Source organism: Protobothrops mucrosquamatus, unplaced genomic scaffold (genome assembly GCF_001527695.2).
Source record: "Protobothrops mucrosquamatus isolate PMUCROS unplaced genomic scaffold, P.Mucros_1.0 scaffold4, whole genome shotgun sequence".
NCBI classification, from domain to species: domain Eukaryota; kingdom Metazoa; phylum Chordata; class Lepidosauria; order Squamata; family Viperidae; genus Protobothrops; species Protobothrops mucrosquamatus.
In genome coordinates this window covers 1292717-1357720 of record NW_015386391.1, presented here as the reverse complement: position 1 = coordinate 1357720, position 65004 = coordinate 1292717, and the positions used below count along the sequence as shown (strand labels likewise).

Genomic DNA, 65004 nt, shown 5'->3' with positions numbered 1-65004 from the left:
CTGCTGCTGCTGCTCTGGGCGGCCGGGCTGGAGGCGGCGGCCGAGCCGCGCTCGCGAAGTTGCTCCGAAGTGAAGCGGCTCTACGTGGCGCGGGGCTTCAGCCAGAGCGAGGCGCCCAGCCACGAGATCAACGGTGAGCCGCGCCGCGGGGAGGGAGGGAGGGAGGCGGGGAGGGAGGGCCGGCCGGGCTGCGAGGCGGCGCCCCCGCCGGGAAGGGGCTCCGCGGGCGGGGAGGGCGGGGGCTTTCCGTCCCCCCCCGGCCGGCTTGCCGGCGGCGGCCGCGGGGTGGCGGGACGTGCTCGGCGGGGAATCCCCGCCGCAGAGCCGGTCCGGGGCCGCTCGGAGCGGGACTGCGCCCCCCCGCCCGAGGCACGCACCCCGGGCCTGCCTTCCCACGTGCCGGGAAGCGCGCCTGGCCGGGTCTGCGGAGCGCTGGGATGCCTGCCTGTTGCACGGGCTGGGGCGGCAGCGGGGGGGGGGGGCGCTGCGGCTTTGCAAAAGTGTCGGGGCAGCTCCCGGCTGGGCAGGCGCGGAGGGTCCCTTCCCTCCCTCCCTCCCTCTGCGGACCCCCTTTGGGCAAAAAGGGGGGAGCGCCGGGAGGGAGGGAGGGGGGTCTTTGCTGCGGCGCGATGCATTCAAGCGAACCACGCAGGAATTTGCCGATGGAATTTGCAACCATGGATGCCTCCCCCCCCGCCCGCGCCATGTGGCCGCCCCCCCGCGCCCGCCTCCCTCGCCTCGCCTCGCCCCGGGGTGGAGTTTCTGGCCGGCTCCGCGCTCGGGATTGGCGGGGGGGAAGGAGCCGGGATTGCTCCCCCTCGGGCTTTTTTCTTTTTCTCTAATTGAGGAAAGGCGAAGCGCGTGGGAAGGCGGCTCCCCCCTCCATTGTGGCCGTGCGGGGCGAGGGGCGGAGGGCGGTTGCCCGGGGGCGCCTTGCCCGGGTTTTGCGAGGGTCCCTGGTGCTCTCGGAGCTTGCTTGTTTTCTTGCAGCCGTTTCATTCCCCAAATTAGGTAACATCTTGTTCTCTAGTTAGGGTAATGAAACGTCTGCAAGAAGACGAGCAAGGACCCCTCATTTCCACCCTGCAATGTTTGAGCTACAAATATTCTCCTTCATTGATTGCTGCAGGGAAGGCAGGCGGTGCACCTCTGCCCCCCCCCCCGTGCCCCTGCCCACCTGGGGGGCTGGCAACCCACAGCCTTGGCTTCCAGAAGTCCTGGCCTTGGGGGGGGCGATGAACGTTTAGCCCAGGGGCTTCCAACCTGGGCAACCTGGATTCCAACTCCCAGAATTCCCCAGCCAGCAGTTCTGGGACTTGAAGTCCACAAGATTGCCCAAGTTGGATCCCCCTGGTTTAGCCCCTGGGAACAGCAGTTCTCCCCCCCCCTCTCCGTTTTGGTTGGCTGCCTTGAAAGGCACACCTGTGGAGCTCGCACAGCAGTTGGCATTTTCACCTGGCACATTGGATCAATAGAGGCTTTGAGGCCCACTCCGTCCAGAGTGGGGTGGGCTCGGAGAACGGTGCCCATTGAAGGCTGAGTTTGCTCCCAGTTTGGCTGGAGAACTTTTTTCCATCTCAGCAAATGAGGTTGTTTGTCCTTCAAGAAGTCATCCGTCCAACCTCAGGGCCAGCCAACGTTGCGGGCGGTCTGTGCCAGCTAGGGAGGTGCCAGCGGCAGCCTTTCAAAACAGCCCCTCCCTTTTGGCAAGGGCCCCACTCCCCATTTGGTGGGCTGAGATTGAAGTCTGGATGAAACGCTTGGACTGCCTTGGACGTCCCCTGGGCTGCATCATCACCCCCAGGGCTCTGGGCACTAAGTGAGACGTGCCCGTCACGACGTTCCCTACAAAGAGGTCCCTGCCCCTGAGATCATCCTAACACCGTGTCCTGGCTTGGACTACGGTACCCATCTTCCATCTGCGTGGATTTGCTTTCAGAGCTTTCTCCCTTAGCAGGTTGCATAAAGGGCTGACAAGGATTAAATGAAACCATGGCTTAGCAGAATGTCTGGATCCGGTGCCTGGATCTGTTCAGTATGTTTGCTGTTGCAGAAGGGGGGGGGTCCTGGCCATATGTAGGGGTGGAGGGGGCTCCCTTGCTGCATCATTGATGATCTGCATCTTTGATGAACATAGAAGGCCCCTCTATTTGGGGGCCACCACAGACCCACCAGCCTGCAAAACAGACCCATCTTTGGATTATCCCCCTCCCTCTCCTCCCAGCCTGGAGTTCCCTTCCCAGCCAGTCTTGACTCTGCTGGAGTTGTTATTTTGCTTGTCCTGGGCAAAGACATTTTTATTTTTCCTTTCAGCTTCCTAATAATGTCTTAACTTTTTATGCTGCCGTAGCATTTTACTGCTGGCTTTATTTCTGCTGCTTTGGAGGCAGAGGGGTGGGGGCATTGGAGCCCCCCTGGGTTTCATCTAAACGTTTTTTATTTCCAATTCTAAGTTGATGTTTGCTTTGTTTGTTTTTCTTTCTAAAGCAGCCCTGGCGTCTTGCATAGCTTGAAAAGGTGGCGTGAAGCCTTTAAAAAGAAAGAAATCAGAATCTGATTTTGCAGAGGCTCTGAACTTTCAAATCCTAACTGATTTCTGGGAGCATTTTATCTCTTGGGGAGGATGCCTCATGGAGACCTGACTGGTCCTTCCAGTTCCACCACTCCATCTGTCTCCTTTAACTCGGTGATCCTGTGTGTGTGGTGTGTGTGTGTCTGTGTTTGTGTATGGTTTTGTCTTCATTCTCCCAGAATAGTGGATTCTTAGAAGTAGTAGGGTCTGAGTGATGTGAGCCACGGCACACAACGTCCAGGCCCTGCGGGATATCCTCCCCAGCGTTGCAAGATATCCCTGGGGTGTGCCCACTTGCATCTGGTCTGGGTATTCTGGGTCTTGTAGTCCAGCCTGGCTGGAAGACACTGCCAGGCTGGGGTCAGGCAACCCTCTGCTGGCAGGGGAAGGGGCCGGCAGAGCCTGGGGTTGCTGTCGATAATTTGAGTGGTGGGCCAGGCCTACAATCCAGAGGGGAACTTTTGTGCTTTCTCACATCTCCTTTTTGTGACGTGGAGTTTTCCTGGCATGCCAAATCGCCCTCCTCCAAATCGCCCTCCTCCTCCTCCTCCTCCTCCAAACCTTGGAGAGACTCTCCTGCTTCCCAGAAACTCCCTCCGCCCCCCCTCCTTGAGTTGTTTGTCTCCCCCCCCTCCCCTGGGCCAAGCCGCTTTATTTTCTGCCTTGAATGGCTAAGCGGCCTGCATTCTCCCAGGGAACAAAAGGATTGTGAGCCGGGCCCTTTGAGAGACCACCAAGGACCCACACCCGAGCCGTGCCGTTTCACACGACTTCTTTCAACAATAACAAAAATGCATGACTGAGTGGCTCAAAAATGTGAAGGGTCCCAGCCATTCATGGGCGCCTTCGAGATGCTGCGGGAAGGGGGGGCCAGCTAGGATAGACCTCCCCCCCTCCCCAAGTAAAGAGCCTTTTGCACTTTGAGCGAGAGCAGAGCATTCAATACTTTTCCAGGTAGGGATTATCCCTCTCTTCTTTCACAGACGAAATCCGCTGGGCTCCGGCGAAGCTGCTCTTGGCAGCTCAGAAGTGTTTGCACTCGGCCTGCAAACAGGTAGCAGCAGAGGGGACTCCAGAGTCAGTAATGCTGGGCCAGATGGGTTATAGTGCGGCTTTTGAGATTTGGATAAACCCACCAACACTGAATTCTGGGTTTTGAAGGCAGTTTCTGAACCTCAGCAACTTTTAAGAGGTGTGGACTTCAACTCCCAGAATTCCCCAGCTAGCATCTCTGAAGTCCAGTTGCTGAGGTTCAGGGACTGTTGGAAGAGGTGGGCAGCTAAACCCTGTTGCCTTTGATTATGGACTATTGAATCTGTGTGTTGTACATGTTGGCTTACTTAGGATACAGGCTAGGTTGTGTTTAGTTTGTCCTACAAACCATAAACCTTGAGCCAGGGGGAGATCCCAGCCAGTTTCTCCTCCTCAGAACCTGGGACTCTGACTGCATATAGAGGCTCTGCTGCTGTGTTATCAGATGTTGGCGCAGGAGATATTTTCAAGCAGAAGTTCACTCCAGCTCAGCATCTTTTCATGGGTTCTCCAAGGGTTTCCATGCCCTGGCCAGAATTTCTGGATACTTTATTTCTGCTCCTTTCAACTCCTTGGTCGGTCCTTCCTTCCTTCCTTCCTTCCTTCCTTCCTTCCTTCCTTCCTTCCTTCCTTCCTTCCTTCCTTCCTTCCTTCCTTCCTTCCTTCCTTCCTTCCTTCCTTCCTTCCTTCCTTCCTTCCTTCCATCCATCCATCCATCCATCCATCCATCATTACTACTTTGAGGTTTCAGGATAGGGAAGTCCTCTGTCAACTCACTTGTGTGGCCCTCCATCAGTTGGTGGATGGCCCTCCCTGGTTTTTGATTGTTGGCTTCTCCTCTGGTCCTGCAGAATTGGATAAATCTTTGCCCCTTTCGCCTACAGTGGTAGCATGTGCCAACCGTCCTTGTTTTCCTGTCCTCACTGGCATTTCAGGGGTGCTTGGCAGCTGTGGGTGGCGGTTTGCTAGTCAAATATTTCAGAATATTTCCTGGAAGGAAATGAAACCAATGCAGGAGACTGTTGTGGCTGGCCAGTCCAGACTTAATCTGAATGCTTCTGATTCCTGGTCCTTCTAAGTCAGGGCTTGCATTTCTGCTCTATCACCCGGTAGCATTTGACTGCCAGCTGGGGATAATCTTCCTGGAGGAGAAGCCATCTGGGCATTTAAAGCTTGCCCAGATTTTGGGTGCATCATCCTTCCTTCTCAAGCAGAGGTCTCCAAACTTGACAACTTTAAGACTTGTGGACTTCAGCTCCCAGAATTGATTTCTGCTTGATCGTTTGTCTGCTGTTAATCCCTGCTTCTCTGAGTGTTGACTGCTGTAGTAGAGGATGCCTTCTGATCAAGAGCCAATCCCACACTTGCTGGCACTGATGGTGTCACCTAGTCTGGTCTGCAAGCTCAGAGAGCGCCAAGGACTCCCCCGTTCAACCATGAGCACCAGACAGTCTCTTCTAGTAGGCAGGAAGTAGATAAGCAAGATTTCGATGTAGTGTGGATGGGAAAAAGCACCTGGTTGTATCAGGAACTGGATTGGGTGACCAATTCTTGTAGCATGGTGGACCCCCCAGGAGAATCGGGGCCAGTCCCTCCTGGACTGGAGAGGTATCCTGAATTCTTGGCTCGGCCTAGTTGGGGACCTATTCTGGCTGTTGTGTCTGGGCCTCCCCAGCCTTGGTTTGGATCAGCTGGAGCCCAGTAAGGGGGGGGGGAGGGCATTGGCCTTTACTGATGGAGCTTGGTGCGCGTGGGAGGATTCATTGTCTTGGCAGCCTTTCCCAGAAGGTCCCCTTGGCCGTGCCAGAATAAACAGTTACTGCATTCCGTGTCATTTATAGTCAAATTATGATAGCTATTGTTTCGCAGGGCCTCCATTATCAGGTGCTTCCTCTCCAGTACAATTTTGCTTTGCCCTGGAGTCATGCAGTCAGGTGGAGAAGGGGGGGGGAGTGCACAGGGCTAGGGCTGGATCATTTTGTATTTTCTGCTTTGCCGCCTCTTGAATACAAGGTGGGTCTCTCGCTAGGCCCTCCCTCCCCAGGTGCAAAAGGCCACTTCACCCTCTGGGATCAATGCGTGCCAGGTGCAGATCGCCAGGCAGGACTTGACTTTGTCCTTCCCTGGAAAATGCTGGGATTTTTTCTTTGACTTCTGATAAGAATTTGTGCTTGGAAAGCTAGGGTGATTTTGGAGGGAAGATTTTGAAGGGAAAAAAAAAATCCAGGCTCAAATCCCACCCAAAGGGCACTCCTTCTAGGCCAGGGGTCTCCAAATTTGGCCCCTTTAAGACTTAGGGACTTCAATTCCCAGGATTCCCATGCTGGCTGAAGAATTCTGGCAGTTGAAGTCCACAAGTTTTAAAGGGGCCAAGTTTGGAGACCCCTGCTCTAGGGCAGTGTTTTTTTAACCTTGGCAACTTTAAGACAGGTGGATTTAAACTCCCACAATTCCGTGCTGGCTGGGGGATTCTGGGAATTGAAGTCCACCTGTCTTAAAGCAAAAAAACAAAACAAAACCACACACCATTGGGGAAGGTTGATTCCTACTGCGACCACACAAGTCACTTGCTGTGACTTGCTTTTAGCAACTGTATGATTCGGCTTACAACCTTCGCAAAAATGGTGACTCGATTTACGACCAGAATTCCGGTTGTGGTTGTAAGCTGAGAACTACCGGCAGCGAGATTCCCACGTTGGCTGGCCAGCCTCTCTTCTCTCCTTTCTCGTAGGGAAATTGTAAAGATTACAGCCTGGCGTAGGTGTTGCTTCTTGAGAGCAAAACCACCCTGCCTTGTTAAAAGGGATTACACTCCCTGGCAGTGGGGAAAATGCATTTGCACAAAACGGCTCCTTCACAACCCTGACGTTGATGCCTTGGGAGGGAGAGAAAGTCAGTGGAGGGATTTTAAAACTCAAGAGCAAAGCTATTTTCTCCTGCCCGCCAAATTCCTCCTGCCCAAATGCAGGAACACAAAAAAACGTGGGTATCTGCTGGGAATCAAATCCCACACACCCACAAGGGTCTTTTGTTCTCCCCAGCGTGTGCAGGTTTAATATCATGGTACGGTGCTTCCTTGGTGCTTCTTAGTGGCATGATAAAAAAATGTGGTTAATTACGGTGCAGGGCGACGAGAGAGAGAGAGAGACCGTCTCGATTTTTGGGAATGGGCTGGGTTTGGCACGGATGCCAAGGTTTCCACCTGAGGCTGGTGGCACCCAGCATAGGCCTCTGGTTCTCGCTGCTGAAGCCAACCTAGCTAAGCGTTCGCTCTTTGAAAAGCAGGTTTCCAAGCCTGGGTGTTCTGGGCTTGGCATCCTGGCATGTTGCAAAAAATAATAATAATACTAATAATAATGATAATGCTGCGCTGGGGAGAAAATGGCATGCTGCTGAATCTTTTCCCCCCGACATACCAAGATAATATTTAGTATTTATCTATTCAAATCCATCTCCTCCTTGGATATCAGAGAAAAGCCCCTGCGTTCTGCTCAGAGTCGGGCAGTCCTTTTCGGTTGACCTGGGCTGTTTTGCTGTTTATGTTGCATCAACTTCATCAGCTGTAAAAAAAAAAGAGTCCAGGGCGCAGGGGTAGGCAACCTTGGCTCTTTTATGACTCGTGGACTTCAACTCCCAGAATGGCTCAGGAATTCTGGGAGTTGAAGTCCGTGAGTCATAAAAGAGCCAAGGTTGCCTACCCCTGGTCCAGGGAGTGTCTCTCATTTGTGCAGCGAATGTGATGAAATTCCCCTGGTTTAATCCGTGCAACCCCAAGCCTTCCCAAGAGCGCTTGGCCACTTTGTGGAAGTGCTGAGCTGCTGATCTTGTGGCACTTCCTGGAATGACCGAGCGAAGGAACTCCGGGCTTCCTTGTGTATCTGGTAAAGAAAAATTCCCGAAGGAGAATTTTTTCCTTCCTTATTCCCCTTCCCTCCGGGCTGCATACGTTGCTTCTTGGGAGAACCCGTACACCGTGCAATTTCAAGAGCGCAGGTAGTCCTCGACCTACGACACTATTGGGACCAGAATGTTGTTGCTAAGCAAGGCGGTTGTTAAGTGAGTCCCATTTTATTTTTTACACTATCTTTGCTATGGTTGTTAAGTGAATCAAAGGTTGTTAAGCAAATCCATATTCTGCTGACTTTGTGTGTCAGAAGCTGGCTGGGAAGGTCACAAAGCGCAGTCACGTGATCCTGGGACGCTGCAACTGTCGCAGATACACGCCAGTTTCCAAGCATTCGAGTTTTGGTCACATGACTTAAGAGGATCCACGGTCATACGTGCGAGGACCGGGTCATGAAATTTTTCCCAGTTCCACTGTAGCTTTGAATGGCCGTTACATAAGCTGTTGCAAGTCGAGGACTTCTTGTAACAGACTCGAGTGTCTTGTTAAATCAGCATACTTGCCTTGCAGGCTAGATCCCTGGCCTGAGGGCAATTAAATAATTTTTTTCCTGGTTATACCATGTTTAAAGTGTGTGCAGCCAGATTTCAGACACCTGTTACTTGCCCGGGGCTAAACTTTGATCTTTGCTTTTCTGATAGAGTTAATGAGTTGGGGCCTGCCGAAGTATTTACACAGAGCTGTAGCAATGGTTAACAACAAAAGACATTTGTCAGGCTGCTTTTCTGCTGCAGAGCAATGCTTGTTTGATTAAAACAGATGTATTGGCATTCTCTCCTCTCCTTTAGAACTTATTTTGGTATTTCGTTGGGCAGGAACACACGCCAAAGCAAATAGTTGTGAGCAAAAATAACGTTCTACCTGTTTTTGTTTTCGTTGTGACTCCACGGAGAAGACTCCTTCGCAAGGCCCAGCCAACCCTGTTGAGCAGTTGATACCCCCTCCAAGTGGAGAACACTGAGAGCAGAAGATGGCTTGTAATTTTCCACATGGGCTTGGAAAAGTTTTGAGTGAGAAGATGCCCAAAAGGGAAGTAAAGTTGCCTTCATCCCATCAGGTTGAGTTGGTCACTTTTGATGCTTGTTACATTTGGGTTAAGAGACACAAACCCAAGACCATGTTGTGAAGACCTGAAGACCATGTTGTGCTGGTAAATGCAACATCTAAAGTCTTCAGAATGCTAAGCTTTGTAGGGGAAGGGATGAAATTCTCCTGGTAGCCTGTGATAATCTTGCACTTAGCTAATGAAGAAGTAGTTGAAGATTTCCAGAATTGTGGAGTTGGAAGGGGCCACACCAAGGAGCATCTAGCCCAACCTCCTTCAATGTGCAGAACAACCAATTCAACCATCCTTGAGATGCGGCTTTTCTTAAAAGCTATCAGAAGAACCCCCAACTTCCATTGGTAGATCGTTCCACTGTTGCACAGATTTGACTTACATCCAAGTGAAGTCTAGGTAGCTACGGCTTGTATACTGCTGAGGATCTTCCCTATGACACCCTTGTACATACCTGAACACTAATGTGTGAATCCCTGTCCAAACAAAAGGTAGTTTCTGTTTCTTCATGACTTGCACCTAGTTTTTATGACCTCAACTCCATGGTTGTCCGGTTTTTTTCCATTACTCTAAGCTTTCTTTGCTAGCTGGGCTTGTGTTTAAGAAGAGCTGTGAAGAATTCTATCTTTTGGTGAAGGACTTTGACCATTTAGGAGATCTGGAAAAGGTTATCTGGTTGAAGGGGGGAGTTCTTTGGCAGTTTAAACCCCTATCAGTTCACCCATGCTGGTTTATCTGCACATTAAGCACCTGGGCTGTCAGCCTTTGATCAAGAGGTTAATTAAAAGAGTTCTCCTCAACTGTTGTGGAGCTCCTAATGAACTGGGCAGGGGTTTCCTTCAAATATTCCTACAGCAAGTGGCTACAGAAATGTCAGGCCACAGAAGCTATCATAAAAGAACCAATTTAATCAACTGACTCCTTAATTCAGATTTGTTTAACTGCCTGAAAGTCCTGATAACAAATGACTCTGTAGGGGAAAGGGCAGGCTGGAGAATGTAGGATAGTTACAGATGAAAGTAGAAGAGATTACAAATTAGGAATCTGAGTTTAGGATCCACAAAGACCCCTGTTCAAATCTCCTGTACTGCTCAGTTGAAGCAGTCCATAGGATTGTTGCTTCGATCAGAATGAAGGAAGAACTATGTCTGCTTCCTTGAATATAAAAAAAGGACTTCCAAAAATGATTTTTTTTAGAATTTGATGAATTACTTGACAAATTTGTTCATTTGGCAGGTTTGCACATTGTGTTCAACCCTAAAGTACCCACCCGTTGGGTTTGTCCAGCAAGTTATTGGTGATTAAAACCAACCAAGAGTACCAAGTTGTGTGAATGCAGCTAAGTAAGTCAGCCATTGATTGATCTGGTAGAGTGTCAACACAACCAATGTACCCGTCCAAAAATCTCTGGTGTCCACCTGAGATGATCCCATCCAACAGAGAGCCAGTTAATTCTGGTCTGGTATTGAAGTTTCCAACCAGCTGTGGGATCCCAGAGGGGCCCCCGCTCTGAAGGCCTTTGTATGGCTTGACTGGACATATTTCCAAAAACTGGAACAAGGCATGAAGTTCCATCTGGCCCTCAGCCCACTCTGTCTGGTCAGTTCAGCTGGGTTTCCCCCCTTCCCTTCCTCGGCTTGAATAAACTTTGCAGCTGAGTTAGGAGCAGACAAAATAGTTGTGGAGGAATTACAGATCTTCTGACAGGGGTTATATTATGTAGTTGTTTGTGAGGTACAGGGAGCAATTTGTGTACGTGTGGTTGGCTGGCTCACAGAATCGCATGGGGAGAAGCGCTGGAGGCGTGGGTCGGCCAGCCAGCTACTGACCAGCTGGTAACGAAACACAGAGAGCCATTTCAGCACAGTGCTGACTAAGCTGGTCCAGGACAGGGTCTCCCAACCTTGGCAACTCTACGATGGGTGGACTTCAACTCCCAGAACTCCCCAGCCAGCTTCGCTGTTCATCTCCTAGACCAGTAGATCTCAACTTTAAGAAGGATGGACCAAAATTTCGGTTGCTGAGCCAGCTGGTTGTGAAGAGGCTCGTGCCCAGTTTTACGTCCTTTTTTGCCAAAGCGAACCACTGCGGTTCTAAAATGAGTCACATGGTCACTAAGCAGACCTGGCTTCCCCCGTGGACTTGGGAAGGTCAGGAGGGCAGTCCCGTGACCCTGGGGAAGCTGTAACCCTTGTAAATACATGGCCGGTTGCCAGGTGTCCAAATTTTGATCACGTGGCCAGGAGGAATCATCCCACAGTTGTGAGCGCAAGGAGTAGTCCTCAGTCGTTTTTTCAGTGCCCTTGTAACTCTGAAGGGTCGCTGAATGAACGGTTGTAAATTGAGGACTTCCTCATTACCCTGAGCCTTAGTTTAATGCTGGTTGTTGAAGAAGGTCCAGTTGATTGATTGTGTCTGTGCCTCACACCAAGTGATAAACGGACGGATCTATATAATTCATTAATCATATGGAATTGGTTAAAAAAACACGCAGATGCTTATGAACCAGGCCGTTGATGCATCGGCATGGCTTACGAAAATCAAGTGCTAGATACTCTGCTTTTTTGGCGTGCCTGAACAAAACAAGGGCTGTTATAGGTCTCTCTGGTTTTAATTCTTTCCTCCTTTTTGCTGTAGCGCGAACCAAAGGAAGACTTGAGTCTCCATTGCCAAGGAATACTCCAGGTGCAATGTCATTTAAATGTTAATTTGGCAATTTTTATTTATTTATTTATTTTTTAATGGGCAAACAAATGGGCAAATGCCCCCTGATTGAAATGCACTGCTTGTTTCAGGGCCTCGGGAGAAAGCTTGAAGTTCCTCTGTTCTCGGAGAGGGGAGGAAACTGAAGCGGAACCATTTTTCCTTGTCATAGCTAATAAAGTTTGCTTAGGTCTTAATTTTTCTACCTCGCTTCACAAAGTAATTGAAACTTCCCTTTTACTGCCTTCCCTTCCGATCCCCTCCCCCCCCCCCCCCCCCCCCCCCCCCCCCCCCCCCCCCCCCCCCCCCCCCCCCCCCCCCCCCCCCCCCGTGCTGGGGAAAAAAAAATCCATGATTTGGTCAGTGAATAAATGGAATTTCAGCAAGAAACTTAGCGACAAATTCATGTGGCCAAATTCTCTTGAGTGAGACACGGGTATGAACCGATTGGGTAGCTGGTCCCTCAAGATGCAGCGGCCCTTTTTGAGAGATGGTATGGGTGGAAAAGAAGATGTAAACTTTATAAGCAATAAGGAAAATACTAGAACTATTTTAAAGCAGCAGATGGTCCGACATATAAGATGACTGCCTTGGAAAATAGGAGTGTGATCAACTATCCATTGTTGTTAGGCTTGAAGAAGTAGAAGCCTTGAGGAGGAAGGATTACTTTGCTTCCTGCGAAGTGCCCCCATGGTCCAAAACCACAGAACTGTTTGTGTTTCTGAGTTCACTCATGCATGCAAGTGGCAATGGAGAAGATGACACCAGGGACGGGGTGAGATCAGATCAGAACTAGAGCATAACCAGCCTCTAATAAAATGTTTACTGGTGCTAATCCAGTTGATGTAAACAGCCAAGGCAGAGATGAGCAGGAAAAAGATGCCCAAATATGCAGGCGTTGATCCTGAATTATTAGAATGGAAGATTTCAGACAACCTGGAAAAAGGACCAAAGAGGGCAATGAGATGACCAGAAGATTGGAAATTGTCCTTCAAGAGAGAGATTGAAGGGGTGTTTCAACACCCAGGTTTCTGGGAAGTCCACACATCTTAAAATTGTCAAGGCTGAGAAATAACTGTTTTGAAGGAACTGAGATTGGTCACCCTTGGAAAAAAAGATGGTTGATTTTAATAGCACTGGGTGTCACGCAGAAGGACCTTTTGTTATTGGTCATTCCTGAATCCAGGATGGCAAAAGAATCCTCATGAGTTCTAGAAAAGCAGTTCCTAAATCCATGTGGAGAACTTCCTAGCAGGAAGAGAAGCTCAGCAGCAAATCAGTGACTGGTTCAAGGTGTGTCTACATCTCTTTGTTGGTGGTGTCTGAGCATGGCTTTGTAGGAGATAATTCAGGCAGGTTTTCCTCCTAACTGCCTGTGGCCTGTGACCTTTGCTGGAGAACCTGGCCTGGTGGTTGGCTGGCTATCATTAGGCACAGCAAGGCAATAAACGGTGGAAATCTTCCTACTTTTATTAAGACTGCACTTAATAACAGTAAATGCACACTAAGCTGTTTCACTCTGTGTGGGCTGAAAACTTGTTTTCCCTCTTGCTGCAAAGAGGCAGAGGCAGAAGACTGAAAAATGCACATGGGGACACTTTCTCCAGACCACCGGAGATGATCCCAACCCAGGACACGAACCAGTTTTCTCTCTTCTTGAGTAACATCTATATGCCATGCTAGAACTTTAAGCTAAAGATTGAGCAAGATAGCAAAGCAGCAAAACTCCCAAATATTCCGAGCAGGGATGATACCCTTAAGCAGCAGACGTCAACAATGTTGTGTCACAACTTAGGTGCAACATCAGAGAACCAGTAAATGATGCAAACAGCAGAAAGATAGGAGAAAATCTGTGTGTTTGCAATAGGAGAAAATCTGTGTGTTTGCAACAGGAAAGAAACTGATAAACAGATAGGATAAGAGAAATGTATGTCAGCAGCCAGGTGAGAAATTGGAACAATGGATTTCTCATAACCTGGATTAACAGGCCACGGGGCTGGGGTGGGGGTAGAGGACGGTGTCTCCAAGTGAACGGTTGGTGAGCATTCCATGGGTTTATGAGTGAGATCGGTCCAAAATTTGAAGGAGGTCCTGTTACTAAAGGTGCAATCAAGATGAACAGATGTCAACTAGGGCTGCTTTATTCTTAGAAGGTTCTCCTTGATGGTTCATGATTCCAAGAAACCTTCTGGTTTGTGAAGAATCAGCACCCCTGAGCTGGTATTTTTGAGTACATCTTATAGTTGAGGAACGTGGAGATCCAAAACGATAAGTATTAGTTGAGCTCACCCACAAACCCAAGTTTCATTGAGTTCAGTATCTGATTTGATTGAAGAAGAAGCGTGAGAAGAGTTGTTTTAATTTAAGAAGGGGGCTTCTGGATGCAGTGGGCTTTCTTCAGAGTAAATAAGCATGCCGGTAATGGGCTTCTGGGCACTTCTGCTTGGAAGGAGGGACACCTTGGGTTGTTGGGTTTGTTGCATTCTTAATTTGTGATGCTGGCTTTTCTTTTTGGCTCAGTTTGAAACATTTGAGCTTTCTCATTTAAGTAATGATCTGTTCATACCGGTTGGGTTATTGGGAGGGGGGGGTGATTCCCCAATTGGGAGGCACAGTCAGGAACCAGAGGTTATAAGGCTACAGGCAAAGGAAGGTCATGACCTTGTTTTTTCGGCCAAGAAGACAGCCATAATGAGATGTGATTTTCTCTCTTTAAAAAGGGCAGTTGTTTGCATGAAGGAATGCGGTAACGGGATTCAAAGGAAACATGCCGACCTAACGAGGATTAAGCCTAATTATTTGCCCTGGTTCTCCAAGAAGGAACAGGATGTAAGTTTTTGATAGGAAATGGTGCTGGAGCAAGGGGAGGGGGAGAAAACCAGAATGGGTCCCCTTCCTCCAAATTATGCATGGAATGTGGAATTTAAGAAGGCCATTGAAGGTCCCGCTCACTTCTAATCATCCTTATTAGAAGGCTCCTAATCTCTCTGCTTGGGAACATGGAAGTGATATTGGCGTTGGCTTAAATTAATTAATGACCGTAAAAACCATAATGGACGTTTATGGAACCAGGGGGCCCTTTGTTTAACAGAAGGCACCATTTCTGGAGAGTTGCATTTGCAACAGCCCTGGCGAGGTGGGGGAGATTGACATTGATTAAATTCATGAATGTTGGGAAGGGAGAGATGTAACGTATATGAATGGGAATCCTTTGAGAAGGCAGTTGGGTGGATGGGTCCCAATCTCTAATGCAGTGTTTCTCAAGCTTGGCCACTTGAAGATGGGTGGACTTCAACTCCCAGAACTCCCCAGCTACATTTAGGTAGGTAGAGCAAAGCAGGTGGGGACAGATTGTAGCCAACAATGAAAAGATGTTCTCCTGGATTACTTCTGCTTGGTCTCCTCCACCTGAGATGCCAGACATCTCGGCTTGGTTCACATGTGTGCATTTGCAACCCAAGGAAGCCATCATTGGCCTTGAGCGACCTAGAGAATACAGAACAACAGAGTTTTCTGTAGATACAGAGTTGGAAGGGACCTTGCTGGACTTCTAGTCCAACCCCCTGGTCAGGCAGGTCATCCCCTACCTTTCTGGACAAATAACTGTCCAGTCTCTTCTTAAAAACCTCCAGTGGTGGAGCACCCACAACCCCTGAAGGCAAGCCGTTCTACGGGTTAATTGCTCTGCCTGAAATTTCTCCTTAGTTCTAGGTTGAGTCTGTCCCTGATTAGTTTCCATCCGTTGCTTCTTGTTCAGATGCTTTGGAGAATAGGCTGAATCTGCAAGCATCGTGTGAATGTGGCCCCTTGAGCTGGTTGGATGTATTAGGCAAGACTCAAAAATGGATTAATTCAGAGATCAGATTAAGGTCCTTCTGCAAACAGCCTTGCATGGGATTTAGGAAAGTGGCAAATTTTACAATTAAGTTTCGAAAGAGGCTTCTTTATCCAGTAGACTTATCTAGATTTTAGCTAAGCCGTGGCTTCAGGATTAGCTTTACGTGATTTATAGAAGATTAGAGTCTCAGGCTGGCCTTTTCATCAGATAAGTTTCACGTTTATCTTGATTTATTAATTAGTTCTTTTCTTTCCCTTCTCTCTCTTCGCCTCTGTTGTTTAAACCTAATGATTATTCTGTTTGGCGCCCTATTATGATCTACGATTACAGCCATAAATCTCACTGGAGTTTTGTTTTGGCTTCTTCCATGGAAGGAGAAAAATTCACAAGTTATTTACAGGCAGTTGTGTTTGGTAGGCTGGACTTCTGGGGTTGTAAAACAAGGATTTGGAAAGAGAAACGGAAGCGGGACTATGTAAAGAGGCAGCTTTCTTTCTCTTACTTCTTTCTTTCATTTCCAGAACAGAATTAACTTTTCTAATGTAACTTTTGGCTCTAGTGCACAAGGCATAAATCTTCTCCTTTTTCAGTGTCTAGCATTCTTTCCATCGTAAATCCACAAGGCTTAATTTGTCCGTAAGTAAAATGGCGTGGGGGATGTGGAGAAGTAATTTTAAAAAATAAAATCCCACCAATCTTGGGTTGTGCAAGGTATTTTAAGTTCGTACCGCAGGAATAACTAAAATGTCTGGCTTTGCAAGGAGCAGCTGAGCAAGCCCACACAGAAAAAGCTCCTCTCAACATCTCCGTCTCTGGAGAGGATGTATGTAAGTTCATCCTAGGAGCTTTTTGGACGTCAATCATTTTTGCTAGAATGGAGTCCAGCATTTTGTGGCATTGTAAAATTTATTAATTGCCACAATCCTCTTTTCTTTGCGTAGGAGGGGTTGCTGTTGTGGGGGGAAGCGGAAGGAAGGTTTGCTGTGCAGCTACCCCTCACACTGTTGGTTGAAAGGCAGGATGCAAATCCCATAAAATAAAATTGTGGTTGCACAATCAATAATAGAGCAGGTCATCTTTCTGCGTCATCTTCTCTTGTTTGAATGTGACCCGATGGCTGGGGATTAGGCTGTGGTGGTCACTCCTAGCTGGGTCCATCTTGTGCTAGTCATCGGTGGCCACTGACCGTTTTTGCTCCAGGTGACCAAGGAGAGACTTTTTTTATGCCCTTATTTTCCTGGTTTGTTGTGTTTCAGATGCTTTTTTGGTCTTTCTCTGTTGAGCAGATTCCCTTTCCTCAGCAGCATGTTAATTAGCAGTGATAAGAGGAACCTTAATCTCTCTTGATAAGGAGACCAGGGCAAGTTGAGTGTGAAATTGGATTAGCCTCGGATTCTTTTGATGGCTGATTTTCGGGGAAGTCGTAAACCATTAAGCGAGGACAATGCCTGCCGTTGTCTCCAGGAGCCAAAAGCTGACCAAGTACTTCCGAAGAGGAAGGATGACGGAAGAACCAAGGCAGGGTGGAGCTGCTGAGCTCAGCCGGATTTGGCCAGCGGTGGTCATTGTGACCTTGTCAGCCACTTCTGTTCTTAAGGCTGATGAACGTTGTGTGTTGAAGCTTCCATGAACTCAGGGAAGGAAGGTAAACGATGAGGGTGAATGATCCTCCCTGCAGATAATTTTTGAAAATTAAGACATTTTCTATCAAGGTCTGTGTGTGTGAGAAGGGTGGACGCTCCTTTGGGTCAAAGCTGTTCATAAGACATCTTTGCCTGTGGTTTATTTTCTGAGCTAACACCACACACTGAACTGTAAACCAAGTATCTGGGCTTGGTTTCCAGAACATGCTTGGCTAAATCAGGATTGTGGTTTAGGCTGTTGGTGACTTGTTGGGCTGTACAGATAAGGCCGCAGTGGCAGCCTCAGAAAAAACGAAAAGAAGTGGCTGAACAGGCAGAAAAAAACTCAAGAGGTATTTCTGGGCTGGCCAGCTGAAGTCCTCCATTAGATCCTTAAAGAAATCAATAATAATGTATTTTGTCTTAACTTTAGGAGGTCCCATAAATGGAAAGTGTCTTGCACGGCCTGGAGGGATTCAGTTGTACCCAGGGGAACATCCAGAGCTGGGGTCTTGTGCCGTTGAGATGTGCACACTGTGCCCTGGGTTGCCCCTGGCTGTATACTCCCACGTTGCACAGCAGCTTTTCCTCTGTTTTAGGATCTCTTGATTCATGGTGGGGAAGAGCGTGTTCTCCATCCATGGGCCAGCCCAGGGCAGGGAGAATGTTGGGGTTCCTTGGCACGGTATTTTCAGGCATGGCATTGACCCAGCAGGCTAAGGCTAGGAGGGTTGGGTAGAGACTTGCTCAAGAGGCATAAAGAGTCACACGGAGTGGGAAGGGGAAGAAACTTGCGCTGCTCACTTTACGTTTTGAAAATGGTAAAACCACTTCTTGTCAGTGCGCAAATAACCAGGAACATGAGTTGAGTTCAAAGCCCAGAAGAGTTTATTATTGCTATTTAAACACAAGAATCTAGTCAACTAATAGTCAAAGCTAAATTGGGGCTAGATAAGGGTCAACAAGGAGGGTTCAACTTGGGTCTCTTGTGGCAACGCAAGGACTCTAAACTGATGACACATTTAACTCCACCTTCCAGCTCAGCCTGTTCTTCTCCTACACTTCTATTCAATTTGATTGAATCTGGAGGTTGTGTTACTGAATGGGGCTGCTTCTAAACACAAGCCCTGTGCAAACAAGGGGTACCCAAAAGGTGAAGCGGTCCACAGTGGTTCTTTGTCCTTTGCCCATAAAATTTCAAATGGAGAAAGAGCAAACAGGAAAGCTGGGCCAAACCAGGCATGACGATCGCCCGTGACTCAGCCTGCAATTTTTGGTCTGAGACATGGATTTAAGCATGGATTTACTGGGCTGAAAAAGATGACTCTGATCGGAAAACATGTTGAAATGGTTAGGGGCTGGGTTCAAACAAAGATCACAAGAAGCTTGAATCTTTACGCCAATGGGTCTGGGCTGGGTTGTTCTCTTGCAAGGGCCATGCTGTTGTATATTGAAGTTGTGTGAAAGCTGTTTAGAGCCGTGGCAAGCTTGGTATAGTGGCTGCCAACCAAGCCATGAATCCTAGTTTAGTGCCATGCAAAACGCAGTCACCATTTCGCTGGTTCCTGCACATTGTGGAAGTGAGTTTGCACATCTGTTAACCTCTCTCTGAGGTCATGAACACAAGGATGAAACAAAGGTCTTCTCTGCCCCCCCCCCATTTTGGATGCTTGTGGTTTTAAGAAGATTGCTGAAGACAGATTTGTTTTATCGGGCCTTTAACTCAGCCTCTGTCTGGTTGATTTATGACGAGTCTTGGTTTTTGTTTTTGTTTATTCCTAACCCTTGCTTTTAGAAGACTTGCTTCTGGTAATCCACCCTGAATGGCGTTACAAGAGGTTGGGCAGGTTCTAAAAACCATAAAACTGAAGAGATGCCCTTACGAAATGCTTACCAGGAACTTGCTTTCTGTGGATTGGCACGGCTCAGCTTCCAGGGGGTTGGCATGGGCATGGGTGCCTGGGCTCAAGTTCTCCCTTTGATGTGTTTTTAGGTGATCACTTGAAAGTTTGCCCTCAAGGGTACACCTGCTGTTCCCAAGCCATGGAGGAGAAGTACTGGCAGCAGAGCAGACAAGATTTCAGCCATGCTGTTGTCGAGCTGAGCAACAATTTGCAAGGGACCTTCAGTTCGCGATACAAAAAGTTTGACGGTGAGTCTCTGCTCTGGGCGACTTCTGAATCAAGATTCATGTGTTGGAGGCTTGTTCACATAGGGCTAGTTTGGGTCATCTTCCCTCTCCTCTCCTCCCTTCCCTTCCTCCTCTCCTCCCTTCCCTTCCTCCTCTCCTCCCTTCCCTTCCTCCTTCTCCCTCTCCTCCCTTCCCTTCCTCCTTCTCTTCTCTTCTCTTACTTGGCAAACGCATTCCGTAGATGCCCTGATGGAGTCTCTTTGAGTGGCCCACGTAGGGAACGCAACCACATTTCCACTCTGGTTCCTAAATACCTGCATAAAATCTGGAGCCTGATTTTCACTCTGCTGCTTCCATAAACCCTGTGACCCATTCAAGTCTAAATCTGATGGTTCCGGAGTATTGTGGTTCCTGGGTTGCCGTGAGGATCAGAAACCAAGGCGCAGGTGGGTCCGAAGGGAGTTTATTCCCCCCTTTTTTGTGGGGAAATGCTGGTTTCCAGCTCTTCCATTCATGACATAACTTTAGCCTCAGCAACCTTTCAGCCAGTGGAAAGGGCAGCAAATGACTTTATTTCTTTCATGGCTTTTGCAAGGAGGCCTTAAACCAACACGGCTCCTCAAAGGTCAGGCGTCTCAGAATCTGTTTTGAGTGTGTGGTTTTCACAGAATTAAAAGATGCAGGTTTCTGCTTTTGTGGCTTCTCCGCTGTTAGCTGTTATTCTTTGTGCAGTTGTGACACAGGCACAGGCAGTCTGGAAAAGGGACAGAGTGAAATCTGACACCGAGAGGCGAGCAAAGAAGAGCGGAGGGGGGCAGGAACAAAGAAGGGACGGTGGGCATTTCCTTCTGTGGCTCCTGATCAGATCGCCATGGAGAAAAGCTATCAATCTGGTCACCAGGAGTAAAAAAAGGAAGACTTGAAGCCCCCCTCATCCCCCCCATCATCATTAGTTGGATTTGGGCAGCAGGATGGGATTGCTAAAAGCCAGATTGGCCCCCAGGAAGCAGAAGATAGCTCCGAGGAAGCATCCCCCCCCCCTCAATCTGACCTTTCTCGGGGCAGAGACATGAGGGCCAGCCAGCCAAGGGCTGGAGGTTCCCCTTCCCTGCAGGAGGCAAAAGGGGGGCTTGCCGGGAATACAGAACAAAAGGGTTGGAAGGGACCTTGGAGGTCTTCTAGTCCCATCCCCCTGCTTGAGCAGGAGACCCGATACCGTCCTGGACAAATGGCTGTCCAATCTCTTCTTGAAGATCTCCAGGGATGGAGCAGCCACAGCTTCTGGAGGCCAGCCGTTCCCCTGGCAATGATTCTTCTCATTGCCAGGAAATTCCTCCTCAGTTCTAGGTTGCTTCTCTCCTTGCTTAGTTTTCACCCATTGTTTCTTCTCCTGCCTTCAGGTGCTGCTTTGGAAAATAGGTGGACCTCCTCAGACCTGGAAAGACTGCTACCAGGCCTCCCCTATCCCCTCTCTTCTTTAGGCTAGAACCATTCACCAAAGGCTTTAGCCTGCAGATTCCCAGTCCTTCTGTAGAGTCTCGACCTCTTTCTGGTATCGGTGGGAGCCAATTCCGGGAGGGAAGGGAGGCATCGGGGCTGGGAGGCAGGAACTGTTTACTGGCGCTCGGGCAGCCGTCCAACTAGGAATAACCGTTCAGGGCTGCCCTTGCCCTGGCCTGTCTCCCAGCTGCAGAAAAGCCGAGCAAATTGACATTTGGGGGGAAGATTTTTGCAAGGCAGACAGATGGCTGTGCAAATTCACCCGGGAGCACATTTTCTTGCCCCTCCCTCTCTAAAGCTTCTTTAATTACGAATGCAAACTCAGCTGGGCTTCCCTTCCCTCCTTCCCTTCCTTTTTTCTTTCTCTCTCGCTCTCGCTCTCTCTTTCTATTTTTCCTCTCTTTCCTGTGCCGATAAGTGCTAACAGATGGTTCTCCAAACCAAATGGCTCTCCGGAATCCCTAGGAAAGCTGCTGCTCCACTCTTCTGATCCCAGGGAAGACACAGAGAGGTGTCAGGAGACTCCCGGGGAGTCAGATTGCAGGGGACAATCTGTCCAGGGCAGAGAGGCTTTTGTCCGGCTCTTGTTCAGCTATGCAGCAAATGTTTAGGGCAAGGATGTCCAACCTGGGTAACTTAAAGATTTGTGGACTTCAGCTCCCAGACTGGCTGGCTGGGGAATTCTGGGAGTTGAAGTCCACAAATCTTCAAGTTGCCCAGGTTGGACACTCCTGGTTTAGAGAAAGAGTTGACCAGGATGAATTGACCATTGTGCTAGATAAAAACCAGAGGGACTTAAGTTCCCGTCTCCACACTCTGGATGGTTTTGGGACCCTCCCTGTCTCCCAGCCCCATCCTTCTCTCCCCAAATGGTTTCCGCTGAATCCCTGGGCAGACCGAAGACCCCATTTCTGAAGTCTGGAGAGGTGGAAGATTTAACAGGAAGGGCCCATCTGTTTTGATGTCCCCACCCAGCTCAAACCACCCCCCACCCCCCATTCTGGCATGTAGATGGCATATGCATCACAGTTCCGGCCACAGGTCCACCAAAATGGCACACAACTGAACTTCTGAATGTGCCCAGTCTTCTTTTCAGCACTTTGCCTGACCCATTTCTGCCCCACGCAAGGACTAGACACGTGTTTGTAGGAAATGACCTGGGTTAGTATTGGAGGATGTGGAAATCAGTTAAGGGGGATCTAGGACAACCAGCAGGGTCCCTCTTGATCTGAATTAGGGCATTGCAAGGAGAGACATCAAAGTTCTTCTCCCCTCCCCCCATGGGGTTTTTATCACTATTTAGAATTTCTTGTTCTTGTGTGTGGCTGAGATGAAACTTCATAAGCCTTCCACAGCCAAGCTCACCATTATTTAAGGGTTCCTGCATTGTAATCCTTGGCAGATGGGGCCACTTGGAGAAAATAAGCAGAATAACAGATCTGGAGGGTCCAAACCCCTTCTCAGGCAGGAGACCCTATGCCATTTCAGACAAACGGTTGTCCAATCTCTCCTTAAAAACCTCCAGTGATGGAGCACCCACAATTTCTGGAGGCCACTTCCACTGGTTAATTGTCTCAACTGTCAGGAAATTCTCCTTAGTTCCAGGTTGCTTCTCTCCTTGATTAGTTTCCATCCGTTGCTTCTTGTCCTGCCTTCAGGTGCTTTGGAGAATAGGATAATAATAATAATAATAATAATAATAATAAATATGATAAATGTAGCAAAAGGGCCATTTTCTGCCCCAAACCCTGCCCCACACACTCACATACGCACACACACACACAATTCCCCACGGCCTTGTCCATGTCCATCAGCACAATTTCATTCTAAGCCAAATGGAGCAACAGCTCTCTGGCTATTAATAGTGTGGAGCCTTCCTAAGGACCCCCCCCCCCCTTTGAGCTTCTGCAGTTGGGTTTGACTGGCTTACCCTGCTCATTGAGAATTTCAAGGCAACACTCCTCCCCCCCCACTGTAAAACACACACTTTTACAATGCTGTAAAACAAGAAAGTAATCTCTAAACGTCCAGCTTGTGTTTGAGAACAAGTCCTGCTCCCAAGACAAACAAAAGGTGTTAATTCATTTTGTCCTTCAAACTGTCAAGATAGCAGCTTGCCCACCCACCATTCTTTCTTCTCCCCCCTTTCAACGTTGTAGGGGTTATTCCTAGGCCACCTTGAGGCTCATTAATCAGCATCAATCTGCCTTCTTCAAGGGGGAAAATTAATACTTAACCAGGATAACCTTCAGAGCAAATTCTCACCTGGGCTAGTAGCTACTTACCCCCTACCACTGGCCTCCTTGGTGAACTGCTCTCCAACTGGGGGGGTTGGGCTGGCTCTTGGGATGATGGCTTATTCAACCCCAAATCTTAGTTTTGCTGCAGAAATGGGGTGGCCTAGATTGCAGGATGCTCAGCCGTGCTCTGACACACCCAGGGCCTTCCCAACCGACCTGCGGTTTATTAGCAATAAAGAGAATTTAGAACAATTAATCAGGGGAAGGGTTTGCCTCCAGAAATTGTGGGTGCTCCATTACTGGGGGGAGAGACTAGATTGCTATTTGTCCAGAACAGTGGGAGGTAATTGTGTGCAAAATTTAAGATTTGTGGACTTCAACTTGGCTGCGAAGTCCACAAAGTCTTAAAGTTCCAAAGTTGGCACTCCGGGTCTAGGGTCTCCGGCTTAAGCAGGGGGTTGAGCTAGAGGACCTCCAAGGTCCCTTCCAATTCTGTTATTCTGTCTATCCAAAAAAAAACTGGCCACTCAGCGGGACCCGGGTGCCTGGTCTCTGAATTCAGGAGGGATATTTTCAGAGCCAGTGTGATCCGGAGGCTTTTTCTCCTCCAGGTAAGCAGCGTCCAAAGAGGAAACTGATCCGGTCTTTGGATTCAAAGGTCAGGAAGGCAGAGGGGTGGGGGGTGGGGGGGAGAGAGGAAGCGAGCCTTCAACATGATTAAGTGAATTAGAAATTAATACCTCCCACCCTTTGCAGGTTTGTAACCGAGAGGAAAGCAGGAGGGAATCGCAGGCAGGAAATGCCAGTCCTGGGAACGGGCAGATACCTTGGTGCTAACCCTGGCCAAGGGGTACTGGAGGGTGTGGGGAGGGGGGGTCACCATGCAGACAGGAGCCTTGTGTCTTGAGGGTCTGTTTTGCTTCTGCTCTTCTTTGGTTGGCCAAGTCCATCCCAAGAGCCCACGGCCACATTCAAAAGCAGCCTTCTTGTGGATGTATTTTAAAAGTCCCCCTCCCGTTTTTTTTCTCCCCCCCCCCTCTCCAAAATGTCCTGAGTCAGACTTTGTTTGTGCTGGAGCCCTTTGAAGATTTTGAAAGTTTGATTTCCAACCGACTGCAGCCTGTCTTTAAACAAGGTTTAAATTCAGAGGGGGCCAAATATATTTTCCCTGGCTGCCCCCCCCTCTCTCCTTCCTCCAGTTTCTGACCACTTTTGAGTGGAAACACTGCCTCCTTTGAGGGTGCAGCACAGAGGCCTGTGTGATTCGAACATATTTGCCGGACCCGGGTCTGGAGAAGACACCCAGGGCTCTGGATGAAGCCTCCACCAACTTCTTGCAAGGAAGGGCTGGGCTTGCGGTGCGAAGTCCAAACTCCAGCCCTACGAATTCTCACCCTGTCCATTCATTCTCCACCCGATCCCTCCGCTCTCCCCAGTTTTGAGGGATATTAAATCATAAAACCCCATTCTGCGCAGGCTGGGTGAGAGATGGTAATCTTGCAAAGAACCTCTTTGGGAGAAGGCCAGCTGTTTCATGTTACAGACATCTGCCCCTTATTAGAAATTTCTTAGGTTATTACATGGCGGTATTAAATATTTCTTGTTGGGCTTTCTTCATATCTCTGAGGACCCCTCCCTGAACACAATCCTTGTGGTATTTTCTGGCCGCAGAGGGCCTCCTGCCCTTTCAACTCTCTCTTCTCCAGTCGCATTTTCCAGGTGTGGTGTGTGGAATACTCCCACAACCAATACTTGTATTGTCTCAACCGTCTGCCTGTGGCTGGTTGGTGTTTTTTTTTTGGGGGGGGGGGGAGTTCTCCAAGGCCATTGCGTGCCAACTCAGCAACTCTGTGATAGGTGGGACCATGGTTCCCATCCTTGCTGAACCCCTGGAAGATGATTGAGGTTCTGAAGTTGGACACTTCTTTGTGAAGACTTGGCGGCTGCATTCTGTACAGTACGGGTAGATTCAATCTTTTTTCCCCTGGGTTTGGATTCTATGTTGAGCCATGAACAGATCATATGACCTGGGTTCACGTAGCACAAAAAAGGTAATGGAGTTTGAAACAAAGCCAACCTAACCAATGTTGATTTGGTGATGGACATACCATCGATGTATCCAGATAAGGATCTGGATACATCGATGGTATGTCCATCACCAAATCAACATTGGTTAGGTTGGCTTTTGTCTTCACTGTTTTGATGCTATTTGGGGGTAAACTGATTTGGACCAAATGTTTCTCTAGATGTGACATAATAGGAATATATGTAAGGGGAATATGTAAGAAATGGGCTTACTGAGTTGGCTTTTTCTGTACCTAATTCAAAATATTCTCCCTTCTTGATTGAGTCTGAAATCTTTTGCTTATTGTCCTATTTCTAGTCAAAGAATAGAGAAGCTTCTGCATTTTGTAGGTAGGATTCCCGTCGCAGCCTCTGCAGGAGGGTCAAGAGGTCAAGACGGTGACTACCATCCTGTGGTCAGAGCCCCTGTCCCTTTTTTTAACATGTGCTGTATGTGCAAAACATTTTCAATCACACAATCATGGCTACCATCTTGACTTTTCAACCCAACCTGTGGACACCGCTGATTCCTTCCAAACATGGTGGAACTTTCTCCAGAATGTTACCTTAGATGTTGACACCCCCCCCCCAATTCCTCCCAGTCAATTTCTTCCTTCTCTTCCCCCAGAGTTTTTCAGAGAGCTCCTGGACAATGCCGAGAAATCCTTGAACGACATGTTTGTACGGACTTACGGCCTCCTGTACACGCAGAACTCGGAGATGTTCAAGGACCTCTTTGTGGAGCTGAAGCGATATTATGCGGGCGGGAGGGTCAACCTGGAAGAGATGCTGAATGACTTTTGGGCCCGTCTCCTGGAGCGCATGTTCCGCCTGGTCAACCCCCAGTATCACTTTTCGGATGAGTACCTGGAGTGCGTCAGCAAGTACACCGAGCAGTTGAAGCCCTTTGGAGACGTCCCACGAAAGCTGAAGCTGCAGGTGACCCGGGCTTTTGTGGCAGCCCGCACCTTTGCCCAGGGTCTGGCCGTGGCCAGGGATGCGGTGGCCAAAGTCTCTGCGGTGAGTGGGTGCTCTTGCTTCAGTGGTGGCCAACTTGCAGAAGGGGAGGGGTATCACCTTTTCATAGGGGGTGTCCCAGACAACTGATTGCACTGATTGCCCAACTTTGAAAATAAATCGTAGGGAGAACCCAAGAAGTCAAGATCACAGCTGCAATGTTGTGTCAAAACAGGACTTCAGTTGTGCAGTTGCCATTGTTATCTTGTAGGAAAGTAGGACAAAGAAGAATAAACATATCAGAAACTGTGTGAGAGAGAGGAGGAGGAGGAAGAGCATCCATCTATTGGGTCATCGACCCTCCCGTGTCTGGCCCCACTTGATGTCCATCTTCATGGAGAACCTCATGAGAAGCTTGAGAGCTGTAGACAAAGGTTCTAAACAAGGCGTTTGCTTGGCTTTGACAGACCAAATTTCACTTTTTCAATTAGTCCAAGCAGAGCTGTTTTCCTTCTGATAAATTAGTAAAAAAAGAGAGAGAGAAAGAGAAAGGTGATGATGACGAAAGAGCTCTGGATGATCTTCTGCTTTTATGTCTTCCTTGAGCCGGGCCCTTGCAAATCTTCCTTTGCCCTCCAGGGCACTCTTTAAATTCAGCCTAATTGATGGGAAGGGGCAGATTAAGGCATTTCAGTCTCAGCAAAGTCCCTGCTGCAAATTTGGGAGGCTGTTTTGCGGTCAGTGCGCACCCAACGCCCAAAAATATACATGCACATATTTTTGTACCTTTTGGAGTCTTTGGACTAGGAGGGCTTTTTCTTCAACATATTCTTTCATTTCCCCTTGGAAATCGCCAAAGCCGGTATGGGGATTTGTAATATTATTGAACCCCTGACAGGCATTAAAATCAACAGGTTTAAATTGCTGGGCAACAGGGAGATTTCCTGCCCAAACCTTGGGGCAATCTTACTATATATATTTAGAAGAGAAGAAAAGGGGGAGAAATATGACAGCCAGACCCTGCAGTGACTCATGGAAGAGAGAAACCTGATATTTTGCAACTCATAGACTAGAGAAAATTTCTCGGTAATGAAGACCATATGGCTAAATGTCATTCAAATTACGCTGGAGCCCAAAAAAAAAAAAAAAAAAGGAAAGGGGGGGATTTTTTTTGGCATGAAAAGATTCTGGCAGCAGCACCGGTCCACACCCCAATTAGAGATTAATCAAGGGTTGTTTTGAAAGGGGTCAAAAGTGGTCACTAACAGGGCAGGTGAACTTGATGGCATGGCCGCAGTCTCAAAGGTGACGAGATACCTGATGCCAGGACGTCCCAATCACTGCATGAGATCAGAGTGATGGAAAGATCCCCCCCCCCCCAAATGTTGGGCCAATCCAATTTACTTTCATGAAATTGCCCAATCTCCTGGTCTGGTTGCACCCAGGTTATTTTGTGATTTCTGATTGGATTGGGATCACCTAAGTTAAGGGTGTCCAACCTTGGCGACTTTAAGTCCTGTGGACGCCCAGAATTCTGGCTGGGAGGGTTCTGGAAATTAAAATCCACAGGTCTTAAAGTCAACAATTTGAGAAACCTTGCTCTAAATCAGGGGTCTTCAAACTTGGCCCTTTTATGACTTGTGGACTTCAACTCCCAGAATTCCTCAGCCAGCAAAGCTGGCTGAGGAATTCTGGGAGTTGAAGTCCACAAGTCATAAAAGGGCCAAGTTTGAAGACCCCTGCTCTAAATTAAGAAAAAGCCTTTGCAATTGGATGAGTGGCTGGGGAATTCTGGGAATTGAAGTTCACAGGTTTTAAAGTCACCAAGAATGATTAAATAGGAGAGGGAAAAGACCACAGGAAGGAAAACGGTGTGGGTTTTTGGCCCCATCACCTGCTGGAGGTTAAATCTTGTAATCCCTGCCTCTGTATAAAGTGAAGCTTGGCCGGGAAGCCTGTCATAATTTTGCAGAACAGGGCTCTGTGCTTTAAATGGCGGGATTCACCTTTACGCCAACCTCCTGAGTTTTGCTTTTGGTCCAGTTTATGCCCTCTTTTGTTCTTGACCATTGTTCTGTGTGGTTTTTGTGCAAACTGCCCAAGTCATCGGGCAGCGTAAAGGCCAAATTCGGTCACCCTCCCCACCATCTTGGAGAAATTAACAGAATGCAGTTCACAGATTTCTTACCCTTCTGTCTATAATTTTGAAAATTAAAAACGGGAACTCTCAGTGCTAAACTGCCTACGCACCATACACATACACACACACACACATGCGGTGAGAATGTATTAAAATAACCTGCGAAGTGTATTGTTGGCATCTCTTTCCGTCTTTCTGTGGCACGATTGAAATAATCATAGAGTCCTTTAACGTGGATGAGGGTCCCATCCATCTGCAGGCCTTCAGCAGGAGAAAGTGTGAGATGTTGACAACTCACGTGGAGATAGGTTGATGGTTGTGTGTGTTCAAATACCAAAGCGATCTCCTATCTACAGAGCTTGAAGTCTAGAATGGGGAAGGAGGCATCTTGATTTAAGTGGTTGATAACAGGACCATCTTCCTAAGGAAGTAGGATTACAGGGAATTCCATCAGCCAAGAAGGTGTCTGGGGTCTCTTCCTCTCCTTCCCCATCTGTTTTTTTTAAGGTTGTCAGTGGAGGTGGGCAGAATTGGGATCCAAACTGGACCAAGGTGCCAGGTCTCACCGGCAGCTCTGGGAGGCATCCATGCCTGCCTTTACTGCTAGTTATGGCCTTGTAGGTAGGGATTATGTTGTCCTCGTAGCCTCATAGAGAAATTTATAAGTCACAGTCAACAATGGTAACATGGTGGCTCTTCCTCGTTCTGCTGTCCCCTCCCTTCTCCCCAAAGGTCAACCCTACGCCCCAGGGGGTTCGCGCCCTGACCAAGATGATGTACTGCCCGTTCTGCCGAGGCTTCGTGGCCATCAAGCCCTGTTACAACTACTGCTTCAACGTCATGCGGGGCTGCCTGGCCAACCAAGGGGAGCTGGACACCGAGTGGAACAACTTCATAGGTGAGCAGAGCTGGGCCTGCTTTTTTTTTTCTTTCTTTTTTTAAATGATGGAACAAAAGCCCTCTTTTACGGGAGCACAAAGGTGGCCATTCAGACGGGAGACCGGTTGGCGTTCGCTTTTGCCCACTGCTGCAAAACTCGGTTTCTCTGGCAGGGAGGGGTTGGTAGAGAAGACACAGAGAAAACAGAATAGAAGGTGGGTGGGAATGGACTGGTTCTTCCCCCCCCCAAAAAGACATTTTCTCTCCCCCCCCCAACATCTTTTGGTTAAGATGTAAGTATCTTTTAGGGGAATGATTAGCAAGTGATCTGGGATGATCAGAGTAGTAATTTCTGAAGGAGGAGGAGGAGGAGGAGGAGGAGAAGAAGAAGAAGAAGAAGAAGAAGAAGAAGAAGAAGAAGAAGAAGAAGAAGAAGAAGAAGAAGAAGAAGAAGAAGAAGAAGAAGAAGAAGAAGAAGAAGAAGAGGAGAAGAAATGGATGCATGAGATCCTTCCTTCCTTCCTTCCTTCCTTCCTTCCTTCCTTCCTTCCTTCCTTCCTTCCCTTCTCCTTCCTCCCTCCCGCCCGCTTTTCATTTCTGGACCACTGGGGTCCTGGCTTTGCACCAGAGTGTGTGTGTGTGTGTGTATGTGTTGAGGAGGGCCTGGCCGGTGGGCCTTCTGAATGACTCGGTGACTGAGGCGCTGGTGCTTCACTGGCAGGAATGGAAGAACCTTCGTTCTTTGGTCTCCTGATTTCATAAGGTCCTGCTTTCCTTTTGGGGAGCTCTCCCATCCCGTCTTCTTTGAGGAGAACAACCCTTGGCTTGGCGCCCGTCCTCGCCTGTAGCAAGAAGACGCATGTCCTTCTTTTCTCCTCTGAGGAACTCAACGTCTGAATCGCCCAAAGTTCTGGAGGGCCCCCCCCCCCCGCCTTGGCTGAGAGCCTTTTTCCCGTGTGCCGATTCTTGACTGCTGCTTCTGCAAACAGGAAGACCTGAAACCCACTTTGAGTAAACAGTGCAGGGAAGGCAGATGGTCTTATTTATTTTAGATAATTTGTTCTGATTGTAACATTTCGGAGAAGGATGCAATTTGAAGAGGCTGGAATCTCTCCTGGGGAGACTTGGGGGGGGGACAGAATTAAAGAGGCCTGATCAGAAGTGGATGGTGTGGGGGAGCCGACAGCACGGGGGCCAGACTTTTAGCCTGGTTTCTGAAACCTTGGGGTGCCCGCCTAACACGACCCGTTGCTGTAGATTCACGTCCCCTTTTCGGCAGCCCAAGCTGGAGGACTGTTAATTGCAATTAATAAAGCGGGACTCAAAAATCTGTAAAGTTAATGCTTGTTTTTCTGCTCCAGAGTGTGAGGTAATGGAGAAGAGCAGCAAATAAACCAGATACATCATCTTTTTACAACATCGCCCAACATAATTTGGCCTGTGTTTAATTAATGAATGCAAAGGCCTGGCCAGGGCAGAGATCTGGGAGGGATTCGTATTGTTTGTCTGTCTGTCTGTCTGTGTGTGTGTGTGTGTGTGTGTGTGTGTGTGTGTGTGTGTGTGAGAGAGAGAGAGAGAGAGAGAGAGAGAGAGTAATGGCCTTGTTTATAAATGGGACTTGTATTTGGTGGACAGTGGAAGAAGCTAAGAAGGATGAGTTGGAGGGAGGCAGCAGGTGGTTTTGCTCTTGCCAAATTCTTGGACCTTCTCCAGAACTTCCTGAAGGCATGTTGGGGTGATCTACTGTATGTTGGTCCGCATAACTCCTGGAATTCCAGGTTTTTGAGATTTTGAGACCAGTGGGAACACTTAACTAACCGTGTCTGCTTGCCTCTGGTTTTCTCTGCCTAGATTCAATGCTAATGTTGGCCGAGAGGTTGGAAGGTCCCTTCAACATTGAGTCTGTCATGGACCCCATCGATGTGAAGATTTCAGATGCCATCATGAATATGCAAGAAAACAGCTTACAGGTGTCCCAAAAGGTACGTTGAGGATGTTCTGTTTAGGGAGGGGGAGGCAAGGAGAAAGAATGGTTAACCTGGGAGGAGTACTTCAGGAAAAAATCCTGGAAGAATTTCAGGTGGCTTCGTGGTTTGTGTCCTGTAGAATGTATTGTGAGGAAGTCCTCATCCTCACAAAAGTTTCTAACTACTTGGTGCTCCAAAACAGAAAAATCTCTATTGGTCAACGAATTGGGCCATGAAATGTAAATATTGAATATCAAAATTTGGCTAATCGCCATAGATGACCAAGGATTCCTCATAGGCAAGGAAGTGAGATGTCTCCAGCAATCTACCAGGGTGTTCAGGAATTAGGTCCAACACCTCTGAAGGACATTCAGGTTACAGAAGACTGACCTCCATCCTGCTGCTACCGTTGCTTCATGAAAGTCTGGGTGGGGAGAACCAGTTCACCAAAGATGTGGTGCTCTCCTGTGTCTTCCTTGGCCTAGGTCTTTCAAGGGTGTGGGCAACCCAAGATGCTGGCACAAAGCCGAACATCCCGCTCCGCTTCAGACAGCAGCTTCAGTGCCCGCTTTAGGCCTTACAACCCGGAGGAACGTCCCACAACAGCTGCAGGAACGAGTTTGGATCGACTGGTGAGTACAGAGCCCTGGATAATGGCCGTTGTGGCTCGGAAGGGCCTCAATAACACAATCAAACTCACTGATCAGGTTTTTGGGGAGAACGACAAGCCACGTGTTCTGCTTTGACCTCCCAAAGGAGGAGTAGGGCCCCCCTCCCCCAGTTACGAAGATTATTAAAATAGGTTGTTCTTGATGTTGCTTTATTTTAGATGGGTGGTCTCCAGGTCCAAGAATTCTGAACCGTAACCAGATCAGCTGGGCAATTTTAAGAATAGATGTCCTAAAACAGTGGTTCTCAACCTGTGGGTCGGGACCCCATTTGGGGTCGATCGACCATTTCATGGGGGTCGCCAAGCAAGGCTGTCCGCCATTTTTTTTGTCCGCCATTTTTTTTGTCCGCCATTTTTTCCCCCTTTTCCGGCGGGTCCCTTACCTCCCTTGGGCTGGGCCAGCTGGTGGTCGGCCTGCTCCATCTCTGCCGCTTGCCAGCTACGCCTCGGCCGGCGCAGGGGGCAGAACCACGCATGCGTGGCGCTCCCGGGCAGGGAAAGTCCTCGACTTACGACCGGTTGGGTAGTCCTCGACTTACGACCGGTTTAGTCCTCGACTTACAACCGGTTTAGTCCTTGACTTACGTCCGGTTGGGGTCACGGCATTAAAAAGGTTGAGAACCACTGTCCTAAAAGATAGCCCAGTAGGGGAAGGTCAATTGGTCAGTTGATTGATGAGATGCCACCCATCTCATGACAACAAAATAACAATAGTTAAATCACTTCCAGGAAATCACAAGAAAAAGTAGCCTTTGAGAATAAACCAGCCAGTGTTAAAATGGGTAAACTCAAGGCCTCCAAGACAGGATTTAAGGCCTTTATGAAAGGCTAGCAGGGCTGAGGCCGATGTAACCTCAGGAGATACGGCATTCCACAGAGAGCAGGCACTACTGCTCAAAAGTCTGGCTGGGGAATTCTGGGAGTTGAAGTCCACCCATCATAAAGAGGCTAAAGTTGAGAAACTGCTCTGGAGAACCTCAACCAGCCAAGCTAGCTGAGTCTGGCCGATGGGATAAGGCAACAGAGGGGGAGGTGGAATTGCACCAGGAGCCCCTCCGAGCTGGATTTTCTCTTGCTGAACCCCCAGGTGACCGATGTGAAGGAGAAACTGAAGCAGGCGAAGAAGTTCTGGTCTTCCCTTCCCAGCAACATCTGCGGCAATGAGAAAATGGCTGCCGGCAACGTCCACGAAGAAGAATGCTGGAATGGAAAGAACAAGAGCAGGTGAAGGACCATTCAAACCATCATTAAACAATGTTTCTTTGAATGTGGCCAAATTTTGTTATACTGCAAAATTAGACGGATTCTTAATTGCCCATTGATAATCCACTGCTAATTGCAATGTATTATTTTATATTTATTTTATATATTATACAGTATATATAAATACACACAGAGACACACTTTTTTATTTTTTAACTAATTTTTTTTTAAAAATTTAACTGTTGTTTTTGATGACTTTATTTCTAATGCTGCCCTGTGACCATAATAAAAACCGATGGAGAAGAAGGCGGGTGCGGGAAGGGGGTGGCAGACGAGCAATTATGGTAGTTATTGAATTAGTTATATAATGTATGTTTATAATTGTATTTGTATTGTTTAAAATTAAAAAAACTTTTAAAATTAAAAAAAAAACCGATGGGTAAGCCAAAGGCCATGAACGGAGGACTTCCCCCCCCCCGGGGCCCTCTTGAACCCCGTGTCTAACATGGAGCCCCCCCCTTTTCTCTCCAGGTACCTCTTCGCCGTGATGCCGAACGGCTTGGCCAACCAGGCCAACAACCCCGAAGTGGAAGTCGACACTTCGAAGCCGGACCTGGTGATCCGCCGGCAAATCATGTCCCTCCGGGTGATGATCAGCAAGCTGAAGAACGCCTACAACGGCAACGATGTGGACTTCATTGACATCAGTAAGGGGACGTCGCTGTCCGAACAGATCTCGATCTGCTGGGCGAAGGCACGAAGGCCTTGGGGGCCCCGGGAGGCCCTTTCCCTCAAAATGGGGCCCTGGGCAGAGGAGGAGAGCAGTGGGCAGGGGGTCCTGGGCCCCTCCCTCCAGCTCGGATTTCCCTGCTTTGATTGTTTGAGAAATCTTTCTGCTGGAGAACAGAATGAATTGGAGCATCCACATGATTTAACACAAAGAAAGGGAGAATGCACAGCTAGTCCTCGACTTACGACCGCAATTGAGCACCAAGTCTCTGTTGTTAAGTTGAAGCATTGGTTAGGTGAGTTTTGCCCCATTTTACGACCTTTCTGGCCACAGCTGTTACAAGCGGATCCCTGCAGCTGTTAGTGACACGGTTGTTAAGCGAACCCAGCTTCCCCATTGTCAGAAGGTCGCAAAAGGGGATCACATGGCCCTCCCTCAGGACACTGTGCCACGGTCATAAGTGTGAGTCAGTTGCCAAGTGTTTGAATTTTGACCGTGTGACCACGGGGATGCTGCAACGGACGTAAATGTAAAAAGTCCTAAGTCACTTTTCTGGCGCCCTTGTAACTTCGAACGGTCACTAAACAAACCGTTGTAAGTTGAGGACTACCTGTAACGTTGTTTCCAAGGAGGCTTCAGGGCCCTAAAAGAATCCCTAAGTTTTCTTGGAAAATAAAAACGCTAAATGGCAATAATGACCAGGGTGTCTCTCCCAGAGATCGGCTCAGCCTTCAAAAAAAACCAAACTTGTTTCTGCTTTCTGTGACCCTCTGGGTCACCGCCAGAACTCTGTAAATGAGTCATAAATACCTTTTTTTGGGGGGGGGGGTCTGTTCTAACTTTGAAGGGTCACTAAAGAAGTGGTCCCTAAGCGAGGGCCACCCTTCGCCATCGTCTGCAGCTGTCCATCGTCTTCAGACTAGTCCAGTGTTTCTCAACCTTGGCTGCTTGAAGAGAGTTGGACTTCAACTCCCAGAATTCAAAGCGGGCTGGGGAATTCTGGGAGTTGAAGTCTCCACCCCTTTTCAAGCGGCCACAGTTTTCTGGATTAGTTTGATACCTGTCTCATTTCGGTGTCTGAATCCACAAGGGGGAGGCAGGTCAGGAACAGGAGGAGAAATCTCAGGCAGTTGGTTGAACCTTTAAAAAATGGATTATTTCTTCCTATTTCCCCCCCTCCTCCTCCTTTTCCTCCTCCCAAGGTGACGAAAGCAGCGGAGAAGGCAGCGGAAGCGGGTGCGAATTGCACCAATGTTCTCCCGAACTGGTGCTGAACACCACCGAAGTCACACAGAACGTCAACAAAATAGATAAAAAAATGACTGATTCGGCCAGCAGTTTCGGCCCATCGGAATCCCTTCTCCTTTTAAGCCTCGTCTTCTTCTTCCTTGTGGGTCAAAGACAATGGAGATAACTACGCCTGCTCCTCCTTTTATTATTATTTTTTTTAAACCGTTGGAGGCGGGGAAAAGGACTTTAAAAAAAAAAAGTGCCAAGGGACCGGATTTCACATTTATGCCATCTAGAGACTTTTTTGGGGAAGGGTTCAAAAGGTTCCTTTGTAAGTTAAACGGAAAAACCATGTACAGGTTTTTTTTTAAAGAAAAAAACTCTTGTTGCCACTGGTTTTAAATCTTTTTTTTTCCTCTGCCCTGTTTTCAGGCTTTGGAAAGGGGTGTGTGAAATCACAGAACTGTTTGGACCAGTTAATCCGATCTGCTGACTGAGAAACCACAATAAATGTGGTAAACCAAGTGTGTATATACAGGCCTGTCCTTAGCTCTGGTGTGTGTTGTTGTTTTAAATCAGGCTTCCCCCCCCCCCCTTATCACTCTTTTCCTTTAATTTTATTTTAGCTTTTTTTTAAAAAAAGAGAAATCAACTGTTCTAGATTGGTATGTTTAAAGGATGATTTCTTTCCTGAAATAGGAAATGTATCTGTACAGAAGCAGAAGGAATTTTAAAAGATTGATTGTATTTTAATAGGCAAAGAGAGGAAGTTGTTTAAAAAAACAACATAAAACACACTCTTTTGTCCAGATTGTACATGGGGCAGGTGCTTCTTTAGAAGGAGGAGGTGTGGATTTTTGAGAAGAGTTGGTTTAATGTAGGTCTCCCTCATCCCGAAGGATACGGTCAATCTGGACGTAGAATTGGAAAGGGGGGGTTGCAGGTGTGACCTCAAGGGGGACAAAGTCAAAATGTCAGTCCCAACATGTCAAAAAGTTAGGGATTTGATTGCATCGTGGTGGCTGCCATTTTGACTACGGATGTCCCGGGGAGGGGAGAGGGGTTAGTTTGGCTCAGAAAGAGAAGAGCCCGGGAGCACCTTTGGGCTGGATCTGAAGGACCAGTTGAACCAGTCAGACGCTTTTCTTTTAGTGGTGGGTTCTTCCTGGGCCATAAATGTTGGTAGAATTCCTTCCACGGTCCTTGTTAGTGGAATGGTGGACCGCCGGGTCCAGGCACAGCATTGTGTTCAATTTGGAAACACTCTTTTGAGATCCGGGAGAGGTTGAAAGAGGACATGGAGAGAAAGCAAGGCTACCTCTCAAAGTTACGGTCCACCCGGAGCTTCCCATGGCTGGAATGGCCCAAAAGAGAGCATGACATGGTTCCAAAAGAACATCATGTGGGGGCTGTAGGAAGGCCCCAAACCAGTCTAGATCTTTGTCCCACGTTTGAACAGGGTTGGCATCCTGCATCTAGGTTTCCCAAAATTGTTGCTGGAGAATGTTTTTTGTTCTTGCAGTTCGGCATTCTTTTATCTTTCCTCCATTCCCATTTTTAGCTTCAGCGCACAGCACAAAGTTCCTAAGCCTGGTCTTGTGAGGGAACTTTAGGTCAATCTGGAAGACCTTCGGTTGAGTTTTAACAATAAACCGCTCCCCCAGGCATAATCTTTCCAGAAGTGACCTGTTGATTTATTAAAATACCCTCTTGCTAAATGAGGCAGAATTTAGGCTGAATCTTTGCCGTTCTTTTCTCCCCAAACGTATATAAAGACATAAAGCCCACAGAAGGAATGTACGTGTGTGCATGGCGCGAGTGTGTGTGTGTGTATTGTAAACAGCTGAAATTCTTCTCCATCGTCCTCTTTCTCAAAAGAATGTCCTGATTGCTGCAGAAACTACCTCATTCCTCAGGAATTTCCTTTTTAGCTCCCCCCCCCCAAAAGGCGATGAGTTACACCCTACGGACCCGTCTTGGATTGCTTTTCATGGAGAGGAATTGGGTTGAGCCCGGCTGTTTGGTGTTCAGATCTGGTCCCTAACAAAGAGATTTTCAGATCATCGTTTTTTCTTCTTCTGTTCTTTTCCAAGGATTTCTGTGGCCCTCCGATGAATTCCTCCTGGCCGCGTTTTCTTTCTGTTATCCTTCCAGGAACTTCTAGAGATTAACGTGTTCTGGATTAACGCCAGCCAGCCCCAAAAGCGGGAATCTCTTGGGCCTGAATGTTGACATGGGTTTTTAGAGAATACAGGTAGTCCATGACTTAAGTCCACAGCTGAGCCCAAAATTTCTGTCGCTAAACGAGACATTTGTTAAGGGAGTTTTGCCCCATTTTATGACCTGTCTCGCCACGGTTGTTAAGTGAATCCGGCTTCCCCATTGACTTTCTTCTCAGAAGGTTGCAAAAGGGGATCACGTGACCCCAGGACGCTGCGACCGTCATAAATAGGAGTCAGTTGCCGTTTTGAACACCTGATCATGGGGGTGCTGCAAAGGTCGTAAGTGTGAAAAACGGTCACTAAATGAACTGTTCAGTGCCATTGTAACTTTGAACGGTCACTAAATGAACTGTTGTAAGTCGGGGACTGCCTGTACTTGTGAGATTGTGATCAGATTGTGATCAGCGGGAAGAGTTGGAAGCTCTAAGACGAGTGTCGCGCAGGATAAAAGTGTTGTGGGGAGAATCTGACCATTGGTGGGGCAGACGAGGGCTGTGGGGGCGATTCCCACATGCAGTCTATCGCTTGGCAATTTTAGCATAATGTGTGGACGCGCTAAGAGCAATGCAGCACCACCGCAAGCTTGCAGGAGACTCGGAGGCAAAGCAGTCAATTACATATATTTAAACTGAATGTACTTAAAGTACCATCCATGGCCAGGAATAGCTTCTCCCCCCCCCCCCAAACTTTCACAAAAACAGCCTTTCCCCTTAGGGCGCTTTTCCTAAACTTTCTCTTCTTTAGCGTTTGTTGGCAGCATCAAGCATGGAAAAGATGAACTCCATTGTAGGCGTGGTTGGTTTCCAAACTCTGCTTCCTGGAAACCAAAAGATCTCCTGCTCCTCCTCCTCCTCCTCCTCCTCCTCCTCCTCCTAGCCAACCTCTTGAGAACTGCTTGCTAGCTCTCTGCCCCAAAATTTCCCAATCTCGGCGTCTTTAAGAGGCCTTGACTTCAACTCCCAGAATTCCCCAGCCAGCATGGGGAGTTGATGTCCAGACCTCTTAAGGTCGCCACGGTTGGGAAACTTTGGGGCAGAGAGCTAGAAGTTGGCTTGGTGGGCCAACCAGGCTGACCAAGCGATGCTGTGAAATGAAGAAGTCCTGGTCCTGGCAAACGGGGGTACGCTGGTACCCGCTGGTTTTCTGCTGCTCCAAACTCTTAAGTGTTGGGACTGGATCTCTAAATTGCTTTGGGATGGGCTGCGTATCTGGCGCCCGTCGCAGGAAACATCTGCAGGGTGGTTCTTGGTGACGCGTCTTCGCACGTGTTACTGTTTTGTGCTGTCTTGTGCAATGTTAGGAAAGGAAGGGGGGGGGTATTTAAGGAGAGCTGGCATTGCCCCTGGAAGGATGGGCACGGAGTCAGTCTTTTCAAGTGGCAAAGCCCTTCCCTCTGATTCCAAGCCGAAGGAATAGTTTCAAAGCTGCGTCTTTTTTATTTATTTATCTCCTTGAACCGGATGTCCAAGAGAAGCAGAGATCCTGTAACCTGAACTGTTGTGTATCCACAAAGAAGACTGCAGCTTTTTATAGGGAGCAGAAGAGGGGGAAAAATAGCCTATCAGATACATCTTTCTCTTGGGAAAGGGGATTGATTTAATCACACATGCATTTATATTTCTGCAGCTCTAAAATAGGGTGGATTTTCCTCGCATTGAGATTGCCCCCCCCCAAACTGTGGTCGCAGGCATCATTTTAGCAGATTTTTTCTTCTTTAAAAGAAGTTCCTTCTTTAAAAAGGAGCTAAGTTGTGGGAAATGTCCCATTCCAGGGCAGGCTACAACTTTGTTGCTGTTGGCTGTAATCAAGGCCAGTGAGCCTCGTATGCAGATAGGATAGCAAGATTTCTTCTGTCTGGATCCTTTGGGACATTTTGGAAAGATTTTAAGGATGCTGAGCGGAGGTTCTTCTTCACAAGAAGGAGCAGATGGAAACTAATCAAGGACAGAAGCAACCAAGAAATAAGGAGAAATTTCCTGACAGTGAGAACAATCAACCAGTGGAACGGCTTGCCTCCAGAAGTTGTGGGTGCTCCATCATTGGAGATTTTTAAGAAGAGACTGGAGAGCCATTTGTCTGAAATGGTATAGGGCTTCCTGCCTGAGCAGGGGGTTGGACTAGAAGACCTCCAAGGTCCCTTCCAACTCTGTTATACTATTATTCTGTTCTTTTCAATATCCGAAGATTAGAAGGCACCAGAGTGGGGCTAAATCTTTCTCCGTGGAAGAGGTCCACCCCTGGCCACCCTTGGTTTCTCCAGCATTTCTGCTTAAGTGTCCATAAGGGGCAACTTCTTATTTTCTCAGTTTAGGCTGAGCAAACTTTTGAATCCGCCTCTCCCCCCCAGTGTTTTGTGTTCTGCATCCACTGCATTTTAAGCAGATGTGCAGAAGGCAGACCGTTCTTTTATTTCTGTGATGGTGGCACGGTATAATTTTGCTAAGATTTTGCCAGCGAGGGCTGAGATGGCAGCCCTTGACCTGATACTTTTCTGAAAGTCTGGGACCACTCAGCCAGTGCCTTGGTGTGACATTTCAGTAGACACTCCTGTATATTTTAAAAAAGTTATTTTTAAGAACGAGGGCTAAAATCTATAGTTTCTCCTAACCAAAACAAAACTCCACATCTGAAGTTCTACTTTCTTCCACAAAACCCCCTGATGGTGCCCAGTCCAGAAGATGGGAGTAGGCCGGCCTAGGTTTCAACCACAGGTTTCTTGGAATAAGTCAGAAGCTGAACCCCAGTGAAGGTTGGTGGTGCAAGCAAAGATAATCCTCCTGTTTTGGCTGACTCTGCAGTTCCCAAAATACTTCGGTCCCCGTCTCCCTCCATCTGGGTTGTGGTTGCCGCTTCACAGAGGGCACTGGAAGGAATTGGGTGACATACATTCTGAGCGTGCAGGAAAGCCGACGCGTCTGGTTTCTTGCATGGCGACGTGGATGAGAGCCCAGGCTGTGCCACAAAGGAGTCCAGCTAAACCGATGTCGTAGCCTTGCCCTCTTCCTGGAGACGGGGTTGAGCCGCGATGGGCTGGCTCAGCCCTTTTGACGGTCTTGAGGTTGGAGCGAAGGAACACCTGGCTGCCTGTATGTTGCATTTCTTCAAGGTTTTTCTCCTAGTCAGCTTCAAACTTCAGCTGTGAAGTCTGGAGAAGCCTTCTTGGGGGAGAATGTTGGAATTTTCATCAGTTTAATTTAATTCTCAATCATCCAGGTCAAAATTGCTAAAAGGCAACTGGGATTTCTTGGTTTTTTTCTTTTGAAAACGTTTTGCTTCTCATCCAACAAGCTTCTTGAATGAGAAGCGAAATGTTTTCAAAATAAAAAAAAAACACACAAATTTAATTCTGGAAATTTGGGGTGGGTTATTTTTCCTCTTTGCACCCTACTCCAGAGTAGCATAGCTGACAAAAGGGTCTCCTGGTGGCACCTTAAGGTGAACCAGTCTATTTTAATCTGATGCAGATTAAAATCCCACCAAGTTTCCCTTCTGGGGTGACGTTCCAGCCGTTGGAAGAGAAGCCATAGCAGTGAGTTGCATCTTTTGAGGAGGAACAGATGTTCAGTCCATCCTAGCACCACCGAGGAGAAAGTGTCTTCAGGGAAGGAAAGTGAATGTTTTCTAACAAAGCTTTCAGGAGGCGAAACATCCCCACACTGATCTTGACTGTGGAATGTGGCAGTTTAAGCCAAGAAGACTTTAGGAAACTGGTTGTGCGTTTGGTCAGGAGAAATGACTCACCCCAAGACATTTAAATGTGTTTCTGTTTTGGGGCAGATGTCTGGAAATCTGAATCCTTGTGGCCGTGTCAGCCCTTTGAGGTAGGCCAGATCAGGAAATGGGTGTTGCAAAGATTCCAGGAATGCTAGCTTATTGTTGTAGGGTATGATAACAGAAATTTGAAAGGCTGCTGGAGTGTGTCTTTGTGTAGTGGGAAATGCTTATTTTGGCCACATTATGTGGGGGGATTCACTGGAGAAAGCAATTATGTTGGGAAGAGTTAGCAGTAAAAGGAAACCAGGCTGACAAAGGACACAGTGGCCGGACATCAGTGAAGCTGACACCAGTCAGAGTATAGAACAACTCAAGAATAGTAGGGCTAGATTGGAAGATGCGGAGAGACCTGGACCATAGAATCGCCAAGAGTCGGACACGGCTGAATGGATGAAATCACCATCGTCGTCATCCTGGGAAAAAGGGAAAAAGGCCTTGGGGGACAGGAGAAGAACTTGCATCCAAGACAATTTGTCTATGGAGTCTCAGTCTTCCAGGTTATAGTTATCCCAAAGAGGCTTTTTCATGAGGCAACTGGACTTACAAGAAAGTCCAGTTGCCTCGTGAAAAAGCACCTTTGGGATAACCAAGACAATTGTTAAATAGGAGAAACTTGAGTCTGGGGCAAAACTGTAATCTGAGATGGTGTCAGAGTAGAAGGAAGCGTATTGAGACTTGCAAGAGCTTTATCATAAAAGCCTCCATGACCTTGGTTTCCTAGACTGGTCTACCTTGCAGGGCTGACACTTGGCTTCCTCTTATACCAAACTGAACTAAGGTTGGGGTTATTTTGGATTTCTTTCCCGCAGTTCTGCTTTCCCAGGACTGAGCTGTCATTTATTCTTTCTTAACAACTCCTGCATAACTTACTTAGGGTTATCTCCATTCCTCTGTGAGTTGGGTTAGCGGCCTTGGAGTGATTTTGGACCCAGACAGTGCAGCTGAGTGCTTCCAGAAGTATTGCTGGACCAGCAGGTAGCTGAAGGGCTAGCGGCTGCCCAACATGCTGTCTGGAGAATTCTGGGAGTTGGTCCAGAAGTCTTAAAAGGTGCCAACTTTGAAGACCCCTGATTTAAAGGAGTGCTTTTAAGCCAAGCTGGATCCAGACCTTCAGCTAAATCATTTTACTGAGTGCAGCGTGAAGTAGGCATGTTTGCAAAACCACAATCCAGAGTTCACAAATCAAGAGGGTTGGTTCCACCCAATGTGGCAGCCAAGTTTTGTTCTGCCCCACTGCAAGGGATGAGCCCAGGACAGGCATTAGAATTTTTTTTACCCACACAAAAACTTGGAAATCTTTTGCAAATATTTCTGAATTGAGTAATTGTGATGGAAAAAAGTCAGGATTGGGTGATCTTGGCTACAAACAAAATAAATCTCATGTCAGCAACCGTTTCAATGAATTTTGACTGCCTTTAGATGCATTAGACCGGGGGTGTCCAACCTTGGCAACTTTTAAGACCCGTGGACTTCAACTCCCAGAATTCCTCAACCACCCAGCATGTTGACTGGGAAATTCTGGGAGTTGAAATTCAGACATCTTGAAGTTGCCATGGTTGTGAAATGCTGATTTAGGTATAGACACTCCTTCCTTGTATCCTTAAAAAAAATGTAAAGGCAGCCACAGGGAAAGCTTAATTTGTTTACATTCATTCCATCGGGCAACTTTAGGACGTTGAACCTAAAAATGCCTTGCAGGAACACTTTGTGGCCACTAGATGGCACTCCCCTGCCAATTTTCTAATTCAAACCAGCCCAGCCTGGCTTGAAAACTGTGTCTGTCTGTCTGTCTGTCTCTCCCTCCCCCAGGAGCAAATCATGACCTTTTGTAATGGGAAGAGTTTTTAAAGGCGTTGAATGCAAACTCCCAGGTCCCCGGAGGATTTTTCCTGGGAGATGAAGAATCTCAAACTCAGTCTGGAGTTTTTCCAAATGGTTCGGTCTGGCTTGTCTGTTAATCATTGTCTTTGTAGGAAATCCTGCTTTGCATCTCATCTGGGCTTGCATCAAACGGTCTGCCTGCCTTGGGGACTTGGAGAGGGCCCGCCAACCCGTGTCCCCCCCATTTTAAGCAGCAGGACTAAGCCATAAGTGGAGGGGGGAGTTAAAGGAGGATGCAGACCAGGGCTCTCCAAACTTGGCAACTTTAAGACTTGTAGACTTCAATTCCCAGAATTCCCCAGCCAGCAACACTGAAGTCCACAAGTCTTAAAGTTGCCAAGTTTGAAGACCCCTGGTCCAGACCAATCATTCTTTCAGCAGCAGCCTCAAACTGAATTTTGAACCCAGCTTTTGGCTCCAAAGGGGGCAGAACCAGAGGGCCAGGCCCAGACCCCTGGGTATGTATGTGTGTGTTTGAAGCAGGAAGAGGTTTGATGGAGAAGAAAGAATCTCTTCCCATTTATATTAGCAACTTGAGCAGATGGAACTAATTATGGGGTAAAACCATTTTCATGCCTCCCCCTCCTGGCTTTATTTCATTTTCTGCTCCCCAAAGAAAAAGAACATGTAGCTTGCAACAAGCACGGTCACGCCAGATTTGGGCAGAAAACCTGGCTGGGCTGCCAAAATGGATGCACCTCTCATGACAAACCCAAAGGGTTGTGTTTTGCACACTTGTGGATTGTGGATACCACATAGGTCCTCGCATTAATGACCATTGCAGCATTCGCCTGATCAAACTTCGGGTGCTTGGCAAATGGCATGTATTTATGACGGCTGCAGCTTCCCCGAGTCCTGTGGTCACCCTCTGCAACCTTCCCGGGGGGGGGGGCTTCTGACAAGCAGGCTGAATGGGGGAAGCCAGATTTGCTTAATGGCCATGGCAAAAAGGCGATAACTTTAGTGGGGGCAGAGAAACAAGGAAGCAAAAGGACAGAGGGGGAATCCGTTTATACACACACAACGTTTATAAAACTTTTTTTAAAAAAAATAGTATTTGCCTGCCATCCCTCTCTGATTAGATCCTCTCCCTCCCTCCCTCAACTGAAAGTAAAATAAATTTACAAAAATCCCATCTTCCTCCTTGTCTCCAAGATATACAGCTGAATCCGGTTTATGGGTTGATGAAAACAAATTGACTTGATTGATGGCTGGAACGGTCTTTCTGGCCTCTGCTTGGCCTAATCCAGGCTATGAAATTGTAACACCAGCTCCTCACTGGTGTAAAATAACATTTTAAGACTTTAGTTGGCTAAAGTCATTAAAGACGGATGCTATCTCAGATGGACTTTTGGCCCCTGGAGCTGCAGAGATTCTGGGGCTAGTCACTGGTGGGAGGTGTGTTAAGACCCTTAGTAGGAACAGCTGAAGGAATATTTGATGCCTCCAGAGATGGCCGCCTCCTGGGGAGAACACTGGGCTTGAATGAAAATAATCTGAATTTTGCAGCACTGAAGTCAAAAGTCTTTATGTCGTGATTAGGATACATAAGATCCCATTTCCTCCTAATGCCACATTTAACCACAATGCCAGAGGCTGTTGGTGGTGTACAATTGCCTTCAAATGGAGTGACCAGCCTCCACCTGGTTGGTAAGTAACTCCAAAGTTTTTCACTTCTAAAATAATAGGCTGTGTCCTTTATACTCTTTTTTTCCCCCTGGACTGTAGATGCATTCATGGCATCTGACTTGCATTTCATTCTCTCTCCCCCCACCCCAATGTTTGCAAAAACAGTTCATGTTTTCATAATGTCATTCCCTCAGAAGCATCTGGTTCTCCGGCAGGTCAGTGTGCGCGTTGCATCTCTGCAGCTGTGTGTATTGAGGGCTTTGTCCCTCTGGCTTCTGTGCCTTTGAAATCTCAGTGCGATGGGGCCGTTCAAGCTGTCAAGAGAATTTCTTATCCCCTTCTGGAAAGTTTGATGGAAACTGCAAAGTGAATTATATCGGATTCACCTGTCAAACCAATTTATTTGCTTTTTGCCATGTGGCTAATACTTTGCTGTGTCTTTTTTTCTTTCTTTTGGGAGAGAATCTCTAAAAATGCTGGTTGTGCCCTTCCTTCCTTCCTTCCTTCCTTCCTTCCTTCCTTCCTTCCTTCCTTCCTTCCTTATCCCAGATCTTGGAAGCAGTATTTGCTTATGCCAAAAATGCTTCCTATTTTAAAAAGAGATTGCTTAGAAATTAAAATTCAAGGGGTAAACAGTAATCACTTCCATAATCAGACTGGGATATTTAAACTTTTGGTGCAGCTGCTTAAATTAGCAGGAAGAATTTAAAGAATTATTTTAGAACTGAATATTTATGAATGCTGGCCACAACTGTCATAAAAAAAAGGCATTTCCTCAGCTACACATTGAGAAAGGTTTCCCAATTTTGGGGGAGCCAAGGAAGACTTTTAAAAGCCTCTTGTGGGCTCTCTCACAAAATGGTTTCTGTAAGGAGATGCCTTGACTGGTCCTAAGAGTCAGCCAGGAGAATTATTCTGGGGGAGATCATTTATGTTCTCAAAAAGAAGGGCCAGGTGGATTTTTGGAAACGGATGAAGTTGGCAGATTGTTTTGTGGTTCACCTTTTTATTAAGGTTGAAGTCTGGTGTGCATAAATTGAGAATCTGAATAGAATCTTGTATAATTTTTATGACATCCCCCACAAGTCTTTCTAAAAGGAAAATTTATGTTCAGTCAATCTCTCTTGGTCCGCACTTCAAGAAAGTCCAAATCAGGAAATCAAAACTAAGAATACTAATAATACACTTATTTTAAAGTTACAGCAATGTAATCTTCCTGGACTTAAGCCCCTCTGCCTGCATCCTCTGTCTCTACTTTTCAGAGAACTGGGGAGGGTCTTTTCTGAAATGCTTCCTCTACTACTTTCCTGCTCCGGACTCAAATTTCTCTTATCTGACGGCTGCCTTGACTGCAACTCTTCCTCCTGTCTCACAAGTTTATCCTCACAGCCCTTTACACAACCACACACGTTCTCACACACAATTAGTGTCGGTCCCAACATATCTGAAGGGTACCCAATTGGGAAACTCTAATCCCTGTGGTGTTTGCCCATTAATTTGGACGTCATTAACGATTCGGTTAGTCAAACCTTGATGATCTTTAGCTCCAGCCCTTCCGGTGGTTAGTAGCCGATGCGGTTGGAGAAACGGTGTTTTATCCGACCGAGCTCTCACCTTTGAGTTTCTTCCAAGTACAGACAAATGAAAGACAAACATTCAATCTGCCCGAGAGAATGGCTTGATTTGTTCAAACAAGACGCAAGTAATTCTGGGGTGCCGAAGGAATCGGAGCGTTCATTAAAATTCAGATCCGAAGAACCTCTGATTTAATTCTCCGGGCATGTTCTAAGTCTGCCTTCCCTTGCTTTTGGATTTAAATATGCCCTTGAATTTAAAACTTCTTCTGTAGCTGCTGCTGCTGCTCCTGCTCGTATTCAGCAGTGCCATCACGCTTCTAAAAATCAGTTTGGAGGTGCCGTTGTGATAAAACTGAATCCTGGAATGTAGATGCCCTGTTGCTGAGCTTTTGGGGATAAACAACCTCCACTGTTGTGACATATTAAGGCATGTTTTAAGGTTTGGAAAATTAATTTTTCATGACATGCAGACTTGTAATGTTAATTTAGCTATGGTGCCTGTGTTACCAAAGAGGAAATTGTAATATTAGCAGAATGAATGCCTTGTAAGAAGGTTATATCGCTCCTCGATCCCTGCAAACGTGGGCTGCATACATAATACGTGGCTAAAAATGAGCGCCTGAGTTTAATTCTGTGTCTTGCGTAGAGAATCCAATTTGCCTAATTGCCTTGATGAAATAAATGCTGTAGTGATGTTTTTGTTCTGCAAATATTGGTCCTGAGCAGAGTAAGAACTAGGAAAGGTCTGGAAAGTTCTAGAGATTTCTATTTTAGCAAACTTTTTTGATTCCCATTTGGGTTCTGCCTGGATTGACTTTGCAGCCTATTTTCAGACCAATTTTTGGATAAAAGCTTTGAAGTAAAAAAACACACCCTCAACTGAATTTTGGAATTCAGTGAGAATTTTATGTCCTTGCATTGTTTTTTCCAGGATTTTACTAGCAGGAGCATAATAGTTGGAAGGGATAATACTAAACAGAGAAAATGGCCTGTGCTTCTTAATCACCAGAAAGCAGAATAACAGAGTTGGAAGGGACCTTGGAGGTCTTCTATTCCAACCCCCTGCTCAGGCGGGAAACCCTATATCATTTCAGACAAATGGCTGTCCAATCTCTTCTTAAGAAAGAGAGCTTGAGAAAGCCTTCTAAGATTAGAATTGGTGTGAGTAAAATACACTAAACAAGTATATCTTGCTTCCGAGTTGGATCTATCTACATTCTTCTTGATTGAGTGACAACACCCTTTAAGGAAGGCTAGATCAGATGCTGGCTTGGTTTTTATTATTTTAGCTCTAGTGGTCCCAACAAAATTATGTCTGTCTATACTGGCCGTCTCTTTTGCCTGAAATCTGCAATACAGCTTTCTGGGGAGGGAGAAAATGCAATAATTTTTTGCCATGCAGAATATTTAAATATTGAAATAATTGCTTGTGCACACTCTTCCTTTTCTGCTTGCAGCCACGAGGGGGCAGACTTGGAATAGTAATCACTGTAACAGAATGGGGATATTTGCCTAGTGCAGGGGTAGGCAACCTTGGCTCTTTTATGACTTGTGGACTTCAACTCCCAGAATTCCTGAGCCAGCTGTGCTGGCTCAGGAATTCTGGGAGTTGAAGTCCACGAGTCATAAAAGAGCCAAGGTTGCCTACCCCTGCACTGGTGGGTGTTTTCCAGTGTTTGGGCCAGGCGGCATTTCCCCAGGTTGTTGGCAGAGAGTTGTGAAGACTGTTCTCGTTTTCATGCCAGCCTTTTTTAAGAGACGGTGAGGGTTTCATCCAACCCTGAGGCTGTCCTATTTGCTCATCTGATTTTCTTTCCTAGCACAGTTTCTTCCTCCTTAAACTCTTCTCTGCAATTAGAGATTGTCTGTGTTGGTTGCTCTTCTCATACAGCTTTGCTTCTGAGTAAATATGACAAGCATACAAAGCAGTCGAAAGACACAAAGAAAGCTCCTTAACCTCACAACACACGGACAGAGAATCAACCAGAGTTTCAGCTGAGGAACTGTGAGCATTCTAGGCCAAGCTAAACCCGCAAAATGCTAGGGAATTCCTGGAAGGCTGGCATTCAGACAAATTGGCCATCAGCAGGCACATAGAGATAAACAGCATTTACACCCCCTTCAAGAGAGGCAGTAAAAAAAAAAGCTAAGAAGGAAACAAAAAGACCAGAATACCACTTTGCCAGAAATTAACAGCCAGATAAGCAGGGATTAACACCAGACAAACAAGAAGAAAACAATACCCTAATCAAAGAAGCACCCAGGAGAAAACCACACTCCCACCAACATCGACAAGTCAAGTGACTGTATGTAAACACGGAGCAAACGCCACACTGTGGCTAGCGCTGATGATGTTTCTTAGGTGGGTAATGAAACCTCTTCAAGCAAACAAACTCAGTTCAACCCTGAGCTACAGCTATTCTATTCTACTGGAAGCACATAGCGGTCTAAAAAGTTTGGTTTAAAGTTTTATTTTCGCATCAAAACGTGCAAATGAAGCAAGTGCATTCTTTTTATTTTTCAGTTTGGACCTGAAAGCAAGGCATAACCCAGAATTCAGCTGCTTCTGCCTGAAATCAGTCCTGGTGAGGTTAGCTCCTTCCACCCTCTTGTAATGAGGAAGAGAACACGGTTTAACCTTGAGTAAAACTTGCCACATGTGTGCCCTGGGTAGCTCTTCTGCAAAGCTAGATTGCCTGTGGCCTCTTCCACTTCCACCTAATTGGAGGTGTCATTTGTCCTAAACTTTTATCCTAAACGGTGCACTGCTGGGCAGGGAGCCAAAAGCTTCATCTATTTAAAAGGTTTGAAAATATTTGAAGAACAGAACACACAATGTTGCACGAGTCAGTTGCCAAGGGTCCAAATTTTGATCACGTGACCCTGGAGATGGGGCAATGGTCGTAAGTGTGGGAAATGTTCATAAGTCACTTTTTTCAGGACTGTTGTAACTTTGAATGGTCACTAAATGAAGTGTTGTAAGTTGAGGGCTACCTGCATCTATTTAGACAACTGAAGGTACTAAGAGTTGGTTTCTCTCAGCTCGGAGAAGCTCTGAGGTCCTCTGGTGTCTCCATTGCTTTCTCTCCCCCCCCCCCTCAGACTCTGCCTCCGTGCTGCGTTTTATTCACGCAAGATTTACAGACATGATTGGGCTTTGCCAGGGCTTTCCACCTCCCTCTTCTGCTTTCCTCCCTTTCCACGTTAAATAACTATTATAAATAGTCTAAATGAGGATGGGCATTGTGTGTTTTTACCCAGAACCTGTGATTTCTCATAATGCTCTCTGAAAAGGTCACCGTGAGTGATTATATTTTCAGCTTTCAGGCCATTCATTTCCGCCCCAGTAATGGCTTAATGTTGAATTCTTTTTTTTATTGGACTTCATTTGAAAATATTACTTTCTTGGAGAGTTAAATAATGCAATATTAGATGTGGTGCAGAATGTGCAATTACCCACTGTAGGGTAGGTGACGCTTCAGAACGATCTAGATCAGGCCCTCCAAACTTGGCAACCTTAAGACTTGTGGAGTTGGCCGGCTAGGGAATTCTGGGAATTGAAGTCCATAAGTCTTAAAATTGCCAAGTTTGGAGACCCCTGATCTAGAGACATCTTCTAAACTGTCATCTATGTGGCTTGACCCAAAAAGATCTCCAGGCTTCCCATCTTTGGCTTGACTAGAGTAGGATCTCTGTCTCTTTCTTCCCAAACCTGAAGCTCTCAAGAAGACCAACCTCTAGCCTGCTTCTCCTGGGGCCCTTTCCCAAAGTCTTCAGAAAGCTTACTATGGAAGTATTTAGTTTAGATTGCTTCTCAAGTCAAACCTTTTGGCCTTCCAATTTACAATAGCTACTTTGATGACCATTTCTGTCTAGAAGAAGAAACTTGTGGACATAGTTGGCCATCCTGTGGAGTCTGGAGGACTTGGGGCCTTCCAGATGATCCAAGATATCTTCTGAAGATGAAGGAAATAGTTGGGTTTAGTAGATCCCTTGTCCTCAACAGCTTTTTTTTTTAAAGTGATTTTCCCCCACTGTCTCAGCATGGCAATTTATCTGCTGACATGTGAGATGCGTTAACCGGTGGCTGGAGAATGCAGTGAGGTTTGCAAATCTTTGAACACCCTGGACCTTTCCTAAATTGGAACCAAAACTCAGCCCTGGAGTAGGAATCACTTGCTTGGAGGCTGTTAGTGCGCTTCAATTGCGGGTTGATCCTTCCGCCCCAGCTGAATGCGACCCTTTCCATTTTAAGGCCATTTTGTCTCGGAAGGACAGTGTTTGAAGAGTATTTTGGGGACTGAAGGACAGTCTCTGATCCACTCCATTGATTCCTGCTTTCATTTAAACTGCAATTCATTACTTTCTTCCTGGGCTCGTCCGAGAATCCATTGCTCATTACTTTTTCATCACTGTATGATTGGAACAATTTGTATCTGTCGCTTGTACATTGGCCAGATAATGAAATAATCATTTGCGCATCTACAGCGGCATTTTTACATTTATTTTTCACAGCACAATTCACTTGGCTGGGCCATTTTATCACTCCGGAGCCAATTGCGATCTTGTTTTAGCATTTAGTGGTGGGGAGGCGGTTTGCAGCAGCTGCACTGGGCCATTTTGTCACCATAAAACTTGCTGATTGTCCACTTAAGGAAAGCAGCAAAGAGGGTCTCCTGAAAAGAGGGCGGCGGGATCCTGCCAAGCCCGGTTGGAATTCTCAGATGAAAAATCCAGGGAGGAAAGGAAGGGGAAGGGAGGGAGGGAAGATTGGCAGCCACGTTTGGGCCTGTGCAGCTTGGAACCTGGTGGCTGGGGATGATGGAGCTCTAATTTCCTACCTGAGTAGGGGGTTGGACTAGATTAGAAGACCTCCAAGGTCCCTTCCAACATCATCATCATCATCTGCAGAAAAAAAAATCGAGCCCAGAGAGCACCAAGGAGCCCACAGTTCAAACATGAGTAACAAATATTCTATGAGTTGGGTCTTCCTGGTTCTAGAGTCACAAGTAGTCTCCAGCCAGCATCTCCGAGAACTTATCACAGTCTCCACCATCAATGTTCTGGATCCCCAGAAGTCTGGGCAGATGGGATGTTGGAGCAGAGTTTTGTACAACTTTAACTGTGGGGGCTTAATATCCTTCAACCCCTGATCTAGAAAGTCCAAAAGGAACATTGAGTCCCCCCCAGAAGGTTGCTCTGCTGCCCTGGGAAAAGGCTTCTTCTTGACTGTCCTTATGAAGAGTTAAGTGATCCTCTTCCATCTTGCAAATGGTCAGCTGGCTCTGGAAGTGGATGAGGGCCGGTTGAGCTGTCTACAAGCTTTGGGGTCAAACCACAACTTCTATCTTGGTCTCTTATCTCAAGGGTGAGGCTGGGTGGCTGCTATATTTTCCTGAGGGCCACCTTGGAGGGTGATCTTCTGATTCTGAACTTGTGTCTGGTTACTCCATCCGTGGGGTGCACCCTGGGATTTATTCTTCAGCGAGGCTCTGACTCCACATTTGCCAAAGTTCCCCAATGAGAAAAGTTTGGTTCTAAGAAGTGAATAATGTAACTCGAGTGTCTTATCTTAGTTTCTGTATCTGTCGTTGTAAGAAGACGTGATGGATGTGGAAGCGTTCTTCAGTGACGCTTCTGGCAATAAGGATTTCACAAGCCTCTATCTATGCATTTCCAAAACCAATCATACAAACTCTGGCTTTGTTTGAAAAATGTCTGTTCTCCCCTTTATCTTGATCGGTGCTTTTGTACTCGAAAACCTCCGCAGGCATGGAACACAAATGCATCCCCAGACACAAGGTCTGGATTCAAGTCTGGCCATTGTAGCCTGTGGATTGAGAGCCCAGAATCTCATTATCAAAAGCTGATAATTATGACATCAAAGAGATAAGAAGGGAGCCCCCTGATTGGCGATTTCTTCTGCTTCTGTAAATCTATTTCTCTCCAATTAGTTAAAATGGCACCTTACGTTATGTTCTCCAAATATCACATGTATTATTATGTAAAGGTTGAGTTAGTCATTATGTTTGAAAAGGTCAGGGCTTGAATTTAATGCCGAAGAGAGACAGTGTCTCCTGTCAGCTCTTGGTAATTATTATGCAGCATGTTAACTGGACTTCAATTCAGAAGGATTACCGTGTCCCACTTGTCATGAGGAAGGTGTCTGGTTGGTTGGTCAAACGCTACGTTCTAGGATGCTGGGTGGAGGCAACAGACCCTCCTTGGCTGCATTTAAACTACAGCGTTAAATTGACGTTATCTGTGGTGTCATGAATATTGAGAATATTTCTGTTAGCAGTCAAGGTAGCGATTGCGGGAGAAAAGAACCTTTGGTCTCAAGGTGGAGAGATACTACATGCAGGAGAAGTTTTCCTTTAACAAGGGGGGGATCTAATGGGGACCCATCCCTGCCTGATCCACAGAAGAGCCTTTCTGTGAGACATAGGAACAATGGGAGAATCTAGAGGGGAAATGACCACAGTGGCCCTCGTGGTGAGAGAAAATATACGTGGACAATATTATTCAATGGCTTTATCACTAGGTGGCGCTGTTTGAGAAGGTCAAGGGCTGAATGCACACATCAGGCTAAGCATTTGGATGGCCTTGTTTTCTAAAGCCTGACCATTGGGGTTGGCTAACCATGGCTTATCATGGGGTTCTGCAGAATTGGCCAATGGTGATCTAATGAAGCCACGGTGAAGCAAACAATACTTTCTTAGGGTGTGTGTGTGTGTGCACCCTGTGAATCTTCTACGGCAACTCGTATCTGAGGATATTTCCTTATTTGCTACAACAGTTGAGGCTGGCACCTCCCACTAACATCCAGGCGCTTCTTTTGCTCATTTATTCCATGGGCCCAACATAGTCTGTGACTCAACTTAGCTTTTTAATGGAACGTGGCAAAAAAAGAATTAACACGGCTTTTAAAGGAAAACTATTCTTGGCCTCTGCAGCTGAACTGTCAGCGCCGGTTGCCATGCTAATTTTAGCCTTCAGCGGGTAATGCCACCTATGCACTCGGCCCCTGATAGCGTTGTATAATCCATAGAATTCCAGTGTATGCATTGGCCAAGTAAAATGATGGATATCGTGTTCTTTTACAAAATTTACCAATTTACAAAAGAATGTTTCCCAAATGTGGATGCAGGGAAGGGGCCACAGATGTTACCAAGGAGGACGGGGTTGAAATTAAAGGCAATAACTATTTCGGTGGGGCTGCATTTGTGAGCGGTGGAAAAAATAATTCAACAAATGGAATAGTTGACAGGGACAGGTAGGAGAAGGAGTGGCAGAACCTGAGGGTGGAGTCAAAAGAGGAATCAGCCTAGAATTCCTACATAAGCACAAATAATAAGTTCAACCTCCCTTGAATTTAGTTGACTCTTATCTAGCTCTAAGCAGGTGCTCACTGTTAGTTAAGAAGATTCCTCTGCATAGGCTGTTTATAATAAATCAGTTTAATTGGACCTTTAGATGTGGACCTGGTCTTTCATGCCTCACAGGACCTGAAACATGCAGTACCAGAGGATATGAATGCCCTCAAACCTGTCAGTTCGCTCTAGGGCATGGTTTCCCCAGCTGAACCCCAATGTCAGATATTAGTTGTCTCTCTGGTGGAGAGATAAGGATTAATCCTCATCTGTTTATGGGTTCCAGCAACATTGTCGGGGCTGGTCCGGGTTCTTGGATGGCATTTTGGGCATGTCAGTTTAAACTCAAAGTGGTAGGGTCCATTGCAAACCAGGAGCTCATTTCAGAAGTGGCTACTGTGTCACTGTTCTTGGTTCCTCCTCCAGTTCAGATATTACAAACTAGGAGGACAAGTTAGGCAGGGAATTTCAGGGGCGAACCAGTGAAGAAAGACAGGGGTTTTGTGAGTGTGGAAAACTCTCTGAGGATACACCAGTTAGTACACTGCAGAGGGGAATCATGGCTGGCCAATCACATCTGAATCTTCTGCCACCTAGTTATGAGACTGTGGTATGACAGTGTCCACACCACCCCTCTTTTAAATAAATGGGTGCAGTTGAAACATTTAACGATTTGCCTCGTTGGTTTAGCATGCCTCCAGATCTGAAAGGCTGCCAAATCACTTGTCTGGAATGACTGACATGGTGGGTCTCAAGGGTAGCTCTGCAAATTTTCCAGAAAAGCTGTAGATTTCCAGATAATTTACTGCAAAGCTCTTTGCAATGTCTTAAGTAGGAAGTTAGATAGGAATGTTTTAAATAAATAAATGAAATGTTATGTGTGGCTCTGCCCATTGCATTTTCTCAAGAAGATATCCTCAGTTTATTGTTAAAGATTCTCTACTTGGCTTCTACAGATCACCACAAGCATTTCCCTTCCTCCCCCCCCCCACACACAATAACTAATGCTAGGAAATCTTTTCTCTATCAAGACTGATTTAACAGCAAAACAACAACAAAAATCCCACTTCTCTGTCTCCCTGTCCCGGTTGTACGTGTAAAAGTTGCCGCACCAAATTGCAATGTCTACAAACCCATTTATAGCTTCTTTCAGCTTGCTCGTCTTTGAGAAGTGACTTTCTTCCAGGCCAAGGTGACGCTGGAATGAGATTTTTCTGCAAGGTTAGAATGGCGGCTCCAATTCATCTTGCCATTAGCAATTTTCCTGGGCTACTTGCAAAGAGCTCTCACTAGGGTTGTGAATGCAGAATGTGGGTCATTTGGCCTTCAGGTTTCCTTTGATGTACTGCCAACTCTGGTCTCCCTGTTGACTTTAGCAGAGCAAAAGGCTCTGGTAATAGGGCAAAAGTTGGAACGTTTTGCTGCTGTAATCTGGGTTAGATTGTCAGGTATGAGTTTTATCTGTTAGACCAAGTAGCTCCAAAGCATATTTGCCAGTTGTGCTTGAAGGTTGTGGCTTGTATGAGGGAAGACAGAACTCTGCAGGAGGAGCTCCCTGTGACCAAAATAATGTTGATTTCTTAATACACCTGGACCAGTGGCAAGATGTCACATTTAAAGTAGCTTCTCCTAGACTGGAAGTCCCTGGATGGTTAATCAATCAATCAGAGTAGAACTGGAAGGGATCTTGGAAGTCTTCTAGTTCAATCCTCTGCTCAAGCAGGAGACCTTGTACCATTTCAGAAAATGGCTGCCCAATCTCTTCTTAAAAATCTCCAGTGTTGGAGCATTTACAGCTTCTGGAGGCAAGCTGTTCCACTGATTAATTGTTTTCACTGTCAGGAAGTTTCTCCTTAGTTCCAGGTTGCTTCTCTCCTTGATTAGTTTCCACCCCTTGCTTCTTGTCCTGCCTTCTGGTGCTTTGGAAAATAGGTTGGTCTAGATGCATAGCTACCTGGAGGACACCAGTTTGAGGAATAACATCTTTAGGTCACTCACTGTCTATTTCATGTTGGTGTTTGGTTAGACCTGAAATCCCTGCTGGAGATTGTCTATTTTCCCAGATTGTGATGGAACAATATTGCAGCTGGCAGACCTTCTCATTCACTTATGTATCCACACGCCTCTGGATCTTTGAGTCCTTTTCCCAGTGCAGGTTGTAGATACAGGGTCCCATCATGAATCTGGGTCAAAGAATTACAACTTCAGACCCCCCAGTTGGGTTTTTAGTTCCAATCAGAACTGCCTACTTTGGAAAGGAAAAAAGAGCCCAAGGCTGCAGTTCCATCTTCAATGTAACCTCCTATGCAAGACACAATTCTACCAGCTGTAAGGATTCCAAAAAAACCCATAAATTGCACAAAAATATTTATGGTGGTTCTTGGTAAGATTCCAGAGCAGCAACAGCGTTCTGTTGTGTCTTGTGCCACCAACTCTGTAGATGCTTTGGACATTTGATATCTAAACATTGCAAGATTTTGGCAAAGAAGACCACTTATATTTGAGTGGCCATCTTTTATTTTAATAAATGCAGCCTTCTGTTATATTAAGCAAGCATTCTTTCCCCTCTGATGCCAGACTCACTTTCCTTGTCTTTAGATTCTTTTTGGGAAGATGCAGTGGGGTAACGATGATGGCCCGAGAAACAGAAACATTTCAGAAAGCATTAAATTCAGATTTGCCTGCTGTATCCTCAGGCATAGCAAAATTACTTTTTTGCAAATGGTTCCAGGAAGATGCTGGGCTACTCAGAAACACATAAATGAAAGTGTGCATGTGTGTGTATTTAAGTATGCAAGAGACTATAGAATACATAGAAGAAGAATCCTATAGATTTTTCCTGATGGCCTCGATTTTGCATTCTGTATCATTGCCCATCGTTGTTGCTAATATACCATGAAATCCAATTGCACAATAGAACGAACGTCTCAACTTCCTTTTTGCAAAGTTGGTAACCCATAATCCTGCACGAATCATTAGCTGAGTCACTGAATGGGATGAAAAGCACTCGGCTCTCCTCCGTTCCCCTCCTGATTAATAATCAACGTTTTACATAACTCCGAACTCACGACATATTCTGTATATGCCTCGCTTAAAGCCGGCGAAGTTCCTAGGAAAACATAACTAGCTCATCCGTCTTGTTTTGTTCAGCCCGTTTGCCTTCCGTTGCACAGGCCACCGCCGCGACCAAGATATCTTCAGACAATTTCAGAAAAATGAGGCTGCTTCTTCAGTTCCAAATAGTTTGGGCGTGGAGAATGCAGGAATCTGGTTGGCATCCATCATTTTGATTCTTTCTGCAATTTCTTTAAGCAAAAGGATACGCAGATTTTTTTTGTCTTTTTTTCCCCCTTGATTTCGCCAAAGCTTGAGGAAGGTAATAAAATGAGACCTACATTCCCTCTCATTGTTTTACCCAAACACCCTGAAGAACAAAAGGAACATTTCTGCATATAAATCTGTGACAGTTTTGCTCCTTTTAGAGTCCTTTGTGGGTTCAAAATCTCTCCCGGCACATAAACCTGGTTCAGACGGCAAAGAAATAAGTTCCAGGGGGTGTAAATAAGATTTTTGCAGCAAGTAAATATTGGCTTGGAATTCTCATGCAGTGACATGTTTTTCTGCAAAGAATTTGACGCACATTTGTGCCTACATGGAGACACGTGAGCACGCAAGCACCCTACATTTTTAATGGGTGACTTTCCTCAGGAAAGTATTCCTCCCCACTTTTTGTTTGCTCGGCAGTCCAACTGAATCCTTCCTCAGCTAATTGGGTATAATTGTAGCTTCTTTGGCACACTGAAAACACCTGTAAAAGGGTGACACTGAGTTGACCGACCCCATATCCACCACTCCCTTGGAGGTCAAGGAGGGGATGAGGAACCGACCCCTTTGCTGGTCTCAAATTCTGGCGAGGGACACCTGGCTTGCCCCGTTTCCATGGCAAGTGGCCAGTTGTGGGGGCTGGTTAGAAAAACAGCCCAGTTCTCTTCTTTCATGTCCGCCCCCATCTTATTTATTTATTTATTTATTTATTATTTATTATTTATATTTATATCCCGCCCTTCTCCTTGCGGACTCAGGGCGGCTAACAACCAGATAAAAATGCAACTCCCCAAAACTACAGATTTAAAAACATAATTAAAAACAAATATTAATAATTGGTCTAATAGTTTAAAATTACTTTAAAACCCCCATTAAAAATTTTCCCCTAGGCCAGTCCCGCAAGCTGGAATAACCAAGTCTTAAGGGCACGGCGGAAGGAAGGGAGATCAGGGATCTTAGGAGTCCTCCCGCTTAGCTTTTAAGAGCAACTACAGGTAGTCCTCGAGTTATGGCCACAATTGAGTCCCAAATTTTCTTTTGCTAAGTGGAACATTTGTTATAGTGAGTTTTGCCCCATTTTACAACTTTTCTTGCCATGATTGTTAAGTGAATTTGTTAAGTTAGTAACACGGTTAAGCGAATCTGGTTTCCCCATTGACTTTGTGGTCAGAAGGTCGCAAAAGGGGGTCACATGACACCCCCCCGGGACACAGCAACGGTCATAAGTATGAACCAGTGGCCAAGTGTCTGAATTTTGATTGTATGTTCCTGGGGATGGTACAAAGGCCGTAACTATGAAAAACGGTCATAAGTCACTTTTTTCAGCGCCATTGTAACTTTGAACGGCCACTAAACGGGCTGTTGTAAATCGAGGATTTTCTGTAATGGCTTCTGCTCCTCCCCACCCAGTGGAAGCCCTGATTTCAGGTCACTTGCCTGCCAGGACCTCCTTCCTTCAATTCTTCTGCCCCTACCACTGATGGTCTTGAACTTCATCTGCCACCCGTAGAGGTTCTCCTCAGAGGCATCCCAGGGGTCAGGTGGGGCAACAGCTGCTTCCCACCAGGTCATCAATCAAGCTCCATTTATCTCTCCCCCCCAGTACTTCAGAATTAATTATAAACTTGGCAAAACACATTGTACCTGTTAAAAAAAGGCAGATTGGAAACAAATTACATTCCTACAATAGCTAATGATGCTGTTGGCAGCAGGCTGTTGATAAAAGTTGGAGAGTTTACTCAAAAGTGCTAATGACCCTGTGTGTGAGCGCAAGCTTGCACACACACATGGGGGAGGGGGCAGAATTTGCCAGAAAGTTTCCCTTCCCCTCTTTCGACACCCTTTGGAGGTAAGGGAAGGTTGCATTTGGACCTGCTCCTTTGCATCTGTGGATCAGCATATTTTAAAGTTGCCGAACTTGAGAAAATATGGATGAGGCTACAAAATGGCCACAGAATGGTTTTGTCCAGCTTGGGCATTTTCTCGTGAGGCTTTGAGGAAGACCAGCCTGACCATCTGGCCAGGGCTTCTGCTCTGAAGCTGTTCCAAGTCCATAAACACACACCCCCGCCCCATGGAGCAAGAAACCACAATCTAGCCAGGTTTTCCTCCAGGATGAACGGCTTCCATGTCAGGATGGGTCTCTCCCCATTCTATTTCCCATCCCAAGGCAAAGAAATTAATTTTCTGGACATAATTTCAAGGCCTGTGGGACATTATCAGGAGGAGAGTAAAAATAGAAGATCATTACAAGTCAGGTAATGCGGACAAGTGTGACTAATAACCGGAGTGTCATTGATTTAATAATCTAATATAACGTCTCTGCATGCTCAGCATTTGGACTCGCCAGCAGGAGATAAAGATTTAAGCCTGCCCGCAGTGGGGGATTAGACTCACCAGCACGGCTTACAGGTTGCTTCTCCTGTCTGCGGGGGGGGGGGGATGCAACCTGTGGCCGGATTCCTGGATGAAATAAGTAGACTTGGAACACAACCTGGATTGTCCTCACCTCTGGAGGTTTTGAGGAGAGAAAGGCTGGAGAGATGCGATCTGCAATCCTTGCCAGTTTGGCCTCCCTTTGCGTTAACTTCATGCCTCGGCAGATTCATCAGATCTTAGAGACCCCAGACCAGCTGCTGAAGTTCAATTTATTTATTTTTTTGTTTGAAAAGAACAAGCAGACAGAATAACCATCCTGCAGAATTGATGCATTCAAACCTGGGCTTTGCTTATTTTGATCAGAAAGAAACTTCCAAAGCCCCCAATTTCTACTGCATTTCACTGTTTGAAGCGACCTCATATCTGAGCCTGCAAAATCTTTTCCACTGGGATTTCCTTGGGTGCAGGATCCAGCTTTTTTGTGGTGGCACACTTGTTCTGTGTTGTACATCCTGGGAGCACTTAAAAAGACAACCACCCATGCTTTCCCCACAATGCATAGTGAACTGGAGGAGGTGATCTTGTGACGATGTGGTTGGCAGCAACCCAGAGCCAGGACAGAGCAGGGCGAAGGCTGTCAGGGGTGCTCCTGCCTTCCGGAGCCTCAGTTTCCCCCTCGGTGACGCTGGTTAGAATAGAACCGGGGCCTGCTGCTATTATCTCATTTTCCTGTCAGCTCTGCTTTCAGAATGATTGCCTTGCAGTCTTATGAAATGAGCCCACGGGAAAGAAACTAATATCATTATAAATCTCCTGGATGGGAGCAGAGGAGAATAAACAGGAGTAAATAACACCATGGGGATAAGCATCCTGTTTGCATCACCGCCATAAACTCTGGTGGCAGCCAGAGTGATGGGCAAAGCTGCATTTAGGCAAAGGAGGGGGAGCCAGTAAGTATATTTTAAAAAATGGTAAAGCCGAACCGTCTGGTATAAATCACTGCTGGAGAAGGCAGGGATGGCAAATGGGGACAGCGGAGCAAAAATGGCCGTCGGGCATCTTCTGCCAGCGAAGGAGAAGGGCAATTCTCAGATCATGGGGCTGCATGTACCCTAAACCAATACCGAGGTCACTTTAAGATATGTGGACTTCAACTCCCAGAATTCCTCAGCCAGCCATGTTGGCTGAGGGATTCTGGGAGGTGAAGTCCACAAGTCTTAAAATGGCCAAGCTTGGAGCCCTCTACCCTAAACCAATACTGAAGCCACTTTAAAATGTGTGGACTTCAACTCCCAGAACTCCCCAGCCGGTATGTATGGGCTTCAACTCCAGAATAGTGGCTGCGGAATTCTGGGAGGAGAGGTATAAAGCATCGATTGGCCCACAGTGTTGAGTGTCTCCATTCACCTGTGTGGAATTGCAATATAGAGAATAGCTTGTATCCTCTTTTGAGATCCTTGGAGGGGCTGAGTTTTCCTCAAAGCTTGTGTGTCCAGGACCATAACATCCCCGTCAGATGAACTGGGAGGTGAATATTTTTTTGGGGGGTGGCACAGTTTACCCATGGAATTCTCTCAAGCAAAATGCTGCTGTCTGTGGTACTGAAACACATTATTCCACTGGGATTACTGGAAGAGGGTGGGGGATAGGGGGTTGGGTCCCAGGCCTGGATTTAATGTGTTCCTGCTTCTATCATCTGTTTAAGGCTCCAGCATTATGCGTTGAGTTGTCAATCTTACTTCTTGACTGTCCCTTAATTGCTTTGAATGTGTTTGTCGTTTATGGGGCTCCTCGCAGCCACGTTCAGTCATAGGTAGTCTATAAATACTTATAACAAATAAGTGATGCATCATAGCCGTGTAGAAACAGCAGGTAGCTCTGTTACCTTTTTACGCTCTCAAAATACATCTTTAGGTGTGTAACAATGAAGCTGTTCAGGAGAGAAGATACTTTTGAAGCACCTGGAAACTGGAGAAATACAGAATGCAGCCTTCGCTTTGAGCCAGGAATAAAAATATGTATCACAGTCCAAGTGCCCTTTGGATGGAAGACACAGATCTTTTTTTAAAAATATATTCTCTAAAGCAAATTACATCTTCAGAAACTCTGTCCCTAATCCAGCTAGGAAAGCTGCGCAGAAGTTTTCTCCTGAGGGCCATCTCGCTTTTGAGTTGCATTTCATTAGCATATTTTGTGTGCCACTTGCAGGAATGGCCAAGGCCGTGTTTCTCCGATGTGGGGAAGGCTATGTTTGGGTCCTCACGTTGCCTCTGTGATCGGTACAGATTGGACAGGGAGCTGCATCTGTTCTGTATCACATTTAGAAATCACAAGTTTTCTGTGTCCTCCAGCAAAGCAGAAACCGCTTCTTGTGATTGTCAAATAAGTACAACTCTCTGACGGACTTCCTGCTGTTTCCCTCCATTGGGGTCTTGCTGTAAGATTGTAATTCTGAAACCAGCTCTGCTTTCCTGGTTGCAGGGGCATAATGGTACACCCAGAGAAATTGCAGGGGTTTTTTTTTTTGGGGGGGGGGGAAATAGCCAATTTAAGGGGGGGGTTGTAAATGACCTCTTGACAAGGACAGATTTCTCCCCCCCCCCCAAGGGGCCTGCAGGAACCCTATTATGCTCCCCCAGAGAGCAGGCTGAAAGCTATCCGTGCCAGACCCATTGCAAGGGTGGCATTAAACTGGGTTGTCAAACGGGGTGATAAGATTTTCCTGAAATCCCCCCCCTCCCAGCATCTCTTTGAAAAACAGGTAGGTGCTCCCAGCTGATAGGCTTGTGGGAAATAGAGCTGAAGATCCACGCGGTAACAAATGGCCCATGAACAGTAATTACGCCTTTTTATTCTACTTATCTTACCCTGGCCACATTTTATGGAAATGCTTCTCCCTCGAGTAAGATGGGGGGGGGGAAGATACCCAGAAAACCACACTGGGATGAGGACCACTTTTCCCCTTCTCTTACCCCTTTTGACGCCTTCATTTCTTCTGCTGGCCCACCTCTCCTCCAAAGCCCCTGAAGGCAGGACAAGAAGCAACGGAGGGAAACTAATCAAGGAAACTAATCCTGGAATTAAGGAGAAACTTCCTGACAGTGAGAACAATTAATCAGTGGAACAACCTGCCTCCAGAAGTTGTGGCTGCTCCAACACTGGAGGTTTATGAGAAGAGACTGGACCGCCACTTGTCTGGAATGGTATAGGGCCTCCTGCCTGAGCAGGGGGTTGGACTAGAAGACCTCCAAGGTCCCTTCCAGCTCTGCTCTTCTCTTATTTAACCCTTTCCTCTTCCTGTCCTGTGGGAGACCTCCAGGGCCCACCTAACTCGTGGTCTTCCTCTCAGGGAGCAGCACAGATCCTGCAGCCTGTGTTTGTTGAAAGGACAGTTTTGACTCATCTCTTCACATTTTAATAGCGGAAAATAAATTTTGCATAATAATTCCGCTCCACTCTGCTGCCTGTAATCGTTATCGGCCCATCTCTGATGGATGGCACTATTTGTTTCTGATGATTTACATGGCCTGACAACTTTTTTGTAATGAGCTCCCCGGGACAAATATTCTAGGCTACACTAATCTATCACCGGCCGACCTCACCAGGGGTCGGGGTCATGGATTCAATCAGTAAAATGTTTCAGGGTGTAATTCATTGTCTCTCATCGTCGCCCCCTCCCCCCCACACTACAACCGGTCCCTTAAAACGGGATTAAAGCAATATATTTGTAAAAAAAAAACCTATATCACCCACAACAGTTCTTCAATATGTACGGTGTTTTGTTTGAGGTCATCAATCAGGAGATCCAGGCACATCTTGGTGGGTTTTTTTTTAGCAATTGTGAGTTTCCATGGCTCGGAACAGATCAACAATAACAAATGCTTGTTGGCTGGTGTAATTTAATAGTTTAATTAGCTGCAGGAAGAGCAGTGCATTTTGGGAAAGGGCCCCTCCTTCCTTGAATGACGCTGATGGAGATGCCAGTCACAGGATCTAGAAAATTGGTTCCGTTCCTTGAGTGGGTTCACACAACCCCCGGGAGGGAAGGCTAGCTAAAGTATTCACAACCAGTGCACAAACCTATTTCAAGCCTTAGTTTGGGGTTTCCCAGCTTCCCTCTGCCGTCTGGCTCTTTCTTGCAGATCAGATCAGGCTAGAGATGCAAACTAAATGTTCTTTGATAGAAAACCTATAACGGTTAAAGGAATCGATTTTGCTTGGGAGTAACAGACAGATCGCTTCAACAAAGCTGCCTGGGTCATTAAAGTACCGGTGATGAGCTGAGTCCCAAGAAGGGAGGGGGGAAGAGCTGGCTTGCGAGGTCTCTTGGGTGTGGTTGTGGGAAGGTGCCTCATGGCGACCGGGCAACCCAAGATGCCAAGAAATCCCCAGTCGCTCTGCCCTGCTTGGCTATCGTTTGGTTTTTAGCCCTTGAAATGAATGAAGAGCCGTGGTGGCGCAGAGGCTTCACTGCCGCTGTAACCTGGGATGGTCACTAAATGAACTGTTGTAAATTGAGGACTACCTGTACTGGGAAGAATTCCACAAGTAGAGCTTGATGGGACGGGGGATTGAGTTGTCCGCAGTGGGGCCACAGTGATGAACAAGAATCAGATCTGGGTTTGAGCACATTATTGGCACTGCCTGGGCCTCGTGGTGCAGCTGACCCTTGGGTGCCCTTCCTCTGCCTAGAGGGTCCCAGAGACCCTTAACCCCCCCCAACCAAGATGAACAATATCCCTGTACAGTTGGGCCAGAGCAGTTGAAATGCTCAGTGCCACAGCCATCTCGCTCTTCACAAAGGTCAAGATAAATTACAGCTCATAGCTGCTTTTTAGGTTTTATGGAAGGCAGGGGCATTGAACCCGAGGCCCAGGGCTTCTCTGCCTGATTTGCTGAAGCCTGGAGATTAGCCTCCCCCTTCTGCTGCTTTCTGAGAACATTAAAAGCCAAGAACTAAGATTTAGACCTGATTGGCACAACCTCACTTTTCTACTACTGGTGGAGGGGGGGGAGAAGGAGAGACATCTCTGAAACTGCTGGAGGAGGCCCTGTGGTTCTCTCGCTAGATCAGCAAGCTTTAATGAGATGTGAAAGGAGAAGGAGAAAGGGAGGCTTTTGATCCCAGATTTGAACACTGAGCAGCCCTGCAAGTGTCAATCAAAAGGGAAGCCACTCCAGAGCCTCCAGCAGTGATTTAGTGGTATTTAAGGTTGCCGTGCAAAACAAACTAGCACACTTAAGTTGGCTTTTGGGTTGGAGTCAAGGAAGGGAAGCTGGGTTGAATCTGGGAATTTTCGCTGGTCGGAAGCCAGCTGGGAAGTTTGCAAGTGGCGACTATGGGGTCATGTTGCAAATACTTGCTGGTTGCCAAGCGGCCCTGTTTTGATCCCAGGACTGTGGGGACGTTGAGATGGTCATGAGGATGTGGATGAGTCACTTTTTTCAGTAACTGTTCACCGTCGCTAAATGAACGATTGTAAATTGAAGACTATCTGTTTATGAACAGGTGTGTTGCTTTTACTGATATTAATCCCCAAGATTGATAGGCACAGCCACCTTAATGCAACACTGGGATTCCCCAGTACTGAGTTTTCAATGGGTCCAAATCTTCTAAGCCCCAGCTCCTTCTGATGTTCAGGTTGGTAAAAAGGCTACAGGTGTAAAAACAAGAGAAAAGGAGGGACTGGGAATTGTGTAAATCCTTGCACACGGGGATTGCACATAACGTAGCATCTGTATCTGTCTGCTGTACTTAAGGGGAGGTGGGCTCAGCTTGCCAAGGGAATGGAATTTAATCCAGCAAAATCTAGCTGAGTCTTTCATTCGTCTTTCCATTCAATCCGTGACAATGCCCCATTTATTCAGCCGGTGCCATGGCAGAAGATGGCAGATGATCAGAAGCAATTTGATACCAACTTAAAAAAAATGGCTGGTGCTTCAGAGGTCAAGGAAAGCCCCCCCCATAGGTATGACATTCAAGGCTCACAAAGTTTGCCCCCAACAGCCCAGCTCTGGCTAGTCTAATTACACTTTGACAGAGCAATTAGGAGAAATTAGATACCTTCTCTCTCTTTTTTCCCCCAGCATGGTGCCATTTGTCCAGCATGGAAAAGCTACAAAGGTCATTTTCAAACCAAGAATGTGTGAAGAATGTTGATTAGCCTTGTCTGGAGGAAGTGAAATGGGATCGCTTGGTGTGGAAGAGTTTAATTTGATCCTTCTTAGGGCTTGGGAGACAGGTGGGACACAAAGATCCGTTGTCTCCCCTCCATGCACAGTTTCTTCTGATGGTCTCTGATGTCTAGAAGATGTTTGGCCCCTATTGTTTTGGGCCCAGGGACATCAATGATCCAGCCAGAAGGGAGCATGTAAGGAAATCCAAATTATCTCTTTCTTATCACAA

At 46.8% G+C, this 65004-nt stretch overlaps 1 protein-coding gene across 1 annotated transcript; it reads left to right on the top strand.

Annotated features, from left to right (window-relative positions):
• The first annotated feature begins 18730 nt into the window (after nt 1-18730).
• On the top strand, nt 18731-34962 carry GPC4 (glypican 4). Its single transcript, XM_015832458.1, has 8 exons — nt 18731-18880; nt 25292-25683; nt 28493-28658; nt 30491-30621; nt 31092-31238; nt 32364-32500; nt 33011-33186; nt 34412-34962. Exons 1-8 carry the CDS (start codon nt 18772-18774, stop codon nt 34621-34623), a joined length of 1470 nt encoding a protein of 489 aa, XP_015687944.1. The 5' UTR covers nt 18731-18771; the 3' UTR covers nt 34624-34962.
• Nucleotides 34963-65004: the final 30042 nt, after the last annotated feature.

What these genes read in the sequence shown, in the direction of transcription:
- GPC4 (XM_015832458.1), top strand. Translation starts at nt 18,772, where the DNA reads ATGGAGGAGAAGTACTGGCAGCAGAGCAGACAAGATTTCAGCCATGCT. An exon ending in CGGTGGCCAAAGTCTCTGCG is followed by an intron (nt 25,684 to 28,492) that starts GTGAGTGGGTGC and finishes TTCTCCCCAAAG; the next exon opens with GTCAACCCTACGCCCCAGGG. An exon ending in TGTGGACTTCATTGACATCA is followed by an intron (nt 33,187 to 34,411) that starts GTAAGGGGACGT and finishes CCTCCTCCCAAG; the next exon opens with GTGACGAAAGCAGCGGAGAA.